General features: G+C 46.3%; 1 long non-coding RNA gene across 1 annotated transcript in view; it reads left to right on the top strand.

Moving 5' to 3' along the window:
• Nucleotides 1–1,383, top strand: part of LOC142804129 (uncharacterized) — an 11,274-nt gene extending 9,891 nt beyond the window's left edge. Inside the window, exon 4 of the long non-coding RNA XR_012894469.1 lies at nt 1,064–1,383. This is a non-coding gene — a long non-coding RNA (uncharacterized LOC142804129). The remainder of the gene's footprint in view (nt 1–1,063) is intronic.
• Nucleotides 1,384–72,089: the final 70,706 nt, after the last annotated feature.

Here is a 72,089-nt window from a genome sequence, read left to right as displayed (position 1 = left end):
CGATGTTTTGGTTATAGTCATAGTAGCCATATTAAAAATATATGACTTCAAACTTGATTGTTCTTTTGAAAATGTTTTCTTGCATAATGATATTTCAGAGTCTTAGTCAATTTGGTTATAAGAAAACGTAATGTCATAATAGGGTCACTTTTTGTAGAGTCGTTCAGTCCTACTTTACCTTTTATATTCGTGATAGAGCAGTTATTTTCAATATTGGTATTTAAAATGTAATGAGCATGCTGTATGTAGTAGGGTGTAAGCACTTACAGATAGCACATGCACCCAACTTTTCGGTTGGCAGTTTATTTCTGTTATTCTTGATTTATATGTGGGGTTTCACGTCCGAAAACCACGATATGATTATGAGAGACGCCGTAGTGGAGGGCACTGGAAACTTCGACCACTTGGGGTTCTTTAACGTACACCCAAATCAGCACACATGCCTACAGCATTTCTGCCTCCATCAGAAATGGAGCCGGGATTTGATACCACGACCTGCGGGTCAGCAGCCGAATTTCTGGTACTCTTGCTCCCCTATATATGTGCAGTTCGGTTATAGTTATCTGGCTTGCACAGATTTTTAATGGCACCTGCCTTGTCCTGCTTGCTTTCATGGTGATTTTAACCTTCATAAGTTGCATTGGTTTAACTCTCAAAGTTGTTCAAGATGCCAATTTTGTGCACAAACTGTATAGTATAAAGGCAGCAGATATACATGCACACACTATTAAATGTACATTGAGAGCTTTCACTTGCAGTTTCTAAAGTTTTACTGTGCAGGAAGCATTTAAATCATAATTTCATAAGGACATATTAATCGATTATCTCTACCATTGAAAATCGTGACAACCGAGTTATTTTCACAGTGATAAGCATGCTGTTTTCTTTGATGTGGCAGAACTAATTTATACACTCATTCCTTCTATTATTCACATATGCATAACATGAAGGATTGTGAGCCTTACATTTTCAGTTTCATTCTGTGTGTTATATTTCTTGTGCATGTGAACTAATGTGCTAATGTGTCTCTGACATTATTTGTGCCAATTATTTTCATTTCCAGGTGCCTATGAAGGACACATAAGTTCTATGGCAGTGACCTTCCAAATTTACGGTGGTGCCGGAGCCTCAAGCAGCATTTCGCCGATCTCCACAAGGCGTTCATGATACAAACACAGCGCCACATTTTCACAGTGCTATGATTATTATTTATGTTTTAACATTTTGTTCTAAAATTGCTGTTACATTGTGTTTTGTGCCACCATCCTGTGGCTTATGTGGAGCTCGTGAAATTTCGGTGTAGTCACCTCATTTGTGTACCATCAACACTGCAATGTCACCATTCACAGCTAGAGAATACAGACAAATAAAAAAGTATATTGATTGTAGCAGGGCTGGTGTGTATAATAATGCTTCTCTATTGATAATAATAACTTTATAAGTTCTTTAGGTCTTGCATAGAACACTGCATTAATGTGTTGCAATGTAACCACCATTTATGATCGCTAGCATGTTAATTTAGTAGTTTTGTAATGTATTTTATTTGAAAGGTAATTTTGCTTCCGCATCACGACAATTAGAAAGATGCCGATGATTCAATCCCTCATTAAGTAGCTTCTTAAAAAATTTGTTTCTTTCAAGCCTTTGTTTACTCATCAAGGCTGTTTCAGATAGCAAACATATTTCACATTCATGCAACATATTAAGAATGAAATATTCATATATATTTCTACACAGTACTTGCTTTTGCAAACAACGTGAATGGCCAATTGCTTTTACTCGAGATCTAGGATGTCCATTTGATCTTTGCAAGATGCAGCAGATAGCTGCATAGTTTCTGCATTATGCTGATTTCCGTAAGCTGCTTATCGGGTAATTTAGCTTGATATGGCACTTTCCGTAAGCTGCGGATGTCCGCAACTTTCTGCACGATATGGCGCTTTCCGTAAGCTGCGGATGTCCGCATCTTTTCGCATGATATGGCGCTTTCCGTAAGCTGCGAATGTTCGCATCTTTCCGCATGATGCGGCTTTCCGTAGTCCAATAATTGCGTATGTACGGATCCGTATATGCGGAACGTTTCAGTAGGGTGCCCAGCGTGCGCGCGCGTCAACGCTACGTCGTAGTATACTGGGCCTTCATGCTGCACTCGCGGCCGCTTTACTAGCTTCACGTATACGAAATTTGGTGTTACGTGACGTCAATGGATGACGAAATAAATGACCGAAGCAAACATGACAATCCTGACAGGCGTGACATGTGAGAACATGGCAATGGACCACGCTCATAGCGTGCTCGCGGCCATTCCGCTAGCTCCACATATACTAAATATGGTATCACATGACGTGAATAAATGACGAAGGTAAACGACACATTCAAACATAATAAAGATGACACGGAAGTGATGTAGAGCATCGATTACTTCCACCTCGCAAAGTTGTGCTGTTTTTAAAGGGACATATCAACCTTTCTCATTCGTGCTTCACGTATCATCCATTCCCACTGTACGTGGGATCTGCCATTTTTTCAGCATCGCGTTGCGCATTCGTGCAGCGTGATGAACGCTATGGTCCTTAGAATTACTTATCTGTGCGTTCTGTAGTATAAAGCCACACATACAGAATATCGACGTGTTGTTATGGTGCCTCAGGTATGCGCAATAGTTGTATTTTTGTCAATCACACAAGTATGAACGCTGAAACTTGAGAAATAGTGGTGGGCGCTGTGGATGGGGTCGGCCGTTTTGGGTATTGTTTGGTGCCGTTTGAGGTATCGTTACGGCGGACAAACAGACAATTTTACAGACCAACAGAAAAACAGACAAACGAACCTAAATATTTGCATCGTAGTACCCCAAGAATAACTATCGTCTTTAAATATGGGAAACAAGAGCATGCTAAAATGGTTAAGACCAGAAGTTATGCACATAATTCCTCTGTGATGCGAGGATAGTTATTTAGGCAGACAGGAAGAGCGGAAAGTGTTAGACTATACAAGCTCCATAGCAAGAGCAAAAACATGGATCGATTGTGAAAATTTTGTGCTCATTGCACGCAGAATCAGCGCAAGCCACCTTTAAATGAGAGGTTGTTTAGGAAGTCGTTCCTTGTTAGTCAATCGCAAAAAAAATGGCTGATCTATCTTACTGTGGGAATTTATGATATGTGAAGAACGAATGAGGAAGGTTGATATGTCACTTTGAAATGAGCATAACGTTATGATAGGACGTAAACTATGCTGCACGTCACTTCCATGTTATGATTATCATGTTTGGAAGTGTCACCTACTTTTGTGGTCTGTTCACGTCACATAATACCAAGTTTCGTATATGTAGATCCAGCCAAACGACTGGGAGACCACTAAAAGAGTAGCATGTAATCATCTTGCACATGACACGCGTATGTTGAATATCAAGTTTGGACGTATCATTTATCTTCCTAGTCTACTCACGTCACGTGATACCAAATTCAGTATATGGGAAGCTAGTGAAACGACCATGAGGTCACCATGAGCATGGCATGTAGTCATGATTTACGTGACATGAATGTCATTATTTCCACGTTAGAGTCTGCCAATTATGTTCACAATGGACTCGTATCATACCATACCAGTTTTCCAAATGTCATCTGAACAAAACTACTGCAAAACACAAAGACCATATTGTAAATCATGACATTCATATTATAAACATCATGATTTTCATGTTGTTACTTGTCATTTATGTTCGTCATACAGTCACGTTATGTCATACCAATTTTGGTATTGGTATATAGATAGATAGATAGGTAGATAGAAAGATATAGATAGATAGATAGATAGATAGATAGATAGATATGTTCAAAGTCGCCGAATTTCGCTAAGAAATGCTTCGCATATAGAACTATGATCATTATAAAGGGCATGTCCCACATAAATAGGGGTAAGTTTTTTTTGTTCACCCCTGCTCCACATCAAAAGAATCATCAGTTCGCCCAAGGAATAATTGTGACGTGCTGGCGGTGAGCTCATGACCCCAAATACGTCAATGTTAGAATCGTAGGGAAAAGCAAAATGCAATGTCGTCTGCGAAAAAACCCTACGCGATTGAAGCCTCACAGTCACGGCAACGAGCACGTAGGTCTACGAAAGGTGCGAACACTCATATAAAGCACCAATTTCTCTTTGTGCAGCTTGAATAACCATGCAGGGTCTGTGATGGTCTGTTGGTAATAAAACTTTTACATTTCTGCAACAACCTGTGTCGGCTTTGGGATGCGAGAGAGGGGGAGTGTAGGAGATAAGAGGAAGGATGCGGAGTAGGTTTGGTATGCCGAACACAGAATGGAACTGCGCTCTAAGATGCTTTGCATCTATAAACTACTTCGAAGATACTACGGGGCATACAACTTGCTTCGACGTTTAGGCACTCTAGACTACGACGTTATCCCGGACGCTATTAGGAACTCTCAAGGGTACCTTGCAGGGCCCGTTGTGGAGCACGTTGGACGTCCCAAGCCTTTCACGCGTGCTAGGGAACCTAAGGCTTGTACTTTCCTTCATTATGCAACTTTTAAATGTGAAGCAACCGTTAGTGAACTTCGGTCACCTTGAGTGTATCTATCTATCTATCTATCTATCTATCTATCTATCTATCTATCTATCTATTTATCTATCTATCTATCTATCTATCTATCGAGCTGCCTACGACTTTTACCTCTCCTGGCCGGTTCAATATTGGTATTGATATCAAAATTGGTATAGCGTAACGTGAGGGCATGACGAGCATTCGTCACTAGTCATAACAAGCAAATCTTGACATGTATGTCGCGAATATATTTATTTACGTTTCATGGTCTTGTTGCTCTTGTGGTGGTTTCGTCTCGCCGCGGTGGTCTAGTGGCTAACGTACTCGGCTGCTCACCCGCAGGTAGTTGCATCAAATCCCGGTGGCGGCGGCTGCATTTCCGATGGAGGCGAAAATGTTGTAGGCCCGTTTGCTCCGATTCGGGCGCACGTTAAAGAACCCTAGGTGGTCGAAATTTCCGCCGACCTCCACTACGGCGTCTCTCATAATCAAATGGTGGTTTTTTGACGTTAATCCCCACATATCATCAATATTGTGGTGGTTTTGTTCACATGACTTATCGCAAAACAGCTACGGTATGACACGACTGCAATGCGAACATAGGTGGCATACCTTAACGTGGAAATAATGACAGGCATATCAGTTATTCATGAATACAAGCCACGTTTATGCTGAGCTCGCGGTCGTTTCGCTAGCTTACCATATACCAAATTTCGTATCACGTGACGTCGGTAGACGACGAGGGTAAATGGCACGTCCAAACAAGATATTCAACTTAGGCATGTCATGTAAAACATGACTACTACCTACTGTCATAGGATGCTCGTGGCCGTTTCGCTGGGTCTACGTATACCAAATTTGTATGACGTGACGTGAATAGACGACAAACACAAATGACAGGCGCAAACATGATAATCATGTTACGTAAGCCATTTATAGTATAACTTTTGTCACTCTTTTACCGTTGTGCAGAATTTAAATTGAGATAGCAACCTTCCTTATTCGTGCTTCGCATATCATAGTTCCCACTGTACTTGGAATTTACCAAGTTTTTGCTTGTGTTTCTTTGTTAAACTTTCTTTCTTTATTGTTATTTTTGCATGCATTTCCTTCCCCCGCCCCCATGTACTGTTTTAAGCATCGGAGCGATATTTCTTCAGAGGGAGGCATTGCCAAACGTGTTTTTTTTTATGTTCGCGGTTTCAACCGACAATTCTGTGAGCGATTCTCGGCGCAAATCACACCCATATCACACTTCGCGGAGCTTCTTGTTTGTAGTAGTTATTGATGTTAAGATTGCCCGTACGAAGCGAGCAATAAAGAACGCTGCAGGCGCGTGCGCCGTAAGGGTGGTCAGACGGCACACCTCATTGAGCTTGACCATAAGAAGCTTCCCATCTAAAACGATCTTTCTGCCAGGTAGCTTCACATTTATCACGGTATTCACCCTCGAAGTTGAATTAACTGTAGCGTGTCTAATATAGCTTGATGAAAGACGTTTTCATAAGCACCTTCTATCTCAAGAAAGAGCGTGACTTCTAGTCATTTCAAGAATTTTCGCTGCTCCACTGGTGACACAAGATCTATGACACTGCCAATAGAATAACGACCTCGTCAAAATCCTAGAATGGAGTCAGTAAAGTAGTTGTGTCATTCAAGCAGCCGTTCCAAGTGCCTCAGAACGAGGCGCTGCATGAATTTTCCAACGCAGATGGCAAGAGCTGTAGGCTAGTATCATTGAATGACTGATTGATATGTGCGGTTTGACGTCCCAAAACCACCGTATGATTATGAGGGACGCGGTAGTGGAGGAGTCCGGAAATTTAGACCACCTGGGGTTCTTTAACCTGTACCCAAATCTGAGCACACGGGCCTCAGCGTGTTCGCCTCCATTAAAAATGCAGCAGCCGCAGCCGGGATTTTATTCTGTGGCCTGCGGGTCAGCAGCCGACTAACTTAGCTACTACACCACCGCAGCGGGGCTGGGCTAGTAGGATGTCAGCACGAGAGCGAGTTTCCCTGTTTTTAGCAGTTAGGTCGATGCACTCAGAATCGATGCACTCAGAAACCTTAAAAAAAAACACAGGTGGATGAAATGTCCGGAGCTCTCAACACGGCGTCTCTGGTCGTTAAACCCCACATATCAACCAATCAATCAATCCTGCTTTTAACAGTAGAACCACACGGGTGCTTTTCTATTTTGGATGTGTGATGCTATCTTCGATTGATTGATTGATGAATTGATTGATTGAATTATTGATTGATTGATATGTGGGTTGCGACATCTCAAAACCACCTTATGATAATGAGAGATGCCTTAGTGGCGGGCCCAAGAAATCGGAACGCCATCTGCGCGTGACAGAATAAATAAGTTTACCAGTTGTCTTCTAGCAGCTTGGCCTAGGTGACGCTGATTCAATCTGGCCGTAGTCAAGTACGCCGAAGAGTGCAATGGCAGCTTTCAGCTCCTCAATGGAGAATGGAGCATGGGTACTCATATCTTGTGGACCATGAGGAAGACAAGGAAGAAAATGAAAATACAGAACAGGCAGAGGGAATAACCAGTATGACATAATCGGTGTGCGGGGATATTTCGTAAAAGCATAGTGGTAAAAAGGACTGTCTCACCGGTGTTGCTCTTACCAAGATCCTCTGCAATATCAATCACACCGTCGTTTTACCGACAGAAAGGACCTAGATTGAATGATGTTGCTGTTCTTTTGCAAGCATCACCAGTGTTTTCTTTAAATATTACGGAGAAACTAGATAGAAACAGTGACACGTAAAAAGGTCATGCTAGGCACGAACCATATCAACAAAACTGAAGCGAATAGTATCAGCCAAGTGTTTATTGTGCTAGTAGATAAAGAAATTGATTGATTCCATACTACCCACCAATAAGTAAATTGATTGACCGCTCATATTCTCATCTTTGGTCATAATCAATTTCTTTGTACTTACCGGTACACATTCACAAATGTATAGCGTCTAACCAGTATTTATTTGAGACAGTGCTGGTCATAAGTGCTACTTCGAGCAATGTGTCTCGCGCTTCGCGCTGCACCATGCGATTTGTTATAAGCCTTCGTTTTCCTGTGAACCTACATCTATCCATAAATGTTGTGCGCATCTTGCGGTTCTTTTTTGTTTACTTTTACAGATTCAACTCGAACACTGGGTGCCAAGATACGATGAAACAATGAGTGATTTGTGAAGCAGTCATTATGATGTTGAAATATTCTCCTACCTACTTTGCTCTGTAAAAAATCCCAGGAAAGTCCTCGCAGAGGTCAAGCGTGTATTGGTGAAGGTAGATCTGTTCGGCGCTGCTCTTTCCGCGCTCCTATTTCCACTAGTGCTTACATTACAGTAAAATGTCGACGACATTTGCGCTTTTTGCTGTGTGAGGACCAATCATATAGCAATTGAAGGATGTTATTCGAAAAGCAAAGAGCTATAACCAGTGCCGCAATTATCAGAGCTAACTGCTGTCTATTGTGCATTTTGTGAGCAGTGCCTGATAGATTGCTATTTTTAACCCAATCAGGTGGTTAAATATATTAGCTTGGTCAGCTACAGACTCCATGGAAATTTATTATTCGTCACTCCAAAAATCTTGCGACCACGCAGCTTCCAACTGATTTCTGCTAACACGGGGACCGACTGTAGTTTTCTGGGCGTACAGAGACCTTTTTTGGGGGACACTGTGCTGTCGCTTCTCAAGAAAGTTAAAGAAAACGAAAGGTACAAGGAAAAGCAGGAAAACGTTATAAGGCCTTCGTACTGCCGCACAACCACAATGCGATGCACCACCTCAAAAAAGTGGCTACTAGAAACAGTGTTGCGATCATCATACTATCTCATCATCGTGACGGGGAAAATGACTCCAGCAGAAGTTGGAAATATGTAGCTCTTTATTGGGGCGAACATTTGCTCAGAAAAATGAAAACCGAGTGTACAAGTTATCAAATCCGCAAATTGAGAACAGTCAACAGATTGTTAGTTGTATATATCTGACAAGCGGTAGACCTCTTCAGGTTTTAAAGATATGCTATCAAAGATTGCAAGGTTATCGCCGGTGGCCGCATAAGCTCTCGAATAAACTAGACCTATCCCGATCCGGTCGAAGTTCTTGACAATACGATCTCAAACAATTACGAAGCTTCTGAAACGAAGCAGCCTGGTCAGGGCTGAGCATAGCAAGCAGCAATCCTTGCTGAAATCTGAATAAATCAGAAGAACTTGCGTTGTGATATCAGCGTGAAACAAGCTGTTTAAGCTTTGTGCACACATAGATGCCGACGTGAGAAAGACAGTGCATTGGAGAAGAAAGCACATACAGCCTAGTAGGCATTTTGCGTAGGTGGTTATCTGTTAGCAGCCACTGAGCTGCCGGGACTCTACATACGACGAACGAGCCGGCATATCAGTTACGGGGTACGTGAGCATGAGCTGTCACTCAAAAATTAAGAGCATACGCATCTTTCCGGTGCACTGTGCGCAGTGTCACCAAGATATATGCAAACTGGTAACGTATCTTCCTTAGAAGCCCATGGATACAGTATTTGGCGCCTCATTTTAAACATTGCCCTTTACGTATGTAGGGTATAACTAACAACAAACAAAAATATTGAAATAGGGTATGACGTCGAAATTGGAAGTGGTGATGTCATGCATTTGTACTACGTGGCACGAAATAGAAATTTTACCTAATTTCTGACCTTTTACGTTCCGTCATTAGTAGGCAATTTATTGTGCCTTGTGGCTCAATAATTGCCTGTGGTCGCGAAAATGAACAAACAATTGAAGATTCAGGAAGCCGTTGTTGCATTAGCTAAATAACGTGCTCACAATATTGCCGCGAGGAGTCGCCGTAGCGCTAGACGCTACGGCGACTGTATCTCGGATGGTGAACGCGCCTTGCGTTCCAGTGGGGCATTCTGTTCCCCGACGGCCGTCGAACGCGTTGTTCGCCACCCGCTAAGCCGGCGCGTCTGTTTTCATTTAGTGGGCGCAAGTCCGCCAAATAAACAGATCTCCTTCTATTTCTACTAACCTCCCGGTCTCCTGTCTTCGGGCTACCCTCACTCTTCCGTGACATCTGGTGGAGGTGCGGGGTATGCACAAAAACGACCTTAAAACAGCCACTGCAGAGAACGAGGACGCTGAAGACACATATACTCGAAGCAGTCGCCACCTCCGAAACCTGCCACCTGAGCTGGGACTGCTACCGGACCCCACGCGACCACGAAAGGACGCTTCCACAGCCACCATGAGCACCCCACAATCACCTACCCCTGTCATGCTGCAGCAGTCGTGGGTGCCCCCAACTTTCCATGGTTATGCCGCTGAAGGCCCAGAAAAATAGCTTGACCAATTCGAGCGCGTGGCTACCATAAACAGGTGGGATGAAGAAATGAAGCTGCGATACGTTTACTTTTCCCTGGATGGCTCCGCCAAAACGTGGTATGAAAACCGTGAGACCACACTGACAACCTGGGAATTTCTGAAGAATGAGTTGCTCAGAACCTTCACCAGCATCATGCGAAAAGAAAGGGCCCAGCTGCTGCTAGAATCGAGGACCCAACAGCCCAATGAGACCCTAAACTTGTACGTCGAAGAAATGAAACGTCTTTTTAGGCGAGCGGACCAAGACATGACCGAAGACAAAAAGGTCGGATACCTAATGCGAGGGGTGAAGGAGTCGCTTTTCGCCGGTCTCATAAGGAACCCTCCTAAAACAGTCGCCGAATTTACTGAAGAAGCGCACACCATAGAAAGGACCCTGGACGCCTGGACTCGACAATACAACCGCCCGTTTCAGCTCAGCTCGCTCTACTCGGAACCGATTCGAGGTGGGCTAACCACCAACGATCTGCGGGAAGCTCTTCGAAAAGTGGTTAAAGAAGAACTACGCCGATTGCTACCTCCTACCCCCCCGCCCCCCCAAGGAGCATCTCTCTTGGACATAGTGCGTGATGAAGTCCAGCAGGCGCTTGGCTCTTCATCAGCGACGACTCGAACACAAGCCGAAGCAATGACTTACGCCGCTGCAGTGAACACTAGGCCACCCCGACGAAACGAGCCCAGCCCTCGACGGTACGCTGCAGCCCCAAGTAGCCGTCCGCCCTTACCCGCCCACCCTACATACGAGAGACGCCCGAGCCAAAGAAAATGCGACACCTGGAGAACTCCCGACGACCGTCCCCTATGCTTTCACTGCGTTGAGGCCGGCCACATTCTTCGACACTGCCCCTACAGGCGGATGGGACTGCATGGCTTCTCATCTCAGGCACCACGGCCATGCCCTGGACAACGACCTCCGGCAATCGAAGACTACTTGCGCCATACAGAGTACTTGTCCAGCTGTTCTCCATCACTGCCATCCCCACGCTTCACGTCACCGAACCGCAGCAACAACGAACGAAGAAGGTCCCCAAGCCCCCGTAGGGGAAACTAAAACCAGCAACCTTTGGAGGTGAGGTTGCTTCAAGAAAAAAAGCCGAAGACCCTCCACCGACGACCATATATGACGACAGCACATCATCTACGACGACGACAACGCACAACAATCCAAGCCGCGAGACGAAGCAAAATGAAGCAACAAGACGAAGCCGTGACCCGAACCCAAAACCAACGCGCAACTCCAGCCCACGTGCCACCAATTTTGAAGTATCTATCGACGGCCACCCGGTAACTGCCTTGATTGACACAGGAGCTGACTACTCGGTCATCAGCGGGCCATTGACAGCACAACTGAAGAAGGTTAAGACGGCTTGGGACGGCCCGCAGATCCGCACAGCGGGAGGCCACCTCCTCACCTCATCGGGGCGATGTACTGCAAGGGTGACATTCGATGGTCACACATACCTTGTCACTTTCTTGGTGCTACCACAGTGCTCCCGTGACGTCATTCTCGGCATGTACTTCTTGACTCAACATCACGCAGTTATTGACCTGGTGTCCAGATCCATAAAACTCTCCTCGGATGAAGCCATAAATTCATACTCGGCACCACATAATCGCGCAGCCCTCCGTGTGCTCGAGAATGACGTGAGCGTCCCACCCCGATCAACGACCCTAATCTCCGTAACCACTGGTACTGCCGAAAATGCTCATGGCGTCGTCGAAGGTAACATACAGCTTTTGCTTGGCCGTGATATCGCAATCGCAAGAGGCATTGCGGACTTCCGGAATGGACAGGGCCCAGTACTGCTAACAAATTTCAGCCAAGAACACCGTCACCTGGCCAAAGGCACGACCATTGCCTTTCTCGATGAAATCGCGGAAGTCAGTGACACCCTCTCCCTTTCGAATCCAGCGACCATCACCCCACAGACCCACAACTCGCAGCTGTCATTCGACATTAACCCTTCCTTGCCTCAATGCGAACAGCAACTGCTCCAGAACCTCCTTCGACGTTATGACGACTGTTTCGCCACTTCTTCACAGGTCCGACACACTTCTCTGGCAAAGCATCGAATCATAACACAAGAAGACATCCGCCCTCTCCATCAAAGCCCTTATCGTGTGTCGGCACTTGAACGTCATGCCATCCGAGAGCAAGTTGAGGAAATGTTACACAACGATGTAATTCAGCCATCGAAAAGCCCATGGGCGGCACCAGTCGTCCTTGTCAAAAAGAAAGGCGGAAGTCTTCGGTTTTGCGTCGATTACCGACGGTTGAATAGTGTAACCAAGAAGGACGTGTACCCTTTACCAAGGATCGACGATACCCTAGATCGTCTTAGTGATGCAAGGTACTTCTCGTCCATTGATCTGAAGACAGGGTATTGGCTTATTCAGGTTGATGAAAGAGACAGAGAAAAGACCGCCTTCATCACGCCGGATGGATTATATGAGTTCAAAGTGATGCCATTTGGACTTTTTTCCGCTCCAGCAACCTTTCAGCGTCTAATGGACACAGTACTGGCAGGTCTCAAGTGGCAAATATGTCTCGTATACCTGGACGATGTGGTCGTCTTCGCCTCCGACTTTAGCGACCACCTGAAAATGCTCCGGACGGTACTGGACGCAATTAAGTCATCAGGGCTGACACTGAAGCAAGAAAATTGCCATTTTGCCTATGAAGAACTACAGTTCCTTGGCCATGTTATAAGCAAAGATGGCATAGGACTAGATCCCGAGAAGACAGCCGCTATCGCACAGTTTCCTCAGCCGCAAGATAAGAGAGCAGTGCGCCGATTCTTAGGACTGTGCGCCTATTACCGGCGCTTCGTCAAGAACTTCTCACACATTGCTGACCCTTTGACGCAGCTCACCAAGTCGGACGCCCCTTTCGAATGGAAAGCTGAGCGACGTGAGGCATTCAAAGAACTTCAACAACGTTTACAGTCGCCACCTGTGCTGGGTCACTTTGATGAAAATGCCGAAACTGAGATACATACAGACGCCAGCAGCATCGGCTTAGGTGCCGTTCCCGTTCAGAAGCACAAGGGCTGCGAGCGCGTCATCGCGTATGGAAGCCGCTCACTGTCGAAAGCGGAAGTGAACTATTCCACGTCTGAGAAGGAGTGTCTTGCGATAGTATGGGCCACCTCGAAATTCCGCACATACTTGTATGGCAGACCCTTCAAGGTCGTTATGGACCATCATGCGTTGTGCTGGTTGGCCAGTTTGAAAGACCCTTCTGGCCGCCTCGCTCGATGGAGCCTACCGCTTCAGGAGTTTGACGTGAAGGTAGTCTGCACATCTGGTCGTAAGCACTCCGACGCAGACTGCCTCTCAAGAGCCCCTGTCGGCGCACCACCAAGCCATGAAGACGACGATGCCTTTCTGGGCCTATCAGCAGCAGCACCTTTGCATTACAGCAGCGCTGAGACCCGATCCTACAACAGTTGATCAACTAGTTCGAAGGAAAGGCCTCCATACCACCTGCACTGTTCAAGCGTGGGATATCCTCCTTCTGTGTGCAAAACGGGGTGGTAGTTAAAAAGAACTTCGCACCGAATAAGGCAGCTTACCTTCTTGTCGTCCCAAGCAGCCTCAGAGAAGAAATTTTACAAGCGTTACATGACGAACCCACTGCAGGCCACCTCGGTTTTACACGCACACTCCACAGAATTCAAAAACGATACTACTGGCCCCGCCTCTCCTCAGATGTTGCGCGGTACGTCAAGAGTTGCCGTGAATGTCAGCGCCGGAAGAGACCTCCAACAAAACCAGCTGGATTTCTCAAGCCAATTGAACCCCCGTCAAGACCATTCCAACAGATTGGTATGGACCTGCTTGGACCTTTCCCCACGTCAACATCCGGTAACAAGTGGATCATAGTGGCCACTGATTACCTTACCCGATACGCTGAAGCTAAAGCCCTTCCGAACGGCACAGCCGTAGAAATTGCCAAATTTTTTGTCGAATCAATTCTCCTCCGTCATGGCGCACCTGAGGTACTAATAACAGACAGGGGAACGGCGTTTACGGCTGTCTTACTCGGGCAATCTTACATTACAGTCATACAGATCACCGAAGAACAACTGCGTACCATCCGCAGACAAATGGTCTCACGGAACGCTTGAACAAGACCATTGCCGATATGCTCGCTATGTACGTAGACACAGAACACAAGACCTGGGACTTAATTCTGCCTTACGTGGTCTTCGCCTACAACACCGCGGTGCAGGAGACCACTAAAATGACACCATTTAATCTCGTCCATGGGAGGGATGCCGTTACTACCCTGGACGCCATGCTGCCTAATGTCACCGATGAAAACAACCTAGACGTGGCCGCCTACATTCAGCGCACAGAAGGAGCCCGACAGCTTGCTCGTCTGCGCCTAAAAGACCAACAGCAAAACGACGCAAGACGCTACAACCTGCGGAGACGCGATTTAACATACAGGCCAGGTGACAAAGTCTGTGTTTGGACGCCCGTTCGCCGCCGAGGATTGAGCGAAAAACTCATGCGCCGTTATTTCGGCCCATACAAAGTCATCCGTCAAGTGGGTGAAGTGGACTATGAAGTGGTCCCTGACGGGTCTAGCTCATCCCAACGACGCCGCGCACGACACGAAGTGGTACACGTCGCCCGTTTGAAGCCCTACCATGCGCGCTAAAGGAGGCTCTCTGTTTGCATCTCTTGTTTTGTTTATATGTGTGTGATTCGTGCTTATTTGCCATTTACTTTCGCACAGGCTGTCCTTTTGTTTTGGTTTTATTTTAAACAAAGCATCGGGTCGATGCTTACGTTGAGGAGAGGAGCAATGCCACGAGGAGTCGCCGTAGCGCCAGACGCTACGGCGACTGTATCTCGGATGGTGAACGCGCCTTGCGTTCCATTGGGACATTCTGTTCCCCGACGGCCGTCGAACGCGTTGTTCACCACCCGCTAGGTCGGCGCGTCTCTTTTCCTTTAGTGGGCGCAAGTCCGCCAAATAAACGGATCTCCTTCTCTTTCTACTAACCTCCCGGTCTCCTGTCTTCGGGCTACCCTCACTCTTACGTGACAATATATGCCCAAGAACTTCGCAACTGCAATTCTGACACAAGTGCTCATGAGCACAATAGCGAAATACTTCAAAAACTCATGCCCCGCCGTGGTGGTCTAGTGGCTAAGGTACTCGGCTGCTGACTCGCAGGTCACGGGTTCGAATCCCGGCTGTGGTGGCTGCATTTCTTGCATTTCTGATGAAGGCGGAAATGTTGTAGGCCCGTGTGCTGAGATTTGGGTGCACGCTAAAGAACCCCAGGTGGTCAAAATTTGCGGAGCCCGCCACTACGGCGTCTCTCATAATCATATGGTGGTTTTGGGGCGTTAAACCCCCACACATCGTTCAATCGAAAAGTCATGTTGCCCAATAGTCAAAAACCACTGTAGTGAGACAACATCTTGCAGAATATAGCTTTGGCAACCGTAGAGTCCAGCGTATACCGTTGTTTATCGTATTGCGTTCACCGCCACAAAAGGCGAAGGCAAGCCAGCCCTGCACCAGTCAAAGCAGTCGGCAATCACAGAAGCGGATATCTGCACCTTCTGTGAGCTAGCTCAGCTCTGGAATGCCACACCAGTAAACAGCACATGAAAAATAACAAAACTACAGAATGTACGCACGAAACCACGACGGAAAAGTGAGCGATGCCTCATTGACCAGGAAATGCGCCGAACCAAAGAACACGCTGAGCTAAACGCACGCTCTGATTGCAAATTGCCTGGATACGCCCCCCTTCCACACCTATGGTACTCGACGAAAAATGAGTCAATCAACCATTTATCCACGTGTCATATGCACCTTAAGGTATCTCTAGAGTTAATGTTGACATATATATATATATATATATATATATATATATGTTGACGTGCATATGTTGCAAGATTCTTGAGCATATCATACCTTCTAACATTTATGCGCATCTAGAATCTAACAATTTCTTTTTCACAAACCAGCACGGGTTCCGAAAGGGCCATTCTTGCGAAACTCAACTCTTTGAGTTCACCACCGACCTACATTCTAACATGAACAGTAATCTACAGACAGACTGTTTATTTCTTGATTTTGCAAAGGCATTCGATCGTGTTGCTCATTGTCGCTTGATATTAAAACTGTCATCACTAAAACTTGATTCACTCACGCTAACATGGCTCAGAAACTTCCTAACTAACCGCCAACAGTTCACTATCGCCAACAATCACTCTTCATCACTCTGTTACGTTTCCTCTGGTGTACCACAGGGCAGTGTTCTTGGTCCCTTACTTTTCCTCATCTACATTAACGACCTGCCTGACAACTTATCCTCATGTATGCGTATATTTGCCGATGACAGCATTATCTATCGTCCCATACGAAACAATAGCGATCATCTAACTCTTCAAAAAGACCTCGAGCATATAATTGAGTGGTGCAAAACATGGCAGATGACACTTAATGTTTCCAAATGCAAACTAATCACCTTTAGTCGTAAACGTGATAACTTTAATAGCCAATACAAAATTGATAATACCATAGTAGAACGCTCTGATCATTACAAATACCTAGGCATAAACTTAACTTCTACACTTTCGTGGTCCACGCATATCACTGCTATCTGTGCCAACACATCAAGATCATTAGGTTTTCTGTGCCGAAATCTATACAGTGCTCCCTCTGATGTGCGCAAACTGGCTTATCTTGCTCTGATCCGTCCTCAACTGGAGTTCGCATCCTCCATTTGGTCACCATATCAACAATACCTCATAGATAAGTTAGAATGTATACAGAACAGAGCTAGTCGATTCATAGCGCGTAATCACAGCTACCCATCCAGCGTAACACAGATTAAACATAGCCTTGCACTCGAGCCACTGAAAATTCGCCGCGACATCTCACTTTTATCACTATTTCACAAACGCATCCACACCAGCATGATGCCATCTGTTCACCTTAATCTAGCACATCGAACTTCGAGCAGACTACATAACACCTTTAGCTTATCACGCATGTACGGCAATACTAACGCTTTCAACCAGTCGGCTCTTCCACGAGCTATTCGTTTGTGGAATGATTTGCCAGATGATCTTGCGTCAGAACAAGACCACAAAAAGTTCTATCATACTCTTAAAAAATACTTATGCACCAAAAACTGCTCTATCGCATCTTCGTAATCATCAGTGTTTCTAGGACTGTTGCCGATGTTTTTTCACTATTGCTAGGTTGTAGTTACTGTCATAATAGTTATTTTTGTGTTTCACTTTCACATACTGTACTCTTTTCTAGTATGTATTTTGCTTACATGTTCATAAGTGGAACTGCATTTTCTATTGTATTCATTGTTTGCCTATGTATGTGTAGATATTACGTATATGTATTTTTCTAACATATTATCTGTACCGCCCCCCTTACACAATGCCCCTCGAGGGCTCTGTAAGGTACTGTAAATAAATAAATAAATATATATATATATATATATATATATATATATATATATATATATATGACGAACCACACGAGAACGGTGTGGTGGAATGGTAGAGAAGGAGGAAGACGAAGACAAATAAATGGTTCATCGTACAGCCATCACACCTCCTGCGTCACACTAGTCGACAGGATCTACCGTGCCCTTCATCATGGCCACATCCAAGAAAGTCGTCAACATACAGAAGTACTCGGGAGCATCTACGGACGTCCCCTTTGACAAGTGGCTCCGACTCTTTGAGGTGAGGACTGCGGCCGCAGCATGGACGGAGCGAGAGAAGCTGTGCTACTTCTCCGATTACCTTGAAGGTGAGGCTTTCCGATGGTTTCTCACCGAGGTTTTCGACACAGACGCGCTTTGGGAGAGCTTATGTGAACGCATGAAGGGACGCTTTACGAGCGGCGTCGCGGATCCTTTTCGCCAATTCATTCATTGCCAGTTGCGAACAGGCCAGAGCTTGCAGGAATACTATAATGAAAAAATGTATCTCGGACGCCTCGCCGACTTAAAGGACACGCACCTTATATCAGGGCTCATCGACGGCCTTCCTGCGCATATGGAGATGGCGCTTGCTGGGCTTACCTCGTCTACACCAGAGGCATGGCTTACAGCTGCACTTCGTGCAGAGTCGACCATGCAGAGAATTAAATTACATCGCTTTCCACCAGCTCGGAATACACGGATTAACGTAACAAGTGACAGAACTAGTCAGCGTCCACGTAATTCCCCGGTACGAACACCCGTGCGTGAGTGCAAACACTGCGCGATGGATGGCTTACCCCGACAGATGCACTGGCATAATGAATGCCCACGACGCGCAAGCATTTCCTCCCTCTCCACCAACCAGGGAAACGAGGAGGGCGACCCAGAGTTCAGGTATTTCAGTTTGATGCCCTCATTAACGGGTACCCTGTCAGCGCTACACTTGATACCGGAGCTACAATTACCTGTATCAACGAAGCAGTGCTGAAGGCACTTCACCTGCAAATAATGAGGAATTCATGCATCTCAGTTCAACAAGTCACATCATCTACCAAAACTTTGGGTCGCGTTAATCTATAGGTACGGATAGAAAAAGTGACAGGAGAAATTCAGGCTCATGTTCTACAAGGCATGAAGAGCAACTTACTTCTTGGCTTGGATAGTGCTTGCCTCTTTAACTTGTCGCTGGTTCTTGACACTATGACTCTACGCCAAGGGAAATACATCCTCCATTCTCGTACACAGAACCAAACCACGGTTAACAAGGGCGCGTCTTTGCACGGTGTTGAAGTTTGTGATGTACTACATCTAAACAAAACTCAACAGTTGGCATTGAAGCAGCTTATCCACAAGTACAATGACATTTTTTCCAAGTCACAGACAGACATTGGGTGCATCAACGGCGAAATGCGTCGCATCCATCTCAACAACAATGTTCCCATTCGTAGAGCTCCCTATCGATGCTCAGAAACTGACAGCGTTGAAATGGACAGACAGATCAATGAGCTTCTCAAGCAAGGTGTCATACGACTATCTACCTCCCCTTACGCTGCGCCAGCACTTCTGGCAGAGAAAAAAGGGGAAGGACGCACGCGCTTCTGCATCGACTACCGCAAGCTGAACGAATTGACGGTGCCTGATTATCAGCCCATCCCTCGCATCGATGACGTTCTCGATTCTCTGGGGAAATCTACGTACTTTTCGACATTAGACATAACGTCAGGTTACTGGCACGTGAAGATTCACCCTGATGACATTCCGAAAACGGCGTTTGTCACACGTACCGGTCACTACGAGTGGCTCGTCATGCCTTTTGGCCTTCGAAATGCTCCGGCCACCTTCGAACGGGCCGTCAAATTCGTATTGGCAAAACACCGTTTGCAGAACGTCACGAATTACTTCGATGACATTGTTGTCTACTCTGACACGTTTCCAGACCATCTGAGGCATCTTGAGGGTGTTTTGAAAGCTTTCAAAAGCGAAGTCGTGAAGCTGAAATTAAAGAAATGTCAATTCGCTCGAACCTCCATTGAGTACCTGGGACACAAGGTTTCGCATGGCACCGTCACTCCAAAGCAAAGCAACGTGGACGCAATCTTACGGTTTCCGACACCATCACGCCTTAAAGAGTTGCAGCGTTTTCTCGGCACTGTCAATGTTTACCGGCGATACATCGACCACTTCAGTCAAATCGCTCACCCACTGACGCGCCTGCTCAGCAAAGACGCCACCTGGAACTGGGATGTGGAGTGTGAACTGGCTTTCACTCAGCTCAAGAAATGCGTGACGGAAGAGCCAATCCTTAACATCTACGATGCCATTAAGCCTTGTGCGCTATACTGTGATGCATCCAACAGAGGTATCGGCGCCGTCTTGAAGCAGGCTGATGATGAAGGTAGAGAGCACCCAATCGCATACCATTCACGGAAGTTACTAAAACACGAATTTAATTACGCCATCACAGAACTCGAATGTTTGGCAATTATTGACGCCATCAATAAATGGCACTGCTATTTACACGGGAAACCTTTCACTGTGATCACAGATCACGCAGCGTTGCAATGGCTTAAAAGCATCAAGAATCCCCGAGGCCGACTTTCCCGGTGGTCCTTGAAACTCTCCATGTACGACGTGAACATCAAACACCAAAAGGGCATTGACAACATTGAAGCTGATGCACTATCTCGAAGCCCGGTAGTTCAACTCCTATCTGCTGAGCAACTGCGAGAGCATGACAACGACAAACCACCCGGAAAGCATACCATTGAGAACGGACTGAGTATAGTGACACGCAGGAGAATACGAAAAGTCTATGTGCCTTTTGCCCTCCGTTCTTATCTTCTCCAAAAAGCTCATGACGTTTTCGGTCATGTCGGGGTAAAGAAGACGCTGCGGCTTCTCTCTCCACAGTACTATTGGCCCGACATCATCACCGACGTGAGCGAGTACATACGCCACTGCGATACCTGCCAGAGCTGCAAGAAACCGAAGAACAAACGATTTGGTTCCTTGGAGTCTTTGCCACCAGCGGAACAACCGTTTGATTTTCTGGCCATGGACACTATCGGAGGTTTTGGCAACTACGGCTCTTCCAAAAGATTCATTCACTTAGCCGTTGATCATGCCACCCGTTATGTCTGGGCTTTCGCACACAAGAATGAGACTTGCGACGCGTACACCTCTTGCCTGAAGAGTATCTTCGCTGCTGGAAAGCCGCGGAAGTTCCTTTGCGACCGCGGCACAGGATTCACTGCCGGCAAATTTAAGCAGTTCCTCAAGCACAACAATATTCATCAGCTTTTAAGAAGCTCACAACGCCCGCAGTGTAATGGCCTAAACGAGCGCACTAATCAGACGATCGTTACTCGCCTCCGATGCAAGATCAACGATGAACCCCGAAAACCGTGGCCACGTCTCCTCTCGGACGTTGTCGACGAGTACAACAGAACGCCTCACGAAGTCACAGGCTACCCACCCTGCTTTCTTATGTATGGCACACCATCGTATCCCTATCTTCTTCCGGGCGTTACCGAAAATCTGCAGGAAGCTCGTACAAACGCAGTCCGCAATTCAGTAGCATATCACGAGAAAAACAAGATCATATATGACAAGAAGTTCCTTCCATTAGAGCTTCAAGTGGGAGACTGTTCTATATGAAACACCCTGGCACCCGAACCGCGGCAAACTCAGCGAAATCATGGAAGGACCCTATACGATCATACGGAAGATTTCGGCAGTTAACTACGAGATCGACCGCAGCGTGGCTCCACTCGGTCGCCAGACTGACATCGTTCATGTCGGGAGACTTAAACGATATCATCCACCCCTGCACCTACGTCTCTCTCGGGGGAGGTGGGAAGCGTGTGACGAACCACACGAGAACGGTGTGGTGGAATGGTAGAGAAGAAGGAAGACGAAGACAAATAAATGGTTCATCGTACAGCCATCACGCCTCCTGCGTCACACACACACATATATATATATATATATATATATATGGTTACGAACATTTGAAAAAAAATAATATTAGATTTTTAGTTTCGGTTGTTTGTGCCCTTCTCACCTTCTTGCGCTTCAATCATTGGCGGGCGTGATGGCTGCGGCAATAAATTTCCGACACTTTTTTATAGTTTCGCGACCCATGTAATTTGACCATTGTGCGACTCAGTGCCTCTGTTCAGTCAAATGAATGTGCCAAGACGTCTCTGCCACAGCAGAGACGTCTTGGCAAGTGATTTTTTTGGAGCGGCTTTACATAAAAAATCTTTGGGTATCAACGAAGGAAATGATACTGAGTGGGCGAAGCAGCGGAGATTATTCGGGTAACCATGAATACCCGTACGTAGCCGCTCGAGCATGAAAATATTTGACACGTGTGTAGAATAGGACTTTGCTGTTTCGAAATCAGAGGCTCATGTGCTCAAATTTGGGTGCACTCTAAGGGCCCCAGGTAAACATAATTTCCGGGTTCCTCCCCTACAGCGTCTCTCGTAATCATATGGTGGTCTCGAGACATTAAAGCCCACATAACAATTTATTAAGAAATGCTTCGGGATTTGCTCCTCGGCAATTACTTTCTGAGACTGCCTCGCGTTTGCTTGATGGTGTTGGCGTTTCGCTTCGGCTTCCCGAGTCCTTGTATTCGTATAAAAGATATGGGGTTTCGAGATAGCATGTTATCGTTCGTGGCGCTATGCGGGCACACCTACGGGGAAGCGTCACTGCAATGCTACTACATGCGTGAACGTAACGTGTAATAGCACAGTACATAAAAGAAAAGGACACGACACAGACGTAGATACAGGTAGGTGCTACTACATGCGCAGCGCCGTCGGTGGCGGCGTTGCTTCAAGCCACAAAAAAAGAAGCACGAAGGAACAAAGGTAACTGACGTAATATAATGTAGTGAGCAACACGCCTATCACATCGCCGGGAGAAAGTATTCGAAAGCGCGTGTGATGCAGGTGGCGCGATCCCTCATGCAGCGTCGTAACATTGCCTTAACTAAGGCGGACCGATGGCTTCAGTAGATAAGCGTGCGTTTGCACTGGCATTGAAAGAAATTAAAAGGGGCGTTGGTGTTAGCGGAACGTTCGTATGTGTGCTGGTAAATTAATTCTAGTTCATTGAGCGCAATTAAATATAAGCTTTTGCCATATACCTGAATTTACATGTAGGCACAGGCGGGCCCATGGTGTTCTGAACTTCATATTTTCAGGTTTTTTTCCGAATGGAATCAGCTAGCTTTGATCGCTCGTGCTGTCCTATCTCCCTATGCATATCCTACTGCACTGCAATTTCAGAAATTGTGGTTCACCAAGTGTCGTCAAAATACGAAAAAGGCGCTTTAAAATTTATTATGTCGCGCGTGGAGATTTTGTGTGAGTGTTAAAATAAAACTTAAATTTCTTAATTATTTTAACAACATATCTCGAGTGAACTAGATTCGATGTTTCACTTTATTGATCCTTTAAAGCTCGAGTGGTGCAGCTCATGGCAGGAGTTTGGCCACGATGGTTCTGTGTCCTAAACTAGTTGAAGTCTTTACGTGCAGGGCGGCAGCGTGGTATTCTTGGAGCATGTGGTTTTTCCCGACGGTACTTGGCAGAAGCAGCTTCAGAGTGCGGTAACCCCACTTTGGAGGATAACTTGTTTCAACTGTCACCTGAATCGAGATACCGTGAAGGAAATTTAAGATGCCGGATTCTCGAAGGTCACGGCCCACTATATCGATGCAGAGATGAACGTTTTACTGAGGCGTCAGGCTTACGGGATGGCTGTCTTATGAAAAATGAAAGTGGGTCTTCTGAATCTTTACACTTTGTCACCGCGCGGCCTGCCACCAGCATTTTTTCCGGAGCACATAAAATAGAAAAAAATTCATAAAAACAATGTTATTTACGAACCATGTCTTCTAAACTGTTGTTCTGAACTGTAGGGCTTGCGCTACTTTTTGCCCACCCTTCTGTGTAAGCGCACTTAATAGATGTGCCAAACTACAAAAACGCCAAAATTCCCTTGCAAAACTCAATCTTAGTCATTTTTGAGAGGGAGTTGTATCCCACTCAAATAACTCTTAAATCGCTTTATTGCTTTTCGCAGTCCTTTCACATCACCATCACGAATATATATATATATATATATATATATATATATATATATATATATATATATATATATATATATATATATATATATATATATATATATATATCACGCAGGCCTGTAGAAGTGTATTTGAAACCAGGCGTAGCTTCTGGCACAGTTCCATCCGCATTGCAGCCTTGGTAATGGCCTTCATCTGGGAATACAGAACATGAAAGTCACGCACATCTGCGTGCCGATGGTTGGAGGCCCCAAAACACGTGATTTATGCATACTGAACAAGACGATTCTGCATCGGCACAAAATATTTTTCACTGATCAAAAAGACAGCACGGTGTGATATAATCGTGTGCCAGTCGTTGCGACGTGATGCGCTTATTAACGGGATACTTATGTACATCGTGACAACTACACGAATGGCATAGGGGTTTCTTACAAAGCCAGTAGTGACAATTGGTTGGCGAAAATATGCTTTCAAGATGACAAATAAGCCCCGCCACGGTGGTCTAGTGGCTATGGTACTTGGCTGCTGACCAGCAGGTCGCGGGATAATCCCGGCTGTGGCGGCTTCAATTCTGATGGAGGCGTAAATGTTGTAGGCCCATGTGCTCAGATCTGGGTGCACGTTAAGGAACCCCAGGTGGTCGAAATTTCCGGAGCCCCCCCCTACGGCGTTTTTCATAATTATATGGTGATTTTGGGACGTTAAACATCACAAATCAATCAATCAATCAATCAAGATGACAAATAAAAACTTTTATTAGCGAAAAAAATAAAACTTGCTGTATGAACCGTGAATTGGCTGCGATATTGAACCATAGAACAATGAAAATACGGTGGAAACAGTGATTGCAAAACTTCTTGCTCCTTCACTTTATTAATTGTCAGCAGAGCATAACTCAGCAAAAAAGCTTTACTGCCATGATACGTGGTTGTGATAAAGGAGTAGACTAGCGTAAGTTTATTAGTGTTGAGGAAGAAAACTTCCGCGGCGGTAAGACACGTATATGTGCTTGCGTTCTCATTTCAACCATCCGCTAGTGTAGTACACTAAAATCTTCAGTATTGCTATCGGAGTACGCGATCATGATTTGAGCGGAAACCAGATTCAATAAATGTCCCTTTATTTTGGTCGGCATATTGGCCTCACAAGCGCTATAGTGTTAGATTAGAAAAATATCTACATGAAATTTGTGATTGTTATAGCATATTCAGAATTGAGTTTCTGTGTGTGCCCCTCCTTATTGTGTGGTGGTGTTCTTCAATCCGAATGGGCTGGCTTATTTGTGGTTGTGTGTTTCTCGTGGTGGGGAAAAATAGGCTGCTAAAAGAGGCACGGTTGAAGGCTTCCTAACGTTTGCATGGAGGTTGTTTATGAAATCTCGTTGAGCTCTGTTCATGACTAATTCAAGAGGCGTACTCAATTGTCAGAGAATTGCGCAAGCTGTGCGGCGTGTGAGCTGAATATATGCCAAATAAGTTTATTGTAGAGGAAGGAACAATATTTCGGAGGATTGCTTGAAGTCTATCATGCAGGAAGCGAGGAGGCATGTGCGTCAGTGGCACGTTCGCGAAGCTTTGGGAAGCAGAAGCTGAATATCCCAATGAATTTTTCTAGGTGAAACCATGTTTCATAACGGCGTTGATTGAGTGCGCATCGATGCCTCGAAATGTTAGCTTAGAGGAGCTGTAGTCATGTCCTCTCGTCTAGTGAATGTGTTTTAATTCTCGAAATATCCGTTATCGACATCGAATGTCACCAAAAGGAAACCTGATCCGGCTTTCGCAGACATCGGCGTTTAGTTCACCTGTCTTCCACCACGTGCTGCACGACTTTATCTTTTATAATCTCGCGCGATGTTGAAAAATGCGTTTATAGTCAACAGCGATAAAAACCGGCGAGTTGTAACGGTAAAAAAGTTAGTCATTCCCCAATTCCACGGCAACGAATCGTTTATACGCAACAGGAAAAACAAAGAACTCTGCTCGACTGCACCCGCAATTTCCGAAAGGCAGCCACACGTTTGTTAGTTTTCATTCTTTACAGCATCGGTGATATGTCCACCGTTTGTCCGGTTCGCGGCGGAGAGAAGAAACCAAGATCTTGCTTGCGTCGTGGCAGCGTCAAGCAAAAGTAAAAACAGCTGGGCCTAGCTAAACCAACGTAACCATAGGCAAGCCTTATAGAGTCGGTTTCAGCACCGTAAAATCTAATTAGCAAGGCATAACTAAGGTACTGAAATCATACTGTATGAACCCTATTTAAGCCGAGCAGAGATTCTTGTATGCCTAATTATGACGCGCAATGAAATATGTGGGGACCTTAGTCGAATACTAGGTAAGACTAAGGCTAGCTAGTGCTAATTTGCTTAATTATCTAGCTAATTTTAGATTAACTTACAATGAGACATTGTTGGCATCAAGCCTTGAATATGAAAAAGAGGGGAAAAATTTATTGGGAGAAATAGGTTACTTGGCACTGCGATTGTGAAGTGATTCTTAACGAAACCTGATCGATACCTAGCCAATACTCATGAATCACAATGTGAAAGCGTCAGCATTTTGTGCATAGGCGTATGACAAAACGTGTGTTTTGTTAAAACCAGACAAGCCAGTCCCTACTAGCCCTAATCTTCCCCCGCCTTACGCGACTGAGCAAAAGTTGAGCAAATTTTTACCTTGTCGGAAGGCTCGACCTATGGCTGGTCTTAAGAGGGTTGACACACATTTAATGACTTAACAGTCAAAAAGAAGCATTTGGAAATGTTGAGTTTTCGTTAACTGAGCTTGCAGCATAAGATAACTTGTTATCCCTGTGTGGTCCGAGCTTTTTGTTTTGATACTTATCCTTCTCTAGCTGCAAAAATTTGGTTGTACTTTTTATACAAGTGCGACTGTGGTTGTGTATATTGTGAATGACACAAGGCACTCTCACAACTAATCTCTGCGTAATTGTAGCTTTGCCAGGCACCATTCCGGCCTTTTGAAGCGTCTCCTAATGTAAATGTAAATTGTGTTCAATAAAGTCTGAATGAATAATAATTGTTGGTGATTTTGCGTCCAAAAACGTGATATGAATGTCAGAAATGGCGTAGTGGTGGCCCCTGTAGTTCGACGACGTGGAGTTCACGTGCTCCTCACTTGGAGCACACACGCTTCTAGCAGATTGCGTCCACCGAAACGTGGCCGCCAACTGGGTCCTGCGAGCTAACATAGAGTTACCTAACGTACGGTTTAAAGTAGAGAGTATGGCCGCTGTGGCTGCATTTTTAATGAAGGTGAAAACACTGGAGGCCCGCGTCCTTAAATGAGGTGCACGTTAAACAAGTGTGGTTGAAATGTTTTAGACCTCCACTACGGCACCTTTTGTAATTCAATACCTATGGTAATTAAAGTACGAGGGTTTTGCTCTAGAATGCGTTGGCTTGCGGCACACACAAAGTGGCGCTTAGCACACATGATCACGCACGTATTTCACCGCTGCAGATCTGCTGGTCACTTGCATTAGTACATCAAAGTACTCAACGAAAGAAAAAACACAGCCAAAATAACGCACTTAAAGCGCTCCATGGTACACCATATCAATATTAATAGAAATATTGACAAAAATAGCTGCGTTCTTACATGCCAGGACCACGAAACTAATATGAAGCCCACGCTAGCGAACTTCAGAAATTTAAACCCTCTTGTGGAATACACCTCGCTCATCTCGGTGCGTTTCTGGACTTCTCGCAGTTTTGGGGTAAATTGCACCGTACGTTGCAGTAATGATTGTACAACCTCACGAAGTGACGTCCGAATCTGGTTTGAGTGCTGCCACTACCTCGAGGAAGCGAGGAAACACATCCTGCGAGAGTGATGACACTGAGCTGTACTGCGCATCCTGCGACAAATCCTCAGATGACGGCTTTCAACTTGTCCATGTTCGGCATCGCAAGGCCAACTGACGGATCGTCAAGCCACCGTTGGTGTCAAGTATGGCCACCGTAAAAATGGCGCCCCAGCGATGGCCCCACTCCATCTTGTTCGTTTTTAATAACTCTACCAAAGGTCTGCGTGTTCTCAACAGGCAAGCTCTTCCCTCTATTTTGAGAACACTGTGCCTAACGAGATCAAAGACGTATGGATAAATATAAGAAGAAACATCCTGACTGTCGATGTGCTGCAACCGAGTGCACTGAGCATGCTGCAACAAGTAACACAACTGGGAAACATAGCAGTTAGGTCTAGCCCCGCCGCGGTGGTGTAATGGCGAAGGTACTCGGCTGTTGACCCGCAGGTCGCGGCATCGAATCCGAGCTGTGGCAGCTTCATTTCCGATGGAGGCGGAAATGTTGCAGACCCATGTGCTCAGATTCAGGTGCACGTGAAAGAACGCCAGGAGTTGAAATTTCCAGATCCCTTCACTACGGCGTTTCTCATAATCATACAGTGGTTTTGGGATGTTAAACCCCACATATCAATCAATCATTAGAAGTTAGGTACATCTTATCAGTCGATGGTGTGACCACATTAGGAGTAATTCACGATAATAACACGGAAATCCCATACGCAGACCTTCCAATGCTTATCAAATCAGCGAGTCAAGATACGTCATTGTTCGCGTTGGAGACCTTGGTAATACACATTGTGTGACAGTAACGTTCAAAGGTGACTGTCTTTCCGCCTATGTGAAGGTTGGCCAATTTCGTCAACAAGTTCGACCGTTTAATCCTAAACATGTGCAATGCTTCAACTGTCAGAAGATCGGCCATGTAAAGAATGTTTGCAGGAGCTCCACAGCGTGCCCCTGGTGTGCTGAACCAGACGCGGAAAACAACTGTAGCACAACCACACTTAAATGTCCTATCTGTCAGGGTGCCTACAAGGCTTCTCCCAAAGAATGTCCTTACATAAAGAAAGAATATTCAATTCTGAAGCAAATTGTACAAGACAGCTCAACCCACAAATAAAAATCACTAGTTGGGTTTGCGCTAGGTTGAATTATACTCGCGTTGCCGAATTACTGCGCGGAATAGGGCTGCCATGCCAGTTTCGACCGCAATGCGGTCGCTTTTCACAAGTTTTGTAGGGATCAGAAAATGGCTGCAAAATGCGTCGCTGCAGTTTAAAGGTAAGATCTCAAACCTACGAGATCAAGCGTGCTCTGTCCAAGCACTTCTGTAACAGCAACTACGTATGTAGCCCGATTTTCTTGCAGTCACTGAAATTGGCAATCAAGTGTATAAGACTTAGCAACGACGCGGTTCCTCCCGTACTTTTGCATTTGAAGGGGCACTCACCTCCTTGACGAGTTGCCCTCGTGAAACGAAAAACTGAGGCGAGACCGTAAGACTATCTAAGTGGTATTGCAGAACGTGGTTAATTTATAGGTGAGCCTGCGCGTACCGCAGCCGTGATCAGCTGACTGTGCTGCCTCGTATCCTGAGCACTCACTTCAAATTTTTATGAAAAGCGCAGATCGCGAGCTGTTACTTAGACACCATTAATTGCAATTGTACTGATCTGGCACCCAATAGGACGCTATCTCCCAGCTTCAGCGAAGGCTGGCAATCACGGTTTTATATGTATGTATCAAAAGCCATCTTGATCACCAAAGAGATTTAACTTTATCACGGGTGCTTTAGATAGATTTTGGCTTTGGTAAAGATTTTAGATCAAAATCCAGAATCATCCGGAATAATTGATACAAGAATCACCCATACGATGAACCAAAAAACCTACAATGGCTACTGTAACTATCGACCACAGCCAAACGCCACCTCATAAAGCCAAATAGTCCACCATGAAGCATAGCGGAGTTTGTTCTACATACAGAGTTTGTCAATTTCGGTCATTGCGTCTGTGACAGATTCGATTACAGTCAGTAACTTTGAATGTGCATATTATAAGTGAACATACCGTTGGCATCTAAAGTGTTCATGCCCCTGCCTTTTTGTTCAGAAACTCTGCCTCTGCAGCATTGTTCTGCTGCCTACAATCTACACTGTGCTGAAGGGCGCTCGACATGGCCGTACTGCTGATATTGATTTATACAGACGTGCTACATATCAGTAAATTAAAATAAAGATGAGAGTAATCGTATAAAAACGCACAAAAGGAAATGTGGCACTGCAAAATAATATCCCAGCATAAATGTTGAGGCAGGTCGTGTTTCCTATGTATCCTCTTCTTTCCCCATTTGTACGGAGTGCGTATAAGAGCACCAGTGGTGAAAATGTGCGTACACAGATATCGGTAAGCAGCATTGAAATCATGCACTCTATACGACAGCCGTATGCTTCTAACGCAGCTAATGTGCCGCTTGCATTTTAACGCACTGTCACTGTTGTACTGGCTGAAATTCACAAAACGGGAAGGTATTCTAAATATTAGAACTACAATATATGAACCAGGCTAATCATGCGCAAGCTCCAAGCGAACTTCCGAGCCCATGTGAATATTGCGGCAAAGTGCACCACTCATTTGCTTTTTTTTCTCGTGGTAGCACACTAACTCATCGCATGCTTCTTGCCCACTGCTATATGCGATACTGACCGCATCAACAACGCTGCACTCTGAGCAGGGAAATCCATGAACAGCTGATGTTTCCAATGGAATATATTTTACCTAAAGGGAGTGACGATGCTGCTGTTTCTTGTCAGATTTATTATCCGACAAGGAACAGCAGGCCTAAGTGCCGCCGCTCCTTAGTGGCGGCTTTCAATAAGCGTTCCTTTTTCAAAATAGCCAAGCCTCCTTTGAGCTTTAAGCCCAGCGCTGCGCTCTGCCCATAACGCCAACAAAGACTAGTGACCCCCGTGTGCCACCATCTGCATAGCGATTCCACGCCAGCGGGAATTTCTACACGAGAACCGTGAGGGCGAGGTGTACTCCCCAATGTTCCTTCCCTCTTAGCCATGTGAGAATCCGACTTTAATAAATAATCACCCGTGGCGGATCTCTTAGAGGTAGGGAGGGCTTTATCCGAGGTCGTGGCTCCAATTAGCTGGATTACGTGGCCCCCCCCATACCGTTCGAGCACCTGGATCATGGAGCGGACCGGAAACTTCTCAGCCTGGCGTGCAAGGACCGACTTCTCAGCAGTGGCATCCACATACGCTGGATTACGGAGGGACGCAAGTACCTGCTGCCAATGCTACCTAGTATGTCTGGTCCTGTCTCAATGAATGCGTTCCTAATGCCAGCGCTTTTAAGTCGTCAGATTAGAGGAGCTTACCATTCTCCCAACCATTCCAGCTGTGTTCTGTTCGCATAGCGAACTATGGTGTTAGCCTTCCTTTGGAACACACCATGGCAGAGTGTACCAGTGTCCATTCGTGTGATCTTCATTATTTTTCTTTTCCGAGGTACCTCGCCCCCGGACGTTGGGTTACCGAGGATCGACACCACCTCCGGCGTGGATATCATATTTATCAGTTTACTACAGTAAAATTAAGCACTGACATGTACCCTATATGTACCAGTCTATGTTTCCGTCACGAAGAAGACGGCTGCTTGAGAATAACTTTATTGTGTCGCATCATCACTTCTAACAGTGGCTTCGGTCGTCGCCCTTGCAGCTATGATTGGCTGGAAAAAGTACGGATGTACAGCAAATTAGTTACGCTTCCACAGTTCGCCATACTAACAAACAAAACCAATTGCACCCCGCCACGGTGGTCTATTGGCTAAGGTACTCGGATGCTGACCTGCTGGTCGCGGGATCAAATCCCGGTTGCGGTGGCTGCGGAAATGTTGTATATTCGTGTGCTGAGATTTGCGTGCACGTTAAAGAACCCCAGGTGGTCGAAATTTTCAGAGCCCTCCTTTGCGGCGTCTCTTATGATCATATGGTGGTTTTTAGGACGTTAAACCCCACGTATCATACAAACCTGATTTCAACGGATAAACCCAGCCTCACCGGCTGCCAAGTGCAGTCAGCTATTCTCACCGTCCCGCACGTGATGTCATGGAGCTTCGATCAGTCACAGCAGTGGGAAAACTTGCCACTTCCGTTAGTTGCGCATGCGAAGAATACGCCAAAACAGAAATACACACCGACGCAAGCAGTTTAGGACTCGGCACCGTTGTTGTGCAGAAGACTAGTGGACAAGAAAGGGTGATCAGTTGTGCTAGCCTGTGGCTATCAAAGGCAGAGGCCAACAATTCTACAAGAAAAAAGGAGTGTCTTGCCATCGTTTGGGCTACCTCAGATTCTCGCACTTCCCTTAACGTTTGTTTTTTCAAAGTTGTAAGTGACCACTACAGCTTGCTTTGGCTGGCAATCTTGAAAGACCCATCAGATCGTTTCTCAAGGTAGAGCCTGAGACTGCAAAAATTCAACATTTTTGTCGTTTACAAGGCAGAAAAAAAGCACTCCGATGCAGACTGCCTGCCTCGTGTCGCCGTCGACGCACCACCGCAAAATGACCGGGATGATGACTGCTTCTTGGGAACCGTAAGCGCCGACGTTTCCGATGAATGACGACGAAGTGGTCCAGAACTCATTATCTTTATTGAGTACTTCAAAGGCAGTGCTGCCATTACCCCGAAGGTATTCAAGCGAGCACTGACGTCGTTTCTTTTGTGAAGTGACCTTTTTCAAGAGCGCTTCTTGACACGTTGAGCCACGCACCTTCTTGTTGTGTCTTTCGCAATGCGAGCGAAAGTACGCCAGGTCCTGCGTAACCACCGCATGACCGGAAATTGGGTGTTGTGTGCACGCTCTCCAGAATACAGCAAATTTCTTAATGTCCTAACCTTTCTGCCAACGTGGCTCATTACGTGAAGACTTGGCGAGATTGTAAAAGATTGTAAAAGGCACCACCGACTAGAGCAGCTAACTCCTACAGCCCATCGATCTTCAACGCAGACCAATCCAGAAAATCGGCATGGACCTACAAGAGCCGTTTCCGACTTCGACGTTAGGAAATATATAGATCATCACCACTACCGACTACCTTACATGCTATGCTGAAGTAAGCGCCCTGCCTAAAGGCAGTGCGTCCGAGGTAGCCAATTTTAATGTGGGAAGCATCGTTTTACGTCACGGCGCACTGGAGGCCCTCATCACCGACAGAGATAGGGTCTTTATGGTGGACTTGACTGAGACGATCCTGACGTACAGCGAGACAAATCATTGCCGGACCACCGTCTACCATACAGACCAGTGCTTCTCTATTTTCTCAGTGCCCGGGTGAAGGAGTGGGTTTGAATGGAATATGGGCGTGCAAGCACGGCATTTCGCTGCCAGTTGCCGCAACTGGAGTAGACATACTATGGATATGTGGAGCAGGCTTGCTAATGGTTGTGTGTGAAAGGCATTATTTATTCATTTGCAATAGTACCGAGAAATTCGAAGGTGTTATAACATGAGAGGTGGGAAGGCTGCATTCGACGATATATTATAAAATGATGTCACATTGGATGTATAATCGGCTCAGGTTGCAGAACCTAGATTATTATGGGTGCAGAAGCTCCGGTACTGATCACAAACGTATCAAGCTGAGTTTCGGAGGAGAAATGAAAATGGGAAGGAGGCATTAGGAGCAACCTCATGGTAATATTTATTCAGAAAGGCAAATACAAATGCCAACTAATGAGATTGAGAAAAATTATCCCCAAGCATACCAAAACAGAGTGCATGTAAGCAAATCTAACTTGATTGTTTGAGTCAGAGCTTGCTAAGGTACGAGTCAAATCAACCGTAAAAAGTAGACACAAATCAAAAAGGTGGTGGAATGAGGAAGTTCAGAGAGCCATAGTAAGACGTCAGGAAGCCTCCAGAAAACACAGACGTGCTAAAGAGCGGGGTGAAACGCAAAATGATGTCAAAAAGAAAAGAAGATCATTTTTCAGCTGCACAAGGGAAGCGTCTCATCTGATCAGTGCCAAGATTAGAAGAAAGGGGGCGCAATAGATGGCGCAAAAAACAAAAAGAATAGAGACAGCTACAAAGCTTGGGAACCATCTCAAATCTCAGTGATTAGACAAGCAAGGAACAGAGGTTTCCGACTACAGTTGAAGGCCTCAGACTAAAAGGGTATGAGGCAAGGTAATATAAAAAAAATGATGACCAAAGAATTTAAACAACAAGAAAACGCCGCATGCACCTCGCCTGATGAGGATGAAACAATTAGCGCAGTGGCTCCACTGAAACAACGAGAGTGAGAAAGGGCAGAGAAAAGGGTTCTTAATAGCGCAGCAGGCCCTCACAGCATCTCAATTATGGTAATAAAAAAACATTACCATTATCATTAACAGAGGCAGGTAGCCAAGCAGTAATGAATGGTGAAGCCTCCAATGGGTGAAAACTAAGCAGAATGAGCATGGTCTATTGAGGAAAGGAGGACAAATCCGATATAAACATCTGCCGTCTTATAACAGTGACATCAGTAGTCTATAGGTTGGTGATCTATATAGTAAACTCTACATACATGGGTGGAAAATGAGGGCGTGCTGAAAGAACTACGAAATTGGTTTTGTAAACGATGTGGGTTGCTGGACACAGGCCCCTGTGGGTGGCATTTCTAGATGACAATAAAGCTTATGATAGCGTGGTTCAGAAAGACTTGTGAAGAATAATGAACACACTGGATGTGGACGATGGAATAACTAATCTACTTTGTCAGCTTTGTTATTGAGGCTGTATCTACAGGAACTAGAAACCGAATCAAGGAAGAGTCGACTCGGCTTCAGCGTCTCTATTGTCAAGCAAGAAGAACACGTAGAAAAGTCGGAAATCACCAGCATTGATGTATGCTGATGATATAGTATTATCCGACAACAAGGAAGATTTGCCGAGACTGATAGATCTCTGTGGTAATGAGGAAGATAGGTTAAATTTAAAGTTCAGTAGGTAAAATTTCGCAATCCTAAATTTTAATGAAAACAAAGGCAGTTGACACAGGTAACAGGAAATCGCGCAAAAAATAGTGGATAAATACAAATATTTGGGCGTATAGATAAATGACGGGGCTGATTACCTAAGGAAGACCGAAAATATGTAGTGACTAAGGGTAACAGGAATGCAACTGTAATAAAAATAGTGCACTGTGTATTTACGATAGTTAAGATGTTGTGAGAGGAATTCGGGAACGTGTCATGGTCCCGGCTTAGACGTTCGGCAATGCAGGCCTTGCGCATGAATTCAGATGTTCAATCAAGATTGGAAATAAACAACGTGGCAGAAGTATACTTGCTTTGGCAGAGCATGGTTACCACAAATTAGGGGGTACAGGGTGACTGTCACAAGGCTATTTAGTGGGGAAGCTCTCGTGAAGGTTCGTGTCAAGCGAAAACCACCGATGCATAACCATCATCGAAAAATGAGCCGACGAGACCCTTTGTTACCACCAAATCCCTAACACTCAATGTAATTTAAAAACTCCTAAAAGAGAAATAACAGACAAAGAGCACAGTATGCACAACAAGAAACAACTTAGCGGGAAGAACGAACGACTGAAGACGTAAAAAGTGCACGGAAATAAATGTTCAGTGGAAAATAACCCTTATCACAACATAGCGGCACGTGGTTTTTCCAGCGGAGGCTCTGCTACCACGACATGAACGCACTCACGCAAATGGTCACAGCGGTGATGCAAGGCTCGCAAGTGATGCGATCGAGTAACGGTGAAGACGCACTTAATTGTGCAGCATGGGAAGACCGTCGAATAGGTGTAGACGCTCACGTAGTTTACTGGCATGGAAGGAAGCGTCGGGCTGGTCGAGGTCAGTGACCTTTCGGTGTTCGGCAGCCGCAGCTCTCATGTGAAGCCGGAGACGTTTCTTGACCAACGCCAGAAGACCAGAACAAGTCTGGCCCCCATCAGACGACGGGAAGAAGCTCTCTGTCCAGGTGGGAGCCCGTAGCGACCTTGATTTAGGAGCTCTGCTGGCCGCCACTCCCGCGCCCTGGCCACCTTTTTCACTCGGTCCCGACTCAACCACGTCTGCCTGGCTTCGCTGTTTTTCACCCATGGCTCTCCTAAATTTCCGTGGAGGTACCTTATTGGCTTAAAATCTTCACGCCCACACGTGCCGCAACCCAGCACTATTTTCATCGTCCTCTTTGGTTGAGGCTTATGGCATGGCGCCCTTTTCAAATGTGCACAATCGCATTACAAAAGCCCCCCTTTCGATAAGTTTTTTTCCGCCATGAAAAAACTGCTGATGATTGCGCGTTTCACCACACACAACACACTTCCTGCCCAAAGTTCACTGCAATCTTACAATCAATCCACTTATTGTACTTTGAACGCTCACACAAAATTTACTGGAATTCCACTACACAGTTCACAGCCAAGGTACAGCGTCCTGCCCAAAACTAAGAAAGTCAAACTTCTTGTGAAATGAGAGTGTTAAACCCAGGATATATACAAATGATGTAAGTCGTAAGTGTTTGTCCATGCGGTCTGAGTCGAAACGGAGCAATCGGTTATTTAAACACAACTCTCATGTTATAGCGTCCCACACCAGACGAACAGTATATTTCTTTTGTTTCATCCGCATGCAAAACTAAACCATGTAGCGTTTTTCATCAGACACTTGGCTGTAGTTCTGCCTCATATTAATCTTACAGTAACTAGCCGATTGCCTTAGTGCGTGTAAGTTGGACAACAACGGTAGTTGTATTCTACAAGTCTGAGCAGTCTGGAATGTTCCACTGCCCTGTTTAGTCGCATCATTGCCTTGTCTAGACCCAAAAGCCTTTGAGCGATCAATATTGTAACCTGAACGTCTTCCTGATCAGCTTACGCCAGAGAGGGCACGTGATCTTCCACATTGTTCAAAGAGCTTTTCAGTAGAATTGGCTTGCTATATTCTTGTTTACTTTTTGAAAGGGCACCCGTTTTACTGTGAATACAGTCGACCTCCCTATTTAGGCCTTCCTGGCATTCTACTTCATCATCGGCCAATGGCTCCACTTGTGACACTGCCACATACACTTGGACAGGTGTTCCTGCCCTTTTTGTCAGTTCACTTGCGTAAATATTATCGGAAATAATTATGAACTTCTGTCTGTTCATACGATAGTTATTCATGTGGCCATCAGCTCTGCCAGCGGCATCTGTTACTACAGCTGGTGGCATGCAGACAGACACTACTACGACTCCCTCTGAGTATTCTACTTGGCTTGCACGCAAGTCACATGCTCCCTCATCTAACTTCTTTTTGTTTTTCAAACTGAATGATTTCGTGGTCGTTTCCTGCTCTTCGCACGGAACGCTGCGTACTCTACTTGGACATTACGTAATCACAGTGCCACGTTGAGGCGAGCAAACTGTATGTTTCTCGACCATGCGTGCGCCACTGCTTACATCTGCTAGTGTTAAGCAGGATGGGTCCACGGCTACCGCTCCTTGCTGTATCCAAGGCATACGCTTCTTGGCATGGTCCAAGGCAGACGCTCCTTGCTGTATGCCTTGTTTTACTTCGTGCACCGGAAGAATCGGCGTCTCTTCTAGATGATTTGTGGGGTTTAACGTTCCAAAACCGCCATATGATTATGAGAGACGCCGTAGTGGAGGGCTCCGGAAATTTTGACCACCTGGGGTTCTTTAACGTGCACCCAAATCTGACGCGTCTCTTCTAGAGATTGCTCCTTGGTTTCCGGATGTGCCGCCAACACCAATCGTCCTTTTGTCAGGGTTCTCTAGAGGACTCTATACCTCTTCTATTATTGCGCATTTTTTGAACCAGTTCGAGTAGCCACATGACTATACAAGGAACTCACCTGTTTCTTTTTGAAACTTCTTGTGAGGCGATATTTATCAAGGTAACCAAACGTCGACTATTCTCGCCCTCACTCTTCCCATCGACTCTGCCGTCTACTTGTAGGAAACCTGTACATAAAGTTGCATCACAGGTGTTCTTAAGAGGGCTATGAAAAAGAGAAACTGAATTCCCAATAAAAGTCCTAGCATATGAAAACAAATCAATTATCTGCTCTTTGGAACTGAAATACGAATGTTCCTCTCGCAAGGCCCTACCTTTTAGTCACTTCGATTCGCCCTCCGCCAGTTTCAGCCGCAGCTGAAACGACTTTTGCCTTAGCTCTTCAATATCCTTTTCATTCTTTCTCAGTTACCTTTAAAACTCAGTTTCTCTCCTCCTTCTCTTTTCGAATGTGCCTCTCGCGTTCCTCAAACCAAGCCACCATTTCTTCGCCTTCTAGAGCGTTGCGTCTTGCCAACTCTTCTAAGTCTGCCCTACTCATATTCCTGTTCTAGCATAGAGAGGTAAGAGGAAAATGATCTTGTCCTGTCGCGGGCGCCAGTATTCACAACGCTATTTAATGGGCAAGCTCTCGTGTAGGTTCGTAAAAAGCAAAAACCACCGATGACGAAACCATCATCGAGAAACGACCCCACGAGATCATTTGTTACCACCAAGTTACTAACACTTAATATATTCCAGAAAACCCTAAAAGACAAATAACAGACAAAAACACAGTATGCATAACAAGAAAGAGGTTAGAAGGAAGAACGAACGGCTAAAGACGTGAACAGTGCATGAAAATAAATGTTCAGTGGAAAATAACCCTTATCACAACATAGCGAGACGCGGTGCTTGCACCGGAGGCTCTGCTACCAGGGCATGAACGCACTCGCGCAAATGGTGACAGCGGTCAAGAGGAGCTTGCAAGTGATGCGATGGAGTGACGGTGGAGACGCATTTGTGCAGCAGGGGAAGACTGCCGAATAGGTGTAGACGCTCACGTCTTTGACTGACATGGAAGGAAGCGTCGCGCTGGTTGAGGTCAGTGACCTTTCGGTGTTCGGCAGCCGCCGCTCGCACACGAAGCCGGAGACGTTTTTTGATCAACGCCAGAAGACCAGCACAAGCCTGGCCCCTGTCAGGCGACGGGAAGAAGCTCTGTGTCCAGATTGGCGCCCGCAGTGACCTTGATGCAGGAGCTCGCCTGGCCGCTACACCCGCGCCACGCCACCCCCGCGACTCGGCCACGTCTGCCTGGCTTCGCTGTTTTTTTTTCCATGGCTTTCCTAAATCCTCGCGGAGGCACTTTATTGGTTTAAAATCTTCACGCCCACACGTGCCGCAACCGAGCGTCATTTTCTTCGTCCTCTATGGTTGATGCTGATGGCGGGGTGCACTTTTCAAACGCGCACAATCACATCACAGTGACACGGTATGAACCTCGTTTGACTGCACGGAAGCTAGCAGCAAAATAGAATTTGAGAAGCGATAGAGAAAAATGAGACCGGGGCATCGGGCTAGGAATGTTTTCAGTTACGTATACTTTAAGAATGTTGATACTGAATGGAGGAAACGAACTCGAAAGTTGTCGAGGAATAATTTAGAGAACAGGAGAATACCAAGCCCAAGGGAAACATCGGTTAAGAAGAAGGTGAAAGAAACAGAGGGACATGGGGAAGATTGGAATGCTTGCGAAATCATCACAGGCCTATCAAACTTTCAAGCAGGTAATCGCTAAATAAAAGATCTACGATAATACTCGTCATGGTTCTCTGCTGTTCAAGGGCATAACGCGAGTATTGCGGACCAAGACGTACCCAGGCAAACACGAAGGCACAGGCACGTTATATAGTGCACGTGGAGAGGAGGAGGAAACGGCTGAGCATTACCTTAAGCTCTGTAAAGGACTTCATCCTATAGTCCAAGATAATGGCACAGAATTTTTCAAAGCATTGGTGTTTAGTGTTAGTGAAGGCAAAATAGATTTTTAACGGGTTGAAATAACCAGCAGGAAGCTAACTGATTGGTGGCTACAATCAAGGCGCGAGAGAAATTCAATCCTAAACACATAGTGATAGTACCTAACTTTCTTTCTAGGCGGCATGAGCCACCACCCGATGTAAAGGACACAGCCGAATACACTCATACATCCATCAATCGATCCATCCATTCATTCATGCCACCGCGTCATCTCTCATGCAAATAATTGTCATGGCTGCATTCAAACCTGCTATATTCTCGTTTTTCGGCTGTATTCGCATTGCTCAAAGTGTACTGGAATTTTAGAAATGAGAATCCTGAAGCACTCGTTGTTCTGGATACGCAGCTTATTTGAAAGGCATGTGTTGTTCGCGATTACTTGATCAAGGCGCTCGCGCGTCATGCGCTAGGCCGATACCAGATAGTTCATACTAGCAATCCGCGGAAGATTGTTTTGCTACGATGATGTTCGCTTGGCAGAGAGTTGATTTTTGACAATTTGAAAGTCTATTTTTAAAAGAAGCCTTTGCCAAGAGCTAAAATAAAAGCTTTTTCTCCGATGCTAGCTACTCTTGAGTGGCGTGGCGCATTATGCACAAGCCTGGAGTCAATGCACTAAATTGCACAAAATGCCACTAGTCTGCTTCCACGAATAAAGGTCATCATCCGTTCTCTCCGCAAAGCATTACATGTGTTGCCACAGAGGAAAAAGAGGTGTCAGATAATGAGGGACAACGCCAGGTGATTTCACCATTTGAACGCTTAAATAATAAAATCATTGTGAAATAAACAAGAACCGCTTCATATGCGGCGGTTACTCTGCGATCGTGGCCTATACTTTGAACAGGCGCCGTTAAAGTGTAAAATATAATGCTGACTCTCAACTTGAGCTAAAGTGACAAGGGTGAAAATTGCGGCCTGTGGTCAGTTAATTGCTTGAGCTTGTCTTTGTATTCGTGGACGTATTGTTGTAGCCTTAACAACCAGCTGCTCAACTCTGTCAATGTCAGCTTGTCAATGCAATGTCAGCTTTGCACACGGCAGTGATCGTGAGGCAGCGTTGCTACTGATAGGCTAAGTTGTTCACTGTTCATATGCAGTGCACTCCAGCTTAGTGATACTAATTTTCATCTTGCAAAACGTGAAAGGTAGTCTCCATCCACCACTGCTTATCATCTATAAAATAGTCAAATTCTAAATAACAGCTACATATTGGAGTGTATTACGAATATTTATTAAGAGGCCAATTGTTCTGTCTGATTTCTGAAAGCTTGCACCCGAACATTGACAGAAGGTGAAATTTCACGCAGCTGATGCCATAGAGTGTGCATTGAGGCGATAGCTTTCAATGCCTCATAAAAAGCGATAATTGATTGCCTGTGGCATTCGACGTCTTGCGTCGGCGGTGTGAACAGGAGTGATGCAAGGCATCATGACGTGAAAACGTCATCATGGGACGTTACAATTCATAAATGTTCGTGACGTATCGGAAGGTCACATAACTTGACGGTATAATATAACATCTTCGCTTGCTTGAAATGGGCTGATAATGAGCGCTGTTCTTAACCAGCTGGGAGGCAGAAAGCTACTTTTGTCTCGAATCTTTCAGGCAGCAATAAACACTTATGTTGGGTGCCGAAAGAACTCAGAGGAAAGTATGAAACATTCAGTGCAATGATCGGAAAAAAAAGAGAATTATTCTTGCTTTTCAGTCGTCTCAGGTGAATCGATAAGAGAACGGGCGAGTTTTTTTGTAACAGAAATACAAACAAAAACTATATGATTTCTTTTTGTCAGATATGCTTAGTGGTACGCAGCAGTATTATATATTGGGACATGCAAATGTGTGCAAAGCTTGAAAGATAAAATAAAACGCGAATACTATAAAACTTGAACGCATATATTGAACCAGTATAGCACGGTCTGACACAGCCCGTTGGAAACCGCGTGCCTCTAATTTATCGTTGCTTTTCATCCTCTGCACATATTGTTTCATTCTTTTATTATTTTATTCTCAACTTTTCTGAAAACCTTATGTGTATGGTGTCTTTTTCAGAAGAGGCCATGCTGCATTCTCTCCTAAGTTTTTGTGATTGTCCCGCTCCACTGTCAACCATTCTCAGCGCAAAATACGCCAATAGTCTTCTAGAAGCTTCAGGATTGCAGTACTGCGCACATTTCTTGAAAATTACGGAATATTCTGGAACCTACGTCACCGCTAGATATGACGCTAGTATATTCGACGACAACTGCATAAATGCCGACACGCTCCACCGCTTGTGAGTGGATCGATAGCCCAAGCTCTGTTAACCGCTATCAGTGCCAGTGTCCTGCTGTAATCTGACTTTCCTTTTACGTGGCCACAAGTTTGGCGCAAATAAACAGTTCGACCTGCAGTCTGCTCCAATTGGCCGCGTCATGACCCCGTGGCAACATAAAAGCTCATAGCTTCTGGTTTTGTGACGAATGCTGTCAAAAGCTATGAGGTAATTTGGCCGCACTGTTTGTTGAAGGACGATATACCTTGGCGCCGCCAGCAAGGTCTACGGTTCTCGACGAGTGAAAGCAGGCTAGCAAAGTGCCATCAATATTGCACCAAAGGTTCGGTACCTTCAGCAACTTTGTGCTCATTTATATCACTTCTAATTTCTTTCCGGCTGCTGAGAAGCAGAGGCGAATATTAAGGTGTCGCTGAAGAACGTATGGCAAGCCGTCAGCGTCTCGAAGAAGAAGAAGTTGTGCCGCAGCTGCTCCGCGTCTTAGAGTAAGCACGAGATAAGAAAACGCCAGCAAAAACGCCAGCGTCTGTGGACGTCCATGCCAGAGCAAGGATAAATCAATCATGTAGGAAACCAAATGCCGCACGTCTTCCTACAAGTGTTGACGCGGACTTCGAGCGGCAACGCGCACCTACTTGTTCTTTCGTCAACGCACCGAGCGTCACGGCCAACTCTGCTTCTTAAGCCCCATTCATTTCGGCTGACCATGGACACCACACCCAAAAGCGACGCAACGCCGAATCCCACGGTACCTCACCCTCTCGTCTCTACCCTCAGGCACCTGGAGTTTTGGCATGTGGACTCTGAACTGTGGTTTCTGAGCGTCGAGCCACTCTTGCGACGACACCGAGTAACGTCACAAACAATGACGTACGATTACGTCAACGGCGCTTTACCACCTGCTGTAATCGCCATCGTAAGAGGCATTCTGCTTTCTCCACACCTTGCCAACTCTTACGACACCCTTAAAGACGAGCTCATACGCCAGACAGCTGAGTCGGAACACCGTAGGCTGCAGCAGCTTCTCACTTTGGAAGAACTAGGTGACCGAACGCCTACGGAACTTCTGCGTCGCATGAGACATCTGGTTGGGGACCACTCTGCTGCATTGGACGCATCCATTCTACGCGAACTCTTTTTTACAGCGACTGCCACAGCAGGTGAGGATGATTTTGAGTGTATCGTTTACGGAAACCCTCGTCTCGCTAGCGCGGATGGCCGACAAGATTATGGATATCGGTGCACCGTCCATATCTGCGATTGAGAGACCAGGTGAATCTACTCTCTCCGCACCTGTTCACGACGACCGCTTGTACCGACTTCTTCAAGCTAAAGAGGAGCTCAAGCGCAATGTGGATCAGTTGGCCACTGAACTGAGCGCGCTCAAGGTAGACCACCACTGCAACGCGTCACGACGACGGCGTCGAAGCCGCGACAGATCGCCAAGCAGGCCTCTCGGCGTCTGCTGGTACCACCACTAATACGGAGCTCAAGCTCGTCAGTGCAAACAGCCATGCCAGTTTTCGGAAAACGCATGGGTCATGCACTGACGGCGGCCAGTGTCTCAGGCCCGACATACAGCCGCCTATTCCACGCCACGGACCGCGTCACTAAAGTCCGCAACCTCAACGACACAGGTGCCGAAGTGTGTTTTGTTCCTCCTACGTTGGGGGACCACCGACGACGTTAGACCTCACCACCTGTCACCGCGGTCGATGGTTCGACCATATGTACCTACGGACAGAGGTCTGTTACGCTTGACATTGGCCTGAGAAGCACGTTTTGGTGGATCTTCTTAATGGCCAACTAGCGTGCACCCATATTGGGTGCGGACTTTCTTTGGCATTCTAAGCTAGTAGTAGACTTACGTCATAGCCGTCTCGTGGATTCTGAGACCCTCTTCGCAGTTCAGGGCGTGACATCAAATTTGCCACCTTTGTGTGCGTGCAAGCTAGCTCATGCCAAAGTCTCCCTGCCGTGGTCTACGCCTCTGCAAGAATTTTCCGACCTCTTTCGTGCTCCATCTCTTGAAGACCCGATACGCCACAATGTCACTCATCACATAGTGAAAGTACGAGCGCCGGTGTTTGCGCGTGCTTTTGGCCTCGTTCCTGACCGCTACAAAATTGCATGCCAAACATTTGATCACATGCTTAAGCTTGGATACGTCCGCCCCTCTTCCGGTACCTCGTCGTCACCGCCACACATGGTTCCCAAGCCCTCATGTGACTGGAGACTGCGCGGTGACTACCGCCCCCTAAACAAAGTGACGGTACCAGACCGCTATCCGATACCGCACATCCAGGACTTCACGGCATTGCTAAATGGTTCCACCCTAAATAGCAAAATTGACTTAGTAAAAGCATACCACCAAATACCTGTCGAGTCTTCCGACATACCGAAGACGGCCATAATAACACCTTTGGCATGCTTGAATACAAGCGTATGCCTTTCGGTCTACGAAACACCGCACAAACCTTTCAACGATTCGTGGACCAGGTACTTCGTGGTTTGACCTTCTGCTTCGCGTACATCGACGACATCCTTGTCTTGAGCACCACTGCAGAAGATCACGAACTTCACCTGCTTCAGGTTTTCACACGACTTCGCCAATATAAACTAGTCGTCAACGGACCAAAGAGTCAGTTCGACGTTTCCTCACTGGGCTTTCTTGGCCATCATGTGGGTTGGCGCGGGATCTCTCCACCGGCCGCGTGTGTTGAAGCTATACTGCAGTTTCCACAACCAACAAATACGAAAATACTACGTGAATTCCTTGGGCTTGGCAACTATTACTGGCGGTTTATTCCTCATCGCGCTGCCACCTTGCAACCACTTCATGCACTTCTATCCGGTCAAACGAAGCCCAACGCTTTCATCTCCTGGATGGACGGTGCAGAAACAGCTTTTAGTTCCAAGAAGGCAGCTCTGCCTAACGCAACACTCCTCGCGCATCCAAAGAGTGACGCCATCATGTCACTCACAGTAGAAAGCTCGCACGTCACCATAACAGCAGTCTTGCAGCAGTTGGTCGACGGAGTTTGTCAGCCGGTTGCTTCCTTTTCACGGAAGCTCTCACAGACCGAGCGTCATTAAAGTACATTCGGTCGTGAACTGCTCGCGGTATATTTCGCTGTTAAGAACTTTCGACACTTTCTAGAAGGACGGCAGTTCCATATCTTCACCGACCACAAGCCGCTTACGTGTAAATCAACCACTATCAACTCTGCCCACACCCTACGTGAGATCCGCCAGCTTGTCTACATATCGGAGTTCACGAATCATATCCTGCAAATCAGTGGCAAAGACAACCCCGTTGCTGACGCGCTTTCCCTAGTATAAATCAACGCAACTATAGATGAGCGCCCACCAGTCGATTTCGCAGCCATGGCTACTGCAAAACAGGGCGACAGCAAGCTTCAGGTGTGGCGAGGCCAAAAAAACTTTCTGAAGCTCAAAAATATCCAACTTCCAGGCTGCGCGATTCCCCTGGTTCGCGACGACTTTACCGGTTGTTCTCGACATTGTGTTCCAGCACCGTTTCCCCGCAAGGTATTGGAGATCTTGCATTCTTTGTCGCACCCCAGTATACGTGTGACTCAGCGCCTCATCACAGGGCAACATCTATGGCCTCTAATGAACATCGATATCCGCCGCTGGACACGTGCTTGCCTCAAGTCTCAGCTAAACAAAGTCCAACGCAACAGGGTTAGCCCACTGGGTACCTTCACAGCTCCTGACTCACGGTCCAGTGACGTGCTCATGGACCTCGTAGGCCCTTTGGCCCCTTTGGCTAAACAGCTGGTATATGCTAACCTGCGTAGACCGGTTAACGCGGTGGCCTGAGGCACTACCCCCCACTGACATCACGGCAGAGTCAGTCGCCCGCGGACTCATCACCGTGTGATTAAGCCGCTACGGAGTTCCCAAGACCATCACAACGGATCGTGGTCGTCAATTTGACTGCGCGCTCTTCAGCACCTTGTCCTGAATGCTTGGTGTCAACCACATCAAGACGACGGCCTACCACTCGATGTCAAATAGCATGGTTGAGAGATTTCACCGCCAACTCAAAGCTTCGCTCACGGCCTCCCAATCATTCACACCCTGAATGGAGCGACTACCACTCTTCCTTCTCGCCCTGTGCAGCACAATACGTACGGACGCATCCTGCTCCTCAGCTGAGCTCGTATATGACACTACCCTAAGCCTTCCTGGGCAGGTTTTAGATACGTCATCGGTATCACCATCGGACGTAGCTGATTTTGCCAGTCCCTTCACGAATGCCATGAGAGATGTGTCGCGTATTCCTGCACGTCCGCACTCACGTTCAAGTTTCGCCAGTCGTGCACTTCACGACTGCACCAACGTCTTCGTACGACATAACGCAATCAGACCACCACTGCAACCTCCTTACGACGGACCCTTTAAGGTCGTCAAGCATTGCCCGAAGCATTTCGTTCGGTTGCTTGATGAACGCGAAGACAGTGTCTCCATTGACCGCATGAAGTCGGCTGTTCTCGACACTGACGCCGTCCTCAAAGACTACAAACCGTCCGCGAAAACCAGCAAAATACGCTTCGCAATAACAGAACCTACCACCTGCTCATAGGGGTCGCTCCTTCGCGCACGGGTTACCTCGCTAGAGGGGGGGGGGGCTATGGAAAGCCGCTAGCGTCTTGAAGAAGACGAAGAAGTTGCGCCACAGCTGCTCCACGTGTTCGAGCCAGCACGAGAGAAGACGCCAGCAAGAACGACAGCGTCTGTGGACGTCCACTTTTTCACGTTTTTTTCAAAGGAACATTATTATTGTTGATATCTAATTTCTTTATTTTAGCAAGCGTTGTACAAAAAAATATCTACTATAAGGTACAGTGTGGCCAGTCCCCCTTGTGGGTATGAGCCAAGACCTGCTAGGCAACAAGACAAGACAAGGGCATCCATGCCAGATCTGGGATAAATAAATGATGTAGGAAACCATACCCCGCATGTCTTCCTACAAACGTTATTTGCGACACCGAAAGCAAGGAAACGCGCGAAGTGAGATACATGGCACGGAAAATCACTGAGATAATTTTTCTTTCAAGTGTTACTGGGGCACAGTCAACAGCGAGTGGGGAACGTGCTTAGATGACCAAGTGAACATTATGAATTTTTCGTAACGGAATTGAAACAATTGAACATTTGTTTTTATTCTGTCATTGCAATTCTTGTCAAAGAGAAATATTTTGAGACGCTTCATTGTAAAAATGAGGAATAGTAGTGAATGTCACAGTACATCTATAACTTCGCGGCACTTGATTAGGCTACTGCCACAGGGATGTATGCTCTGCGGGGTTTGACAACATCGAGGCAAGAATTATATTACCATGTTAGGCCATTCTTATTTTTTCATATTCTTAGCTCTTAAAGCGTAGGTATTTCAATCTGAGAGCAGAGATGGTTTGTCATCTTGCTCAGCAAGCATTTTTATTTATTCGCAGTTTTATATTTGTACTAATTTTTAAATCAGTTTTAGTTTCATTACTTTAAATTTCCTGCCACTCGGATGTTGGCCAATCTTCGCTTGTGGGTCAGTGCCATTCATTTGGGGTCATCATCATCACTTGACGACGCAGTCAGAAGGCACCTCCATAGTGGCACACCTGTTATTTCGGGATTTTGTTAAGCACTAAGCTGGCCTGTTTAAGCATGCATCTGCATTTTTGTGTGTGTGAGGAGAGTTGTTGCTGTCATATGCATGTGCTTGAGGTGTTAGAATGTTATTAACTGTGGAATAACGAAGCGGTGAGTGGTCGTTGTACGCTGCAAACTGTGTACGAGTTAGTCCATTAGAGGCTGGCCACCCACCACCGCACACACTACTCGAAAATAAATCTGGCACTAAGTTTTCCTTAAATATAAGCCAGCAGAGCGAAGTTATATTGTAGAAAAGCAATGATAACTAGATACAACTGCAGTGGAAGATGCGAAAAAACAACGAATGCCTTAGGTTGACACTGCAGAGACCATTTTGGTTCGTTTTTTCTCGTTAACAAAACAAATAAGGAGATATAATACAGAAATAGCCTTTTGAGTGATGCAAGCAGACTTTGACAAAAACTGCTTGACAAAGATCGAAAGGAGGTTTTCAATCGTTTTTAAAAATATTACTTATTCAAAAACATTTTTCTTTACCGGCGCTTGACTTAATTTGCATGCACTCTAGGAAAACGATCCTTTTTGCGGCAATGTTGCAAGTGTTTCGTTCTCTAATGGATGATTTCTTAACTTCTCTGTGAACTTAAAAAACATACCATGGAGCAACAAGTCAGCGATACTTTTGGCTTTGGCCCTATCGTTTTTTTTCTCTTTTGAGAACAGCGAAAAAAAAGCGGGAATAAAACTGAAGCGGTGCGTAATGAAACGAGCACGAAAAATGTTTTGCCGCCCGAGTTCAGGGACTCAGCGCCGCCATCTGAGGCCACCAAGACCAAGCTGCCGGCCAAGTTCTAATAAAGTTTCCTCTCTCTCTTGACACAACGTTTGTAGATGACGCTAATTTCAGCCGTGAGATCAAAATTGTGATAGGTGAAAACAGGACGCTTTTGTCGCAACGTTCGAATAATTTTTCCCGCCAATAGAGCAATACTTGAAACCAAACTTTTTTTTCCTGCACTTTGAATGGACCAACACTGCTTATAAGTAAACCAGATAAGAAAATACTGACTGTATGTGCGTGTTCGACCTCTCGTGAAGTCGCTCTAATATCCATGGCAACGAGGATTTCGCCAGCTAAACAATCAACAGAGACACGACTGTGCACCATTTATGACGGAATAATGCACTCAAGGCGGAGTTTGATGGCTGGCACAGCATCGATCGTCACAACTCTCGTTGAAAACTGAACGCATTGTTCCCAGCGACATTATGATTCCTAAAAAACTGTGCAGCTGACCGCACTGCTTAGATCTTCGTGCGTACGTGAGCATAGCCTTGTGTCGTAAGTGGTGAATACTCTACTGCGAATTTCGCGCTATTCTTAAGGCTCAAGCGTTTAGAAGTAATTTCTTATTATCTAATCAAATGCACTAGGGGCGAACTGACCAAGAAACAGTCTATGCACGCACGCGTCTGATATGGATACGTATACATTCGTTATGTACGAATAATATAGTACTTAAAACACATTCTTTCAGTGTTCAGAAATCGGGGACGGCCTTACTTCACTTGAATTTTTGCCAATCTTCATCGCACGTGGGATAGCCTAGATGCAATCTCCTTCGTAACAAGGCATTTCTTAGGACATAGCTTGTGCCGGCAATGTCAAAAGAAAATTTTTTTCATTCGTATTAAAATTTCCAACATAGAAATAAATAGATCCGATCCTTACCATCGGTACCACCCGTATAGTATTTGCTGACGTTACGATCAAATTCAGAAGTCTAATAGTCATGGCGTCAAGCTTCATTAGCCGATGGCGTCTTTTTATGTCTTTCATATTTAGTCTAGTCACAGTGCATTGGGAAGTGGCTGCAGTTTCTTGGGTTTCCTCGCGTCAGATCACTGAAAACAGTTCAGCCAACTTAGAATACTGCATAGGGAACCACGATCAAGTCATATTTGTGGCGTGCAATGAACATCACAGAGGCTCCAAGCACCCGCTTTTGCGCGCACTTACAAGGGCGCGTGTCTTCTGGACTCGCTCTGGCAGTGATTTTTACGACGTTGTCACGAAAAACACATTCAAAGGCGTCAAAATGGTTATTTTTCTCTTAGGCGATCCAAGAGAAGCTCACCCGTGTGCTCGAATTCCAAATCGCATCGCAATTAGCACACAGTTGGCCGACTGGATTGTTTTGGGAGCAGAACATGCTGCACGGCAAGAAGGCGGTCTTGTGAAGAAACCACGGACTTCGAAACTTCGGACTGCAATAACGTTGAGACAAGTGCAATGTCTCTCGTTACAGAGATCGGTTGCATTGTACAGAAAACGTGGGCTTGAAAAAACGGAAAAAGAGCCACGGTTTTCAGCAGCGCTCAGAGGACAGAAGACCGTCATCGCCCTCATGCATGCACGGAGGCTGGGAGATCCTGCTATTGGGAGCTCGTTGCCGCCATTCGCTAGCGAAATACACCACGCATTTGTCAGATACAACATGACGCTCATCTTTAAATATTTTAAAAATATTGAGGCGGCCTTTCTTCCGGTAGTCATAGGGCAAGCGGATATCCTAATGTCGCTTGCTAAGTTAGATGAACAGCTAATCGAGGTATTCGCTGTACCTCGTCCTATCAGGTACACGTACGAGACGTTCTACACTATGAGAAACGTGCGCAGTCCAGACGTGTCTTTCTTTGGAGTAATACTCGATTCAAGGGAAGGGTTTTGCATTTTGATTTTAGTCGTGATTGCTGTGTGGCTCACGCTGAGCGTTCGTGACTACAGCTTCAGGGGTGTATTTCGCTTAGATGCAGCGCTTGACTCAGCGATGTTTCTCATAGCTTCCTTCCTTGCAAACTATTCTGAAATACCTACAGACAGTGCTGATATTCGCCGGTACGGATCTCGATTTTCTCGCACGAGCATCTTGGTGACGTGGTTGCTTGCCATACTTCCACTGTCCGTTTATTTCCGTGGTGAACTGATTTCACGGCTGGCGGTTCAAATTCCGAACAGTCAAATTGACACATTGGAAAAGCTAGAACTAGAATTGGACAAAGGTAATGTACATCCTTGCGTCGTAAAGGATGGCTGCATGAGCACCGTTCTCGCAGGCACCATCCCGTACAGAAATCAAACCTTGCTCGCCAAGTTGCAGAAGGCGTTCCGCCTTAAAGAACCAGGAAATGCTAGCATACTCTACACCGTCGAGGAATGCTTGGGTTGTGCCACTAGACCTGGCTTTGCTTGTTTGTCGTGTCGCATCGAGGGCTGCCATCGCAAACAATTAAATCACTATGTGGTCGAATCCAAAGAGCCGTTTAACCTAGCCTTTGCCACGACACCAACTACAAAGGGTTATCCTCTCGCTCGAGCATACGACCAGTTGCTGCAGAGATTTTTCGAAACTTCTATTGGCCCTTTCCACGAAAAAACATGGAAATGTGCTGACGATGGCGGGCTCATACGTTCATTGGAGGGTGCCGAACCCCTTGAAAAAGTTAGCCGAGTATTTGAAATGTCGGCGTTCTTAGCGACATTAGCGTGCCTCTTGGGTTTGTCACTTTTTGTTTTTGTTGTCGAGCTTGCTCTAAGCTCTCCGCGCATGAAAGTGGCATGTGCACTTCCGGCTACCAGCCCGGCTGATGAAGAAGCTTCCGCTGCTCACAACAGAGGTCGCAAAAGGCGGCGCCAGAGCCGATGCATCCTAGTCATGTGAACTGTTTGACGAAGTTATCGAAGTAGAGATGGGAAATAATTTTCTTGACATTCCGGTGAAACTTCCAGATTTGTGCACTCCTAATTTTACAGTTTGACTTATGCTTAAAAGGGCAAAGAAACGAAGATGTGTTGTTTTAATATGTGGTGTCCCCAACGTTGTGAGCGATCTTTGTAACGTTCAAGGTAAGAGTTCATAGAGCTGCAGAACACTTTACTTTAATATTATTACAGGAGTTTTATTTTCAAATATGGGAAAAGAAATATTCAGAGGTATTTGAAGCAACGCTAATGTTTTCAGTCGGTAGCAATGCGAAAGGCTTCCCTGCTTGTCTGAAGCTTCAATGAGCATGACGAGCAAAATAAGTAGAGCAAGTTGCAATTTGCAATTTTATTGAATAACGTATAAGAAAAAAAATGTTGGAGTAGCGACATATCTCTCTAGTTTTCTAGAATTTTCATTTTCCTCTGGTGGCTTTTGACTGTTTCAGTGAGGGCACGAAAATTACCACAAAAATTTTCCTCACAAATTCATCTAAATGACTCGAAGCGAATCACCATCATCTTTTAGCTGTTGAGCAATTTAGGCACCCGGGGCACCGCACACTGTGCTGTGCTACCATCGCAAGCTATCATCGCGTGTTGTTGTTGTCTCATATTGCTTGGCATTAAGTATGACACCGACGTGTAGCTTAGTTATGCATTGCGAAAAGTTAGGAAAGAAAAGTGCGGCTGAGAAGGAGTTATGTGACGATGATAAGAATAGGGGAAAAAAAGGATGACGTACAAGGAGTATACTGTCATCTGTTCTCATGGTTGCGCCTTGCGCAGCCGAAACTATTATAGAATAGCCATGAATAGCAAGTTGGCGGCAAAAGAAGTGAAGCTCATGCGTTGTATTGTGAGCTTGAGGAGGAAGAAAATGAGGATAAGTGAGAAAATCATAGCATGCCCATATTTATTATCACGCATGCAAAAATATGCAATAGCTCTGGATAGCATAGCGTACGTATGGTATAGTATAATAGTGTTCAGCTGCAATCAGAAATAGAATATTGAACTAAGGAAGACAAGTGGTTGCCTCAGATTGAGACGAACGCGAAAGCCACGAGCTTTGGAAAGCTGATGGCATGTGTGAGCGTTGTCAGCCAAGCCGAGAGTAGTAGTATGTGTGACCTGAGGAACCAGGCGCACCGAGAATACGTCTTCAGATGCACCGGTAGGAGCTTGGCATACCCTTGGAGGCGAACGTATGTTCCTCAGCGGGCCTACCGTGCTCTTCCCGTGATAAACGAGCATGTGGCCCAGGCCAGCAGCTGATCCTTTTCACTGTGGGACGACCGTGACCAAGCAGCTACGGAAGTCGTGACTGTGATGTTGCCTCTGTGTATGACACAACTGAATGCTGATGGCTTGTGACAATGCCACGTATGTTCCGGTGTAGTAGAACCAATTCTTTGTCGTCTTCTTGTGCCCCCCTTTTCGATGTGATCCACCTTCTGATAATAGTGTGCGTCGTGTGGACCCGGACACTACCGTGAGTGTAGTAAATTATGCCAACGTGTTTCATACACTGTGATTCAGACACCAATAGAACACGCCAATTGATCGCGTGTGCTTAGATGGGGACTATGAGGACTGCTGTTGATAGCAGGTTTTATTACATTCTTTGGCCGCTTAAAGCTGTTATGATCGTTCCATTGGTTAATATTGTCTTGCCAGTGACTTGGCTGTATCTGTATGAGTGCACAAAAACTGCTGCAGTTGGCGAGCATCCCAGAGTGGCCTAATAACGTATAATGCAGATACTCTGATAAAGCCTCAGTCTTTGAAAAAGAATTTTTTTTGCATGAGGTCGACAACGTGGTTAGAAGGATGTTGAGACTGGAAAATGGGTAGTTTGAGAGTATGCTCAGGCTGGCGAGCAATGCGCTGAAGAATTCAAGGTCACAAATGAATGCAGAGCGGCTACAAACTATGATGGAGCACCAACAGAAAAGAAAGAAAGATGAAGTGAAGATTCTAGAGCTCACACTTCGGCTCCAATAAAGCTTTTTGCAAAGGGCTTTCGACGGAAAATGTTTGATTCTAATAAACATTCTAGCGTAATTTTATGAGAAATCAGAAGCAACGACATTGTCGTGCTGTTGTTTTTGGTTCAAGAAAAGTCGTTCAATCGAAGAACAATGTCATTCAACTTTTAGATTCCACTGTATGATACCACCTAGAGGCAATAGCATTTTTTGCAGTGCACATAGTTTTCTGCAAAGGTACTCGTGAAATATACGACGGACCTATTACCCGAAGTCATTAGGAGATATCAATAATGAGTCAGTACAGGAAACATAACCCTCCAGTAAGTCAGCGCCACAATAGGACCATGTCCACACAAAAAGCGAGAAGGCAAAGCGCAAAGTTATTAAGTAAATTTTTTGTTGGGCGAGTCGGTGTACGCTCATTATTGATTTCGAAACGCTAAAACACAATCGTAAGAGAAGACGTGAGACAGAGTGCTCTGCCTTGTGTCCTCTCTTAAGATTATGTTTTTGGTGCCTAGACATTATTCATAAGCATAAGAGTGCGTTCAATAGCGCACAGAAAAGATCTGATAATTTGACCTTGTCCAAAACCTTGGGAGAGAGTCCAAAACCTAAAAAAATATTGCATGGGAAAAGCTGGAAAAACAAAGAAGGCGGAGCATACTCAGTTACACGGAAGGTCGCTCCCTGTTATCACGTGCGGAGTGAAACACAATAAGTATGTTGTAGTGACAAAATCTTTGGTAAAATGAAATGATGTGAAGTATGCAAAGAAAATTATGTGAAACAATCGGGAGAGACTTTTCGTTATCTTTAATAGAGCTTTATTATTTGATAGGACTGATATGTGGGGTGTAACGTCCCGAAACCACCATATTATTATGAGAGACGCGTAGTGGAGAGCTCCGGAAATTTTGACCACCTGGGGTTCTTTTACATTCACGAAAATCTGAACACATAGTCCTACAGCATTTTCGCCTCCATGGAAATTTCAGACGCCGCAGCCTGGATTCAATCCCGCTACCTACAGATCAGCAGCAGAATACTTTAGCCACGGGACCACTACGGCAGGGCGACTGAGCTTCATTCCGAAAGCGCTAGTTTCCTCTGAATCTGAAGTGAACCAATTGGTAGCGACAAGATCTCTGTCAGAATTTCTGCTGAAAATAACATACAAAAGGGTCGTATCCAAAATTCTCGGCATTAAAAACAGTAGTTGGGGCCCCTACAAACTCGTACTGGCTCGTTGTTCAATCCGACGCAAACCGCTTCGTGAAATCTTGCGGCGGCTCTCGATAGATGGTTCCCATAGCCTGGTGGAATGAACTCGTTTGCGCCTTGTGTATCACGGAGACACAAAGTGCAAGAGTTGGCACTGATACTGAAATGGCAATCGATACTTACTGAACAAACTGGAGATTTTGACGCCGAACCCCGGTGCGGTTGCACTTCCCATCATTGAATTGAGGCAAGCTGGAGATGGTCTTGAAATGTTGTCTCTACTGGAGATACCACTAAAGAGAGATATTATGATTGATCACCGGACACGTGTCGTCTCAGCAGCCATTAGGCAGCTCACTCGACTTCTTTTGATCAAACGATGTCCCACTACTCCGTACAATGCGATGTATAAGGGTATGATTGTGCGTTTTAATGTCAGACTAAAACACATATTTGGGTGCATGTGATCGGAGTATGCGAAAAGCTAGGACCGATACTTCGGCTCTTTTTGTTAGCCTACAGAGAGCTTCATCACTGTAGCACAGGCTTGCCTCAATTTGGAATATTAGATTTGAGATAGGTACGGGCATTCAAGGCTTTGCTGAAGAAACCCTGAACATACTTTCGCTTCTATAAGGACACCCATACGACATACGACCATGTGATGGCGCTTCACCTACGTTTAGAACGCGTATGCCCCCTTGGACCACCACCTGCAGAGGTAGTACAATGAAGAGACAGCAAGAAAGCAGGTCACGAGGTGCAAGTATTATTACCAGCGGATATGAATGAACTCTTGGTCATTTGAATGGCTTCCTTCCCAGATATCGAGAAACGTAGCGAAGTGAATGACCTCATGAACCAAGTCACGCATGCTCTTTCTTGTAAATATCACAAAGGAATACGAAGAACGTGGGCCGTTGAGCAAAGAAATCTTTTCACGTGTTACTACAAAGCTGCCTATTCACACAGCAACTGGTGAGGGTCATTTAGAAGTACGACATATACGATTGGGATAAGGTAAGGAGTGGTCAAACGCTGCCATAGCATCGGAGCTCATTGTTGACGAACGCCAGCAAGTCACAGCAGTTCTTAAAGATTTCAGTTATTGTTCAGGTGTACCTTAAAAGACTCATCGGGAATACTTACCTTGTTGAATGGGAATTCAAGCTTGCATAGGAGGCTTCGGCGCATGTACCACAGTAGTCGCAACATTAAGTGGTCTCAGACAATGTTGAAAAGTATGTGACAAACATCTCGCGATAGGTGTCACTGAAAGACGAACGTCGGCTCATCACTCGTTTATAAAGGGTTGTCAAGAAGAAAAATAGAACTAGGCTGTTGTGCGCCGACTTCCAACAAATGAATAAGGTTACACTTGAAGGCAGCGTCGACTTGTCACATACGTATAGTGTCCGCTAAACTCACGTCATGTTCATTATGCGGGAAGGTGACCTGAAGACTACTGCCAAGATGAAAGTGACTGTACAACGAAAAACCTGAATGAGAATTATATAGGTTTCCCGGTTTGTCAGGCGACTATTGCTTATTAGTACCTTAATACGCTGAGCTCCTCTTTGCACTAACCGCTGCACTTACAAAAAAAGGCTACTCGAATGAGATACTATTCGGCGAAGAACACGGAACAGCGTTTCCGAATGGGCCGACACTGTTGTCTACGCAGCCTGTGCTGAAATCTCCAGACTTGCTTGTACCGACTAAAATATTTTATTTTTGGAAGAAGATAGAATGTGTCATCGCTAATATACAATATTCGGGACATACTGAAAATGCGTTTGAAACACACAACTTCAATAAATGATGTACATTACATCCATAAAAATAGGTTTTTATGAGAACATTATTTTTGAGCTTAACGTAATAATATCTTATAGGAAGAACTTGTCAACCTAACATTGATGTACCAGAAGTACGGTAGACTCCACATATTAAAGCAAACTCAACCTATTTATTGCTACGTAATAATCTCTCGACCTCTCAAGTCATACAATGGCACATACTTCATTTCACAGTGCCTAACAATGTCAGAATATAAAGCGTTATTGCGTCCCACTGATTAGAATTTTTCCGGAATTTGTTTTGAGTAATAGGTTTTTTATTCGTTATCTTACGTTTGCAAAGCACAAACGCATTTTTTTCCCACTTCATCGAAATAGTGCGATTTTCCTGTGCAATTTACTTTCGATTTGTAACAAGCACGTTGTATGGTCACTTTAGTAGCGCATCATACAAAAAGTAATATTGCTTAGGGGACAAGGTTTCGCTCAACCTGCGTTTGTGTGCCTATTTCCCGATGTACGTCCATTGATCACCATGTTGTACATGTGTGTGCACAAAAATCTATAAATCAAATCAAAGTTGCCTAAAGAAGTCGTTTGTCATAAAGATGGGTGTTCCCAAAACTAAGGCGCAGTATTGGTTGAGCACCGTCAAGCCCGTCAACGCCCACTGCCCTATACAAGCTAAAAATAAGTGCCACGCAAAGCCGTCTATAAGAAGATACAAAAGAGCGCCTTCCCACATTTCTTCTATGGCAAATTGTTCACAATACAATTTGACAGTCAGCCACAGACATAAATTCAGCTAGCTAACCGCCTAAATAAAAGAGAGCTAAGGGAGACTATACTTCTTACGCAACAAGGCCTTCACCAATAACAAATTTGTGGTGTAGACAACTCAATTGCTGAATTTAAACGTGGTACTGCTCTCTCTGAACAGTGACGGCAAACGGGTTATTCTTGTTCGGGTCTATGTCTCGCGGCGTTGACATCGGCATCCGCACACACACTACGCCTGTGCAGTCCTCCTCCTTGCATCTCTCCAACAGCCCCGCCGTCGTGGTCTAGTCGCTCAGGTACTCCACTGTTTACCCGCAGGTTGCGGTATCGTCCCGGCTGTGGCAGCTGCATTTTTGATGGAGGCAAAATTACTGTAGGTCCGTGTTCTCAGATATAGGTGCACGTTTAGGAAAACCAGGTGGCCGAAATTTCCGGAACCCTCCAGTTCGGCGTTTTGAGATGGTAAACCCTACATATTGCCACGTTCCATTTCCCAAGTTTTGTTATCGTCCGAAAACACTACACAATTCTCAGCGCGAACCGCGCCTGCAGTTTTCGAGAAGCTTCCAGACTGTAGTAGATCATTTCGATAAGATCACGCCTATTCTGTGAACTGTACAGATTATTCTGGAACCTACGCCACCGCCAGCGATACCGCTAGAACATTCGACGGCAAGGGTATAAATGCCGACGCGATTCGCCGCTTGTCAGTAGTTAATCGACGGCCCACGCTCCGTTCGCCGCTATCAGTCCAAGACTGCTACTGTAATCAGATTTTCTGTTTACCGGGCACAGGTTCGCCAAAATAAACAGTTAAATTCCAACCGAAAGTCTCCTGTCTTCAGCCACGTCACGACCCCATGACATCTGGTGGAGGTGCTGCTTCTTTGATGTTCCGGACGCCCCCTTCAAGCCGCGACCCCAGCCAAAGCGGCAAAAAGACACGGACGCTAACCCTGAACAGCGAACAAGCCGCAGGCAGAGGGGACTACAACCAGAGTACGGGCCCCTTCCCGAAGCAGCCAGGCACACTCGAATCCCGACATCAACTACTACAAGCATGACCGCCCCCGTGCAGCCTGCACCACTCCTGCTCCGGCAACCCAAAAAGCCGCCAACATTCCTCGGTTCGCCACTGGAAGACCCGGAAAGCTGGATCGAAAAGTTCGACCGCGTCACCGCCTTCAATGACTTGACAGACGATGACAAGCTACGGCATGTGTATTTCGCCTTAGAAGATGCTGCTCGGACATGGTTCGAAAATCAAGAGCGAAGCCTTACAACGTGGGACGTCTTTCACGCCAGGTTCCTCACTACTTTCGCAAGTGTGGTGCACAAGGAGAAGGCCGCAGCTCTTCCCGAAACCCGCATGCAGATGCTAAACAAAAACGTGGCGATATTCACGGAAGATATGATTAAACTTTTCCGCCACGCTGACTCCAACATGTCCGAGGAGAAGAAGGTCCGTCTGCTCATGTGAGGAGTAAAGCAGGAACTCTTCGCCGGGCTGATCAGAAACCCGCCCAAGACGGTCGCCGAATTTATTTCAGAAGCATCTACGATAGAGAAGACGCTCGAGATAGGCACGCGGCAATATAACAGTAGCTTCTCGTCTACAAGCTCCGTCGGCATTCAAGCGCTTAGAACCACTGACTTGCATGCGACGATCCGAGCGATCGTGCAAGAAGAGCTGCGAAAATTACTTCCTTCAGCGCAGCCTCACGTGGAATCCATCGCGGATGTCGTACGCCACAAGATCCGGCAATCGCTGGGCGTTTCTCAGCCTCAAGAGCCTCAGCTGCAAGCCATGAGCTATGCTGCAGCAGCCCACCGCCATGCCCCTCCTCCAGCCCACGCTAAAACACTGCCCCATCGCACTTCCGTCGCCTGACGCCACCACCCCCACCGACGTCCTACCGTTTGCTAGTGGCCCAGTGCAGTGCGCCGAGGAAGACTAACGTCTGGCGCACCACTGACCAACGCCCGCTCTGCTACCACTGCGGCGAGGCCAGAAACACATACCGCCGTTGCCAGTACCGACAGATGATACTGCGTGGCTTCGCCGTCAATGCACCGCGTCCACAGCCAGGAGAATGGCCACGTGAGATTGCCGACTACCTGACAGCAACTCAGTGGACACCACGAAGCCCTTCCCGTTCGCCGTCCCCCAGCCACCGCACGTCACCGCACCACCAGCAGTACTCTGGCCCAACGCAGAGTCGGTCTCTTAGCCCGTATTGGGGAAATTAAGGGCAGCAACCGACGGAGGTACGGTTGCTGTGCGACGAACAACGGAAGATCCTCCGACGACGACGACGCCGCGACAGAGCTTTCCGAACACAACGCCAACCAGGCAAAGCCCCGACAGCGAAACCTCACTTACCGAAGGTGACCTGACGACGCAACATGGAAGCAGCGGAACAAGCCGACGCAGCCGTGACCCGACGCCACGCCCTAACTGTAATGCGAGACGGGGAACTAGCGACCTTGACAATCTTATCGACGGCCACAGTGTCACCGCTCTTGTCGATACTGGAGCCGACTTTTCCGTCATCAGTGGGCCGTTCCCCGCGAAGTTGAAGAAAGTTAGGACAGCTTGGGAAGGCCCCGAAATCCGCACAGCCGGTGGTCATCTCGTAACGCCTGCAGGAATATGCACAGCGAGAGTCACCATTAACACCGTATTTATCCTACAGACTTCGTTGTCCTACAGCGTTGCTCGAGCGATGTCATCCTTGGCATGGACTTCTTATGCCTCCATGGTGCTGTCATCAACCTAAAAACAAAGTCGATAACGTTATCCACAGAAGAAGCACTACCGCCGCGCACGCCGTCAGGAAACCGTGCTTTGAATGTGCTGGAAGAACAAGTCACCATTCCGCCTCGCTAAAGCGTCAATATTTCAGTCGGCGCTCCTAAATCACATCAATCGGAAGGCGTCGTTGAAGGCAGTCAGCATCTGTTGGTCACCCGAAATATTTGCGTCGCAAGAGGAATTGCAGACCTGCGGGGAGGCAAAACAACGGTTATGCTCACGAATTTCAGCAATGAGTACAAACATGTAAACAAAGGAACAACGGTCGCATATCGAAGAAATTGTCGAAGCCACCAATGCTTTTGCCCTCGACGATTCTACGGAGCCTGCTCAGAGAAACCAAGCCCCTCCCATAGCTTTCAATGTCAATCCCAGACTTCCGAACCATAAGGAAGCACAGCTCAAGGCCCTGCTCCTTCAATACGAATATTGCTTTTCGTCGTCATCGAAAATTCGGCAGACCCCAATCACGAAACATCGCATCATAACCGAAGAAAATGCTAGACCACTCCGTCACAGTCCGTACAGGGTTTCGACGGAAGAACGTGAGGCCATGAAGAGACAATTTGATGAAATGCTGGGGGATCACAATATCCAGCCGTCCAAGAGTCCATGGGCATCCCACGTGGTGTTAGTGAAGAAAAAGAATGGGGCCCTTTGTTTCTGCGTCGATTATCGCCGCCTGAAAAAATGACAAAAAAGAACGTCTATCCTCTCCCACGAAGTGACGACGCACTTGATCGGCTCCATAACGCCAAGTACTTTTCGTCAATGGACCTCAAGACTGGCTATTGGCAAATCGAAGTCGATGAAAGAGACAGAGAGAAGACGGCGTTTATAACACCGGACGGTTTCTTGGAGTTTAAGGTGATGCCCTTCGGTCTTTGCTCAGCGCCTGCAACTTTTCAACGCGTTATTGATACAGTTCTGGCAGAATGGAAGTGGAAAACTTGCCTTGTGTTCTTGGACGACGTCGTCGTGTTTTCCTCAAGTTTCAACGAGGATCTTCGGTGCCTTGAAGCTGTACTTCAAGCCATCAAGACGTCGGGACTGACACTGAAGCCAGAAAAATGAAGATTTGCGTACGAGGAGCTCTTGTTTCTGGGCACGTTATTATCAAGTCTGGAGTTCGTCCCGATCCACGGAAAACAGCCGCCATCACCGACTTCCCGCCGCCCACTGACAAGAAGGCGATGCGCCGATTTCTCAGCCTGTGCGCCTATTATAGGCGGTTTGTGAAAAACTTCGCCCGCATCACCAATCCTCTCACTAACCTTACTAAGGCCGACGTGGAGTTCAAGTGGGAAACGCCGCAGGAACACGCTTTCCAGGAGCTTAAACATCGCCTCCAGACGCCTTCGTTACTTGCCCATTTCGATGAATTCGCCGAGACAGAAATACACACTGACACAAGCAGCGTAGGTTTTGGCGCCGTTTTTGTGGAGAGAGCTGACGGATTTGAAATGGTGATTAGTTACGCCAGATTATCGCTATTCAAAGCAGAAGCCAATTATTCCACAACAGAAAAGGAGTGCCTCGCCATCATCTAGGCTAGGTCGAAATTTCGCCCCTACCTCTACGGCAGGCCCTTCAAAGTTGTGAGCGACCACCACGCCTTGTGTTGGCTAGCCACCTTGAAGGACCCTTCAGATCGCCTCGCATGATGGAGCCTGAGACTTCAAGAATATGACATTACTGTCTTTTACAAGTCCGGCAAGAAACACTCCGACGCCGACTGTCTCTCTCGTGCGCCTATCCACCGACCACCACCCGACGACACGGATGACGACTACTTCTTGGGAACAATAACTACCGACGACTTCGCTGAACTACAGCGGGCCGACCCGGATCTCAAGGCCCTAATAGAATACCTCTAAGGCAGGACCGCCGAAGTCCCGAAGGTATTCAAGCACGCACTTGCGTCGTTCTTCCTGCGATACGGTCTTCTACAAAAGAAAAACTTTTCACCGCTTTGAGCTAAGTACTTCCTTGTGGTGCCTTCAGCTCTGCGACCAGAACTACTGCAGGCCCTGCACGACGATCGGACGGCAGGGCACCTCGGTGTTTCTCGCACGCTCGCGAGGATACAAGAAAGGTACTACAGGCCACGTCTTACCACCGACGTAACTCGTTATGTGAGGACATGCCAGCACTGTCAGCGACTCAAGACACCGTCGACAAGGCAAGCGGGACTTCTGCAGCCAATTAAACCACCTTGCCGACCTTTCCAGCAGATTGCTATGGACCTACTGGGGCCTTTCTCGACGTCGGCTTTCGGAAACAAGTGGATCGTGGTAGCTACTAACTACCTCACTCACTACGCCGAGACAAAAGCCCTTACCAAAAGCAGTGCATCCGAGGTAGCTAAGTTCTTCGCCGAAAATATCGTCCTACGTCACGGCACCCAGGAGGACCTTATCACCGACAGAGGAACGGCATTTACTGCCGACTTAACTCGAGCGATCTTGGCATACAGCCAGACAAACCACCGCCGGACGACAGCGTACCACCCACAGACCAACGGCCTCACCAAGCAGCTTAACACGACGATCGCCGACATGTTGGCAATGTACGTCGATGTCAAACACAAGACGTGGGACGCCATTCTTCCGTATGTGACCTTCGCATACAACACGGCGGTACAGGAGGCGACGCAGATATCTCCATACAAATTGGTCTACGGAAGGAGCCCGGCAACGACGCTCGATGCCATGTTACCCAACGTCACCAACGAAGAAAACCTTGATGTGAGTGAGTGCCTTCAACGTGCCGAAGAAGCCCGACAACTCGCGCGTCTCCGTATCAAGAATGAACAGATGACCGACAGCCGCCATTACAATCTTCGACTACGCTTCGTGGAATACCAGTCCGGTGAACGTGTTTGGGTGTGGACGCCGATACGCTGACGTGGACTAAGTAAAAAGCTTCTGCGACGTTAATTCGGACCCTATTGGGTGGTTCGACGTCTCGGCCCACTTGATTCCTGTCATCAATCAATTGTTCATATCTCCAAGAGCTAGGTGTAGCTCTCTACACTTTTCTCCTGCCACCTGCTTACGTCACTCCACCCCTCCTTGTTCTCTGGGCATTCCTCCCAGTAGCGTTACCTCTCCAATTGCGCATGCGCGTCTCCTCCACCGTCTGTGGTGCAATTATATACAAATTCCGAATCCGGTCGGAGGCGGTCTCTTGGTGACGTCCAAAAGTTGGCGGTCCGCAGCGGTCGCGAGGACGAAGGGAAGCGAACAGCCAATGAGCGAAATGAAGCGTTGCGTCATCATTTTGACGTGGACTTGGGGACCGTATAGCAAAGTGAAAAGTGTTTGTAATGTGTTGAAAATTGTTTAACTACTATTGATCACTATCAAAATGTGTTGGCACAAGTTTTCAAACGTTCAATAAAGAATACGGCACAATATAAACGTATTTTTCTTGTTATTGTTTTGAAATGAGGCTAAATTTAGCGGGACGGTAAGTAGTGGCGCTAAGTATAACCCCGTTTCAAGCAGTTACTGTTTCCATATCTCCACCACTATACAAACCTAAACGGCGCAACTTTTGAAGTTGTTAGCTCAGTCGAGCGCAATCTTGGTGGAGGGCAACGGCACCAGTAGCCAACAGCAGCAGCGGCTCATCCGCGTTTCCGAAGCTCAGTGCGCGCTGGTGCTCGCCTTTATGGACGAGCACCCCCAGCTAGTGGCGAAAGCCATCGAGCTGCGGCACGGGGTCACCGACCGGCGGCGGCTGTGGCAAGAGCTCAGCGACGTGCTGAACCATGAAGTGCCTGCGCAGGAGTGGCAAGCTTGGTGGCGCAGGCTGGTACACGAGACTCGCCGTGATGCCACCGCCATCAGAGAGTCACAAACGTGAGTGACCGTCGAATGGCGCGGGCGATTTGTTCTTTGACATTGGTGTATATTTTCAGCGGCACTGGAGGGGGTTGGCTGCCTGGCTTCTGCGGCCGGGTTCTACAGTTGACTGCGATGACACGCTTCAGTGGCGTCTTTGGTCTCACCTATCTACAGGTAAGCACTCTGCCACCAGAGTATCACGGGTTCCTGAGCGGTGCCATGACAGAGTTTGATATCTGAAGGGGTGACTTTAGCGGAACCTTGTTAAACGGGAATATAGCGCAGGAGAAAGTATTCGAAAGTGGGTAGGTATTAACTAAAATCTCAGTTTACAGCCCTTGCAGTACAAGGGGTATTAATTTATCATAAAACACGCAATGCCTGCGGGCAAGTGCATGCACTAAAATGGTAATACATGATATCAATGACCACTGAATAGCTGCAGAACATTTCCGCAGATGTTTAGTACGTAAGGTTGCAAAATAGCCAGAGTAATAGATACCCACTTTCTGAAAGATCATGCTTACTACATTTTCCAGCAGGCAGATGTTCCCACTGCTGCGGTGGAAATGAATGTGGAGGCCACTGAAGCGGCTGAAGATGGCAGTGACCCAGTAACACGCAAGCATCTGAGAACTTACTGCTTTATGGAGTGCAGGACCGGAACCTTGAGCAGTGCGACAAGGTGCTCAAGGTGAGTAGACCCTTTGTTTACAATTTACATAAGGGGCATAAGCATTCTCCATGCTCTATTATGATGACTGAAACCAACTTGGGCTGTAAACAAGAACCAATCATTGTATTGAGGGCTTGCTATCGGGTATCTGCACTGATAAACTGCCGGGCAAAAGGTTGGTTAGCCCTGAAAAGTGCTCTTTCATGGTGAGAGATGCATTTGAGGACATTAATAAAGAGTCGTTTCAACAAATGTTATTGGTCCCCACGAGGAGGGCATAGCTTGTACACAAAGCTTTCCATTTTCAAAGGATGCCATCAGGCCAATTGATCTTCAACTGAGGGGAAATTGTTGTGCCCGTTGCAATTCTTGGCAGCAGCAGCAGCTTCCAGCCACGAGATGGTTAAGGGTTTACCGGCAGCTCACTTAAACATTTACACCATGATGATTCATCGCAGGTGTTGTGGGAGATGAAAAAATCAACCGCCCGCATCGCTTCTGCAGCATGGCGTGTGGCAGCAGCACAGGAGAAGGCGGCAGCGGTGCAGGAGGGCACTGGCCATGGCTGAGGGCTCTCTGCGAGAAAGGGATACGTAGTTTAGTTTAATTTTTCGTCATGTGTTCAATGTTTATTTCTTGTCATCATTCATTATTGATTTGTCGGTTTCAATGTGTTTAGGTGCTGCTGTTCATGTTCAATTTTATACGCTTCGAGATACATATACGTAGTTTAGTTAGTTTTTCGCCATGTTTTCAACTTTTTATCATTCATAATTCGTTTAGTGTTTTCGATATGTTTACGCGTTGTTGTTCATGTTCTATTTTATACGTTTTTTGTTTGCATTGAGTACATATTAATAGATTTAGGTTAGCATTTACTTTGTACAAGGAGTGCAGCATTTTTTATGTTCGATATATGCATTTCTCAATGTATGTTCGAGCTGTTCCAGTGGCAGTGTTTTTCCCCACATTTAAAAGGTGTCTAGTCATTCACACGGAGACCACGAGTGTATAGTTGACATTTTCTGTTAATGTTTCTGTGATATTTGTATTGTCTCACTGTGTTTTCTAGCTCACTGTGCTTTTTATGCAGCACAACCACATAGCGTGGTAATGTGATATCTTTTTGCATCCCACTGTTTTGCAGTTCACTGTGATATCTTCATTTCAGCACAATGAGGCTAAGAGCAACAACTACATTCTGAATCTTGTTTGAGAGCGCTAAGCTAGTAAGTGGTAATCTCGCACAGTTTCACAAATGAAAATGGTCATCACAGCAACATGCCAGCGATTGATTTCATCTAGTTTTCATTTAAATGACTCGTTGCGGGAATAAATTTTGAACGTGGTATGGTTTGGGAGCCGCGAGATGGCTGAGCAAATTATTCATGTTGTATGTTATCAAAACAACTCGCCTGTTGTTTGCCGTCTTGATTTGCGTATAAAGCATTGCAGCATGACTGCAGTCGAGAATTCAAGTTAAATGTTATTTTAACATTCACACAATGTTTAGGACAATGAGCAAAAAAACCAGCACAACTTGACGACCACAATTGCTCGTCAAGCCTGGCGTGCACAATTGAATGCTTGTAGTCAGTCATTATGAGAAGATATGGACTTATTTATCATGTGTTCATGCAACGTGTTCCTAATGGGATTGCGATTTTTATGCGTTCTGGTGAAAGAAATTTTGAGACGTTGCTGCATTGTTCGCACAATTTTGTGATTGCAACATTCAGCACAGAGTGCCGCTCATATATGCTTGCTCCAATCTAGTCTGTTGTGACTGTGATCACTAATATGGAAAAGGGTGTTTCTGTTACATATTTCATGTGCCATTTAAATAAAATGCAGCATTTTCACATTGCGTCCTTGCTTCATAATGAAGCACAAGTAAGCACTTTTTGTATTCAAATGTGGCAAACACAGTCCTGTCATGTCTAGATGCACTAGAATCAGTGTAAATAAACTATGTGTGGGGGTAATGAAAACATGAAAACTCACTGTTCCTGTGTACTTCAAGAAAGGTCCAAGACAGCGCTGCGCTGCTGCCGTCTCTGAGCAGCACGTTGCGTGGTGTGAGCATATGGCTCCCCATTAGCTCCTCATCGTCATCCTCAGCTGGTGGTATGTCCACAACATACTCGTCCAAGGTCCAGTCGCCTGCATGCAATGCATTGTTGTGGAGAGCAAAGCAAGCATAGATGATTTGCGCTGCCCGATCGGGGTTGTAAGCATCGTTCGAAAGTGCTGCAAGCAGTGGAACTTGCTCTTCAACACGGCGATACACCTTCACACAACATGGTGCATGGATGCGTGCTCCTTGTTGTGTCGGCCTTCGGAAGTGTTGCACGGTTGACTGCCAAGGACTGGAATTAGGAGCCATGGCATGAGGGGATAGCCTGCGTCTCCTGCAATGTAAGCATAAAAGCTGAGTGCTCTGCCCAGATAGTACACATTAATACTTACCAAGCAGATATTCGCCAGGCTGCAGATGTGCAGCTAGGCGTGCACGCAGTGTGCTGTCTTCCCACACCCAGGAGTCGTGGCACGAATCTGGGAATCATGGGTCCATGAGAATTATGCGCAGCTACGCTTTGCACACCTGCGATGAGGAGTGATATAAAATAGTGCTGCATTTACACTCAGAATGAATTCCTTTTTTTCTACAACTATGCAGGAAACAATGCGTATTAGTACAGTCATTGGTACAAGGAGCTTCACTTAGAAGCAAACACAGGGTGTAGCACACTGAGGAGGGGGGAGGGTGGGGGCAACGACCCCATTTCTGCTGTACACATGGATACGACTTCCACTGAATGATCGATAAGTGAAAACCTAAGCGTTGCTCTTGGGAAAGAACACTCGTAAACACAAAAGCCAGCTCGTGCAATTGTGATTGTAAGCACTTTCGTGTTGGAAATACTTCCCTGTCATGTATATATTTCTGCTACGTCTGCTGCCCATATTACAGATTACCTCTAAAGTGCAAAACTCAATTGCGCATGCATGCCAGTGCAAAAACGGCAAATGGCTCACGCACGAAACACTTGCCACTTATTATTACCGAGGCCTTGCGAGCCACCATCTAGCTCGCACCCAATGCCCTGCAGGTTCTTTTTCATTCGTTGCCTTATTACTTTTTCCAGCTTTGGCATCACAACTGAACAATTGCTCCGAAGGGCAAGAAATAAAGGATCCTAACTGTACTTACGATCATGACGTTCAGGACATAATAGCCCTTCTGGACATGAAGCTCGCCGTGTCGGCCAGTCTAAATCCCTCTGGCTTGCGAATGGTGACCAATGTGCCATCGGCACACGCCACCACCCCTGGGATGCAACCGCGTAGCACAAACTCCGCCTTTGCCTCATCCTTAGCAGCTGTTGTCAGTGGGAAGTCCGCCACCCTTTTTCTAGCAGCCACGGTAATGATCGCCTCCGTCACCTCGTGGGTGGTGTTGCTCACCGCTGGCTGAGACATGCCGATGTGTTCCTCGCGATCAATGCTCTCCTGGAAGCTACCGGTGGCGAAAAATCGCAGCGCGCACAACACCTTTCTGGAAAGGCCACTGGCTCGCTGGCATCCGATGATATGGTCAAGTTCGTCGCACAAGCTACGCACTGTTCGTTTGGATAGACAAAAACATTGCCGGAACTCTTCTTCGCTGAACTCTTCAAATGCATCTTTTACCTCACGTCGTCGCCTCTGCTCAGTTAAAGCTACCGCACAGGCAAGACGAAGTACCGTGTCAGTGGGAAACACCATGTTGTCTAAGTGCCCCGATGCCGAAAAGTCGCAAATCTCTTCCACTTCAATCCAATCTAGGCCACCTTGCAGCTATTTCAATCCATCCGGTTGCTTTCGGACGGTCTCTCCGACCGTTTCTTCGCCTTTCTCCAAAAACCGGAGAAAAACAGTCACGTGACACCCCAGCCCACGTCACTCATAACGCCACAGCATTCGCCACAGCCTGTATGGGCCAATCGCGTTCGACTCAATGGAACAGACCGCCTTTGTCCGGATTTGGAATTTGTATATAATTGCACCACTGTTCTCTAGCGCTCGCCTTCTTCTCGCTTTGCAACGCCAACGCAGGAAGTGGCTGCTAACCAAGACTCACTCCTCTCTTCTCCAGAGATTCTTCCCTATCAAGGTTACTAGATCCCTTCAGTTGTAAGACAGTGCCTGTGAGCGGCGTGAAAACGTGGCCCTTTGCAGTCTCCTCTCGTGAGGTGGCGCTGTCCCTGCGATTGGCCCCGTTGCTACTGTAGCTTCGCAAGGCGGCAGTATGTCGCCAACCAAAAGCCGCTTCCGTTTATCTCATTTTCTCAATGCGCTCTTCTCCTTAGCACGAAACATTCAAGAGGAATCCTTCTTTTCTTTGGGACCTCTGTAAAAACAGGTAAGGGTCGAACGAATAGGTTATTCAGGGTTTTCGTGCGAGGTATATTATAAGCGCATATAACAAGCCTGCGACATAAAAATACAAAAGTCCGCTTGGCAATATTTACAAAACACGCGCTTCTTCTTTGTTACCGCTACCTTGTGACTATTTTCTAGTCGACAATTTGTATCTCTCACGTAATAATGCATCCGCATAACAATGAAAAAACTTCACTTCGCGTAAGAATGAGAACATATGCTCTGTGCAGCGATGAATAGAGAAGCAGTGCCCCTCTACATTATCTAAACCTTCTAGAATATGTGTCCGCAGTCTTTCTGCTTTGCACTCTTTTGCTCGCCCTAGCGATGGTCGAAAGCTTGTTGGATAGCGATGCAAGACTTTCGACGGCAACCGCGTCATTAGTGGAGCACACTCGTTCACCATGGGTGAAATGATTGCAAACTGCGTCTTTTTTTTTTTTTGTAGTGCTCAACTTGAAGAGCTTGCTATGCAGTGGGAGTCTTTTGCTTTTTGATGACTTTGAAAAATATTTCGGGCAATTGGAAAAAGCCATGATAGTTCGTTCTGTTTTAGTTTGCACTTATCACGTGATATGGGGATCACTTCACCATTCACGCGGCGGATGAACTCTTTAACGAGGTCTTCTGAATGGAAGTGCAGGTCACACATGACACAAGTGCCGCAAGGTTCTTTTTCGAGCGGAATGGCGCGCTGTCATTCACGAAGACGTGAAACAGTCGCCAGCAGCCTGAAAAATACCTCTTCTCGCTCAAAGATCGCTCAGAGTCGTAGCCGCTTCTGCAATAATTGATATGCGGCGTTTCCTGTTCCGAAACCACCATATGGTTATGAGAGACACCAGGGTGGAGCGCTCTGGACAATTCGACGACCTGGGGTTTTTCAACGTGCACACAAATCTGAGCACAAAGGTTTGCAGGGTTCTTGCCTCCATAGAAAATACAGCCGCTGCAGCCGGGACTCAAAATATCGACCTGCGGGTGAGTGGTCGAATACCTTAGCCACAAAGACACTTGACCTTTAAGTGCGCACTATCAGAAAAGAACAAGTTTCCGCCATCTTGGCAAAGACAAAAGCTGGCTTCACTTTTGCTGGCAAGGCATTGCGGGAGCTTCCACTCCAGCAATTTTTCTTTATTCCTCCTTGTTCATGACCACCCTTACTGCACGTGCGCAACAGCTGGCCCGAGTGGCACTGCCAAAACGCGCTCACGCGCTAGCGCATGTCGCCCTGTGTAAGGGGCTAGATAAGACGTCGGGGGCCAGACCCCTTACACACCCTCAGCAACGATATGACGGCGTCGGAGGACAAGAGACGGCAGATTCGCGATGAAGCAACATGTAGTATCCTTGTAAGAACGCGCTAAAACGCGCTAGAGCATTTGGCTCTGTGTGTGTGGCTGTGTAGGAGGCGGTGGCTCCTCCCCCTTACACTCTCTCAGCAAGAAATGTCTGGCGAGATCGGGCAAAAAAGGACCAAAAGCCAAGACGGGATTGGATGAAATACCACGCTCCTCAGCTCTAACTCGCAATAACATGCCCGCTGAATACGTCAGTTGTAAGGCACCGTCAAGGCCCATGAGAACATGACTGTCGTCTAGGTTCTGTCCTTCCTCCCACACCAGAAAGGAAAGAGGACCTTTCAGTTAAATAAATAAAGTTTGTTCATCATTACCATCGTGCTGGCCAAAGTCTGGCCAACGCGTTGTGTGTATAAAAAGATGAATAAAAAAGGCGTGTCCCTTTGTGGTAGACCACCCGCTTGCCACGCACAAGATGAAGATTTTTTGCTCACAACCAACAACCTCGACGCCGAAACTTCTGCGCAACGAGCTGTTTCATGCTATCGCGTTAAAACAAAAAACTTGTATGCCGCCCAATTGAAAAATACACCAGCCCGTGTTGGCCCTATACATTGGAGCGTGAATTCAGACACGGGTTTGGTGTTTTTGGTGTGTCCGGTCTTGTAAATACCGGGTTAGTGTTTTCAGTGTGCACGGTTTAGTGTTTTTATTGTGCACGATTTAGTGTTTTTTTTTGTGCAAGGTTTAGCGTTTTTAGTGTGCCCGTTGTGGCGTTTTTAGTGCACTCGATCTACTGTTTTAGTGTGTTCGGTGTGGCGCTTTTAATAATCAGCACGATAGTACCACAGTGATAGATACTACCGTTTTGTGTAACCTATTTCAGCATTCATGCAAGCTGCTCAGAAAGAGCAGTGAAAACTGCCACAGTAACATGTACCATAACAGTATAGTTATTGCAGCATTACTTAGCAACAGGCCGCTTGCGTCGCAGCTCACATGTTTTCTGCGACAGCCAAATTCGAATGTTTTTAGAGCTTTTGTTTGTCTCCTCCACAGAGAGCTCTCGGGCTTTTGTGTAGTGCCTGAAAAAGACTGAATTCATTGACATCAATCAAATGTCTCAGTTGATCAAGCGCACTTTTATCATAGCAGGTCTTGCGATAATTCGAGCATATTGTCAACCACGAAACTTTTCGAACATTACCTGCGCTTTGTTTCTATGAAAATATGTGCCCACTGCTCGCTCGTAGGAAAGCACCATTGTTTGGTGGTGATAGCGATGCGGCAGGCCACTTTGAGGCAAGGTGCAGGCTCGCTTTGCAATTGGAGCCACAAGAGCCAATCCGCATTCATTCTAGATCGCGCGTTTGCAGCATTGCAGTACAACAAAAGAACTGAAGCATCTTTGAAAGTGCCGAAACCTGTCATTTGTGCTTGTGCACTTGCGTGTGCTATGGCAGCCTGGGCACGGGAAACATTCACACAGACGTGAGCCCCGACAATTATATTGCAGTTGATACAGACTTTTTGGCTCATCATGAGCTAACTTACTAGAGAATAACTGAAAGAGTTCGCTATAACACTGCGTCGCTGGACATGAAAATGATGCACGACACACATCGGCGCCACCTTCAGGCAGTTAGCTGATCATAAGGAACAACATCCGCGTCAACGGCGATGTATTCATTGAAGGTGATGGAATGACATCATTTGCACTTTCATTGGCGCCCACGTATGACCTCGCGATGCACCTGCTGACCACGTGCGAGTGTTGAACCGTTGAGCTAACGTCCAAAGGAAGGGGGTAAACAAAGGTGACAGTCTTTTTTATAAAACAAACTATGTTTGTGGAGGGTGTGGTCAAATGTGGCAGTGTTCTGAGGCAGATTTTCCCACAACGAAATTTTTCCCGCGTCCCGTCAGTTTCGTAGTAGCGAGGTTCGTTTGTAAATATGGTATTATTGCTTGTTCACATAGCTTTACGTCAAGAAAAAACACCTTATTCTGCTAACAAAAATTGACAAATGTTTCCGCTTCTGAAGCTACAATATACCTGCAAGTGGTGGATGTGGCCTTGAATGCTGAGGCGGCTGGGTTTCTGCAGGTGCAGCGTCTGCACACAGTAGTTGGCCTGAAAACGCTGCAGAATCCAGCCCTGCAAAAATATTCAGTCGTACTTTATCAGGGTGTTGCTACGAAATTTCCTTCTTTATACTATCCATTAAGCAGACGTAAGCGCAGTATATTTAATATGAAGACTCATTTGGTTCAGGATTATTCTCTTAATGCCCAATAA

Source organism: Rhipicephalus microplus, chromosome 3 (assembly GCF_043290135.1).
Source record: "Rhipicephalus microplus isolate Deutch F79 chromosome 3, USDA_Rmic, whole genome shotgun sequence".
NCBI lineage: Eukaryota > Metazoa > Arthropoda > Arachnida > Ixodida > Ixodidae > Rhipicephalus > Rhipicephalus microplus.
The sequence above is the reverse complement of the archived record's forward strand: the minus strand, read 5'-3'. Positions and strand labels throughout refer to the sequence as shown.